The sequence below is a fragment of the Pistacia vera genome, unplaced genomic scaffold (genome assembly GCF_008641045.1).
Source record: "Pistacia vera cultivar Batoury unplaced genomic scaffold, PisVer_v2 Contig211, whole genome shotgun sequence".
NCBI lineage: Eukaryota > Viridiplantae > Streptophyta > Magnoliopsida > Sapindales > Anacardiaceae > Pistacia > Pistacia vera.
Genome location: NW_022196015.1, coordinates 1,358,129 through 1,430,217, shown reverse-complemented (window position 1 = coordinate 1,430,217; position 72,089 = coordinate 1,358,129). Strand labels below are relative to the sequence as shown.

Sequence of the window (72,089 nt, the reverse complement as noted above, 5' to 3'; positions counted from 1 at the left end):
TAAACCCCCTTAAATATCTCTTGACAACTCATTCTTCCCATTTTCCCTTGCTCTTTCTTGGAAATTTCATCCATATCCTTTGATTCCTTACAAACCACCCCCATACCAACATATTCTCCATGAAATTTTCTTACATTTTACTCCCCACTTTTCCTGCTAATTAGGGGTAAAATGGTCAAATAGCCCAGGGAAAAATATCTAAAACTTAATAAACTTTTCAACCGGCACGTCGCCGCGCAAAGAAGCTTCCTTCGCCGCGGCGAAACTGTCTAGCAGCTTCCCCCCGTGGCTTCAGCACCTCTTCGCCGCGGCGAAGAGTATCCTTCGCCCCGGCGCCCTGTAACATCAAAAACCTTCTAACTTTGACTAAATCCAAGGCAAAAACTCAACATATCAATACAACCTAAGACCAACCAACCACTATCACAAAAACCGACTCAATTAAGAGCAAAGTAAGAGACATTAGCTACGTACCTCAGTGGGGCGTTACAATTCTTCCCCCCTTAAAAGAATTTTTTCCCCAAATTCATACGAACAACTCGGGAAGCGATTCTCCTGTCTTGTTCTACTTCCCATGTGGCCTCCTCTATCTTGTGATTCCTCCATAGACATTCACTAGCGGAATACTCTTGTTCCGAAGCTCTTCTTTGATCTAGAATCTGTACTGGTCGTTCTTCATACACAAGGTTCTCTACTAGCTCAACATCCTCTACACTCAGGATATGGGAGGTCACTTACATATTTCCGCAACACGAGCATGAAAACCTCATGCACCTTGTCCATATTAGGTGGTAGTGCTATCTGTAGGCAACCTTCCCCACTCGTTGTAGAATCTCAAATGGACCAATGAATCTCGGTGCCAACTTCCTTTGTTCCACAGCGCATCACTCGCTTATAGGGGGAAACTCTCAAAACCACTTTATCACCCACTTGAAATTCAACCTCCACCTTTTCTGTTTAGGGTCGCCATAGGCTCTTTTGTCGATCTTGGGCTTGCTTCATCCTGTTTCTGATCAATCTCACATCTTCTATCAGTTTCTGAGTCACCTCTGGCCCAAGAGCTGTACTCAACTCATCCTTTTCACCTACCTCATCCCAATGTAGTGGAGACCTACATCGTCTACCATACAAAGCCTCGTAAGGCGCCATCTTAATTGTAGACTAATAATTATTATTGTAGGCAAACTCCACCAGGGGTAACATTTCATGCCAAGATGCTCTATAATCCATACAGCAGGCTCTCAACATATCCTCAAGCACCTGATTCGTCCTCTCGGTTTGGCCATCCGTCTGAGGATGATAGGCAGTACTGAACGCCAATCTAGTACCCAAGTTCCTCTGTAAACTCATCCAGAAGGCTGAGACAAATCTAGAATCTCTATCTGACACTATTGTCTTGGGCACACCATGTAACCTGACTATCTCCTTAATGTAGATCTGAGCCAACTGATTTGCAGTGGTGCTTTCCTTTACTGGAAGAAAATGGGCTGACTTGGTTAACCTATCCACAATCACCCATATAGCATTATACCCTCTCTGTACTCTAGGGAGACCGATGATGAAATCCATCGAAATACTCTCCCATTTCCATTCTGGAATACTAAGTGGTTGAAGCAACCCTGACGGCCGTAGGTGCTCTGCTTTCACCTGCTGACAAGTCAGACATTTAGCTACGAACTCTGCAATGTCTTTCTTCATACCTGTCCACCAATAGCTTTTCTTTACATCCTGATACATCTTAGTTGCTCCAGGATGAGCAGTGTACGGTGTGTCATGAGCCTCCCTAAGAATTCTCTGCTTCAACTCATTGTTCGGAGGAATACACAACTGATTCCTAAAATAGAGAACACCATCTCTCACACAGAACTCTGATGTCTTACCCTCAAGCACTTGCTGAACTATTTTCTGACACCACTCATCGGCCACTTGCTTTTCTTTCACTTCCCCCAGTAAAGTAGTCTGAATCTCTAACTTTGTAATCCTTTCTTTAATCACTTTGATTTGCTCTCTACACAACTCTTCTATCAACTCTTTTTGCTTAGTGAGTCGGGATAAATAGGCTTTTCTACTCAGGGCATCGGCTACTACATTGGCTTTCCCTGGTTGATACTTGATCTCGCACTCATAATCTTTAACCAGCTCTAACCATCTTCTCTGCCTCATATTCAACTCCTTCTGAGTAAAGAAGTACTTTAAACTCTTATGATCAGTGTAGATGTTGCTCTTTGCACCATAGAGGTAATGCCTCCAAATCTTTAAGGCAAAGACCATGGCTGCCAACTCTAAATCATGCGTAGGGTATCTCGTTTCTTACTCTTTCAATTGCCGAGAGGCATATGCTATCACCCTACCTAATTGCATTAACATCGCACCAAGTCCTTGCAAAGAGGCATCTGTATAAATATCAAAATCTATACCCTCCTGAGGTAACACTAACACAGGAGCTGTCGTTAATCTCTTCTTCAACTCTTGGAAACATTTCTCACAAGCTTCTGACCATACAAAAGGAGTTCTCTGTTTAGTAAGAGCGATTAAAGGTTTAGCCAACTGGGCCAACCCTTCAACGAATCGCCTGTAGTAACCTGCCAAGCCTAAGAAACTTCTGACCTCCTTTACTGTCCTTGGCCTCTGCCACTCAAGGATTGCCTGCACTTTACTCGGATCTACGGAGATCCCTTCCTTAGACACCGTATGACCCAAAAATACTACTTGATCGAGCCAAAACTCACACTTGGAAAACTTAGCATACAACTGCTTTTCTCTCAACCGTTGCAGCACAATTCTCAAGTGTTCCTCATGTTCTTTTCTTGACTTCGAATAAACCAGGATATCATCTATAAAAACCACTATGAATTGATCCAGATAATCATGGAATACCCGGTTCATCAAGTCCATAAAGATCGCTGGGGCATTAGTCAAGCCAACATAGGGCTGATGAAATACACCCCTTAAACTTAGACTAGAAATGATACCCCTTAAACTTGAGAACTTTACCTCACTAACTACTGAAACTACCGCTTGACATTTCAAGTTAAACTTGCCTTTATTAGGGCATATTACATTTCAGTTAAATTGCTTTCGAATAAATGTATATAAAAAGGCTTAAACTGCGAACCTTAAATATAAGCTAAACTAGTAAACTACTCTATTAAACACATTTCATGCAAATATTAACAACATAATTTATTATCATACTTAAGCAATAAAATTTATAAAAATTAAATTTAGAGTAATGTTATTGGCCCCTCACATGTTATTGTTCGTTTTAAGTTATCCTATAAATGTTTTAGTATATCAAATACTTTCTTAAAAATACTTTTTATTTATTTATTTGTATGCTTACACATTTTTATACTTTTATTTTGAATGTATGTTAGATGAAATCCCTTCACGTGTGTTTTACTTCAAAGATTGTAATAATAATTAACAATTTGAATGCATCAAACTAATTTATAAATTTTGGATAAGTGCAAGAGAAGAAAAATGTAAGAAAAATTAACAAAGCAACTTACATAAAGGAGGACTCTCCTATTGAAGACCGCTCTACTGGAGTAATCTGATTAATTCAACTTTGTATTTAAATCTTTTGATTTGTAATTTGTTTTTGTATCTATCTTCTAGTTTTTCCTTGTATCAGGCGTGGGTTTAGGTCTGTTAATTTTAGCTTTCAATAGTTTGCTGGTGATTTATATTAGAATCATCTCAATAGAAAATATACCAGACTTTTATCTTAAATCTTCTTCTTTATGGTATCAGAGCATTGATTTTTTTTCTTCTTTCTTTTTTGAACTCATCACATTGCAACCACCATGGCCCAACACTTCCTCTGCCACAACACCAAACACTTCCATCAACAACACCAACAATCACACTACTTTAATCAATATTAACATTGCTGCTCAAGCTCCTCTCAAACTCATTGGTAATACTGATCCTCTGGAAACTTCAATTTCAGACTCTCTTCATTGGATACGTCTACTTGGGTATATTGACGGATAAAAACCATGCCCGGCTGCAACTATTATTCAGAATGAACAACAATATCGAATCCAGGTCACACACTTTGGATTCGATAGGATCAACTTCCTCAATGCCATTGTTGGTTATCTCCCTCCTACCATTATTTTATTCATTGCTAGAGCAACACTTCAAGGAAGCATGGACTATACAGCCAATACTTAGGCAAGCCTTCTTGGGGACGAATCAAACAGGTAAAAAGCCAACTTAAAAATCTCACCAAGGACTCACAAACTATTTTGATTTCCTATCGATAGTTAAAGCTCGCGCCTGATACTTGCGATCCTTGGAGCACCACTTGATGATGAAGATCTAATTGAAAAATACTTGTAGCCTTGGTGATGACTACAAAGACCTTGTGCGTGCAATCAAGCCGACAATCCAATTGAATTTGATGAACTTCATGAAAAGTTATTAAGTTTCGAATCACCTCTTCAATGCACCAACTGTTCCCTCTTATTCCTAGCTTCCACTAATCTTGCCAGTCGCACCAATACAGTTAGTGGCTTACCCTCTCTAATCCCACCAATATTGGTTGTGTTCCTCATTCAAACTTGCGGTCAACAAAACCGGCTGGCGCTTGTCGCCCAACTCTGGTCCTTTCCCCGCGTCTACCAACTTTGACCTAACTCACCTCGTCCACCACCACGACCCTATCTCGGCTACATATAAATCTCCAAATTCGGGACATTAGCTAGACGATGTTCCTCCTTTCGTCTAGTCCTAGTTGCACAATCCACCACCACCACAGAATCACCATCCCATTCTCGTACCACAGCCATTATACGGCCAATCCTCCAATACTCCAACATGGCTTTTGGATAGTGTGCTTCTCATCACATCATCTCGACTTAAGCATCTCTCCATTCATGCACCACACGTAGGTTCTAATGACATTATGATTGGAGATGGTACGGGTCTCCTAATAACTAACATTGGTTCCACTTCTCTCAGAACTTCCAATGCTTGATTTACCTTAAATAGTTTTCTTTGTGTATCTATCATGAAAAAACCTATTTCAATTTCCAAATTTTGCATTTCCAACAATGTTTCCATTGAATTTTTACCATATTCTTTTCTTGTGAAGGAACTTCACACGGGGGCAATGTTGTTGACGGGTCAAACTAAAGATGGTATATATGAGTGGTCGGTATTCTCCCCACTATTTGCACTCAAGTGTCAAGACCATTTCGTTCGAGTGGCAGTACCGATTGGGCCATCCTACCTTTCCTATTTTAAAACACAATGTTTCTAGTTACAATTTGTTGGAGATCGATCTACCTAATGCAGCAAAAAAACAAAAATCAAAAGGATGATTGATTCCTTTTATGCCAAGATCTGGGTATAGACTAATAGTTTACATGTTAAATCAAATTCTGCACAAAAATAATTCAATCCATTAAAAGGATCAGAATCTTAGGCATGTTTGGAGGCTCCTTCGATTGTGTTTGAATTTATTTCGTAATCGATTCAGTGTAGAACCGCACGAACGGTGATCCACACAAAGCACATATGAAGAACCAAAAAGGGATTTGCTAGATCCACTTAATGGCTTCAGAATCAAGTTTGTTTAAAGAATCAAGAAGACAAGATTTTCTCTTCAATGTTTGGACAGGACGTGAGGGAGAAAGCGTAAAGGTGGCTGCCTTTTCTATTCAATAATGGTAATAATAATGAATGGTTTTTAACTCAACTTGCACTTATATATAGTGCTAGAGTTAAAACCCATTCCTATATGGAATAGCATGGCTCCATGTAACGACTCCATTCTCATAAAAACATGCATAGTAAGTACATGTAAAATAACATAAAAAGTGTGGCCCAAAATTTTCTTTTATTAAACCTATGTATTCTTTATACAAAATATATCAAGATTTGTAGCATATGCCAAACTATCAAATAGGGTGGACAGTGTACCAATTCTCTTCGTGTGCCGATGTCCATCCGACCGTGTCCTCATCTAGAACCTGCAAAAACATAGGGAACAACGGATGAGCACAAAACAATGCTCAGTAAGTAAACCCTCTACTCAAAAGTCCCCGTAACTCTCTCTCTAATTCTTTCCCTATAATTCTTATTAACTCTTTCTCTTATACAACTCTCTGTTTTCCTCTTTCCTAACTCTTTTATCTAACTCTCTTTCTAGTAAGTCACGGCCCCATCTGACTGGAGGCACTGTTGGACTCGCTCCCACTCCCTGTGACTTCTACTCTTCTAGCCGATCGGACTTGGTTATCATGGATTCGGAACCTTTGGCCATTTGAGTGCATAGAATCTCTCGGGTAAACTCGGGTATAGCCCTCATCCGCATGTACTCTACGCTACACCCTTCTCTCTAATACTCTGCCGCTCTCTCTATGCGGCGTACATGCGGAATCCTCTACCCGTACTCACAGGCCCCATCGCACAACCTACTCTATTCTCTTGTTTAGCACTACTCTAGCTTTTACTCTATATGCTTTCTCTCTTTCTCTTTACTCTTAGAGTAGCTTAAACTCAAATCTCTACTCTTTCTCTACTCTCTTCTCTAGTGCATACTTATGCATAGTTAATGCCCATAAATGACTCATGCTCATTAATACATTATGATGCAATTATGCCATGTAGCAAAAATTAAGGCTTTCTACTACCTATGCTTCTCTTGAGCATTTCATCATACAACTCATGTGGCATATAAAACTCTACTCTAACTCACTTTTCTCTTTTATTTAATCAACCAAATGGGAGGAAACTCCCTCATAAACTTTAAATTTCCTGTCAAAAGAAAAACACTTCCATAAGCTTGCTCAAAACTTCCTCCAACTTCAGTCAACCTCAACCCAACACCAAGCAAATAAAACACTTCTCATAGCTCAATTTATGTGTATTACTCATTCTAACTACTAATCTCATTCATCTCATTCAACAAATCTAATGAATACACATAGGTATTATATCTCTACTCAAAGAGTTCTAATTCTCAACTAGATTGAATTTACTTACTATTAGGGAAAAAGCTTCTTTAACACTTCTTCTTTCCTTTGGGAGCTTGCCTTTTCTCTACAACTTAACCACAACCACCCTAAGACTCTAATCAAAACATAATAAAACTCTCATCTAAAGCAAGATCCTTACCTTAGGATGCTTTAGATTAAAACCCTACTAAAAGTTACTCAAAAAGGCTTTTGGAAATCCTTGGAAGATTAAGGAATTTGAGAGAATTTGGAGAATGAAGGGCGTGGAATGGGAAAATGAAGTTCTCAAAGACTAACCCCTTAATATCTCTTGACAACTCATTCTTCCCATTTTACCTGCTCTTTCTTGGAAATTTCATCCATATCCTTTGATTCCTTACAACACACCCCCATACCAACATATTCTCCATGAAATTTTCTTACATTTTACTCCCCACTTTTCCTGCTAATAGGGGTAAAATGGTCCATAGTACCCAAGGGAAAAATATCTAAAACTTAATAACTTTTCAACCGGCACGTCGCCGCGGCAAGAGCTTCCTTCGCCGCGGCGAAACTGTCTAGCAGCTTCCCCCCGTGGCTTCAGCACCTCTTCGCCGCGGCGAAGAGTATCCTTCGCCCCGGCGAGCCCTTGTAACATCAAAACCTTCTAACTTTGACTAAATCCAAGGCAAAACCTCACATATCAATACAACCTAAGACCAACCAACACACTATCACAAAAACCGACTCAATTAAGAGCAAAGTAAGAGACATTACTACGTACCTCAAGTGGGCGTTCAATTCTTCCCCCTTAAAAGAATTTTTTCCCCGAAATTCATACGAACAACTCGGGAGCATTCTGCTCTTGTTTCTACTTCCCATGTGGCCTCCTCTATCTTGTGATTCCTCCATAGAACCTTCACTAGCGAATACTCTTGTTCCGAAGCTCTTTAATTCTTGATCTAGAATCTGTACTGGTCGTTCTTCATACACAAGGTTCTCTACTAGCTCAACATCCTCTACACTCAGGATATGGGAGGGATCACTTACATATTTCCGCAACATCGAGCATGAAAAACCTCATGCACCTGTCCTATTGGTGGTAGTGCTAATCTGTAGCAACCTTCCCCCGCGTTGTAGAATCTCAAATGGACCAATGAATCTCGGTGCCAACTTCCCTTTGTTCCCAAAGCGCATCACTCGCTTATAGGGGAAACTCTCAAAAACACTTTATCACCCACTTGACATTCACCTCCTTTAGTTAAGTCACCTCGCTGGCTACCTATAGGGCTATAACAATAAAAGTTAAATGGGTTGAGTACAAATTAGTTAATAACTTTAAGATACCATAAACAAGAATCCTATGGAATCATTCTCTTTATTTAGAAAATATTAAAGCTGATATCATATTATTTATGTATTTATTTTATTTTTCTGCAGTGACATTTGCTGAAAAAAAATGCATTCTCTTTATTTAGAAAATATTAAAGCTGATTTCATTCCTCTTGTAGGTGATTCCCTTGTAGGTGATTCCGTGATTGCACTTGTCCATTTGAAGAATGCTTGAGCCTTAAAGTTGAGGGGAGATGCCTGTTTACAACTTTCACTTGTTATTTCTCAATCACTTTTGTACTTGACCATTAAAATTTAAAGGAATAGTTTGTATTTTATGATAATGTATTGGTGATTATTAGTTATTATGCTTAGATGAGAAGAATTCAGTAGCATTAATTGGTGATTAATTGGTTAAATTGTTGTGGATCTTTTGGTTTTTTGGTTTCTTGAAATTGTCATCCAAAAATAGGAATTTTTTTATCATAACATATAAAAAAAAAGACAAAAAAAAAAATTATTAATAAAACCGGTTAATCGGATTGCAAACCAAAAATTCGGTTCGGTTTGCAAACCGGTTAATGCAAAAAACCGGATCGGTTTCGGTTTGTCATATGGCTTGAACCGAAAAACCAGTTTGGTTACAAAATGCATGAATCCGGTTCGGTTAACCGGATTTTTGCAGCCCTACTGTTGGTGAGTGCAATAGTGGCAATAACGTTGATTTCTGGTGAGTGAATCGACTGGAAATCGCAAAACAGTGTTGCCAAAGAAATCCCTCTATCGTCAGCAATTGGGGAGGTGAACCGGGGAGGGGTGAGATGAGTTTTAGTCAGGAGGTTGAAGGGACTTTTTTTGGTGCCATTTGTCGAAAACAGGTGCTATTTGTCAACGTCGACGGTAGTGTTTAGAGTGTTTTTGAAAGATTTCAAACTTGTAGGGACTTATAGGTAATTTTCACTAATTCTCCATCTAACCCCAATTTTAACTTTTTACTGAAAATATTATTTAAATTAAAAGAACCCTAATGCATCCTCAAATTTTTTTCATTCAATTTTCAATTGGATTAGACCATTCAGCTAATATATATATATTAATGAATAATACTATATATACAAAATTCATACACAATAACTTTCATACAAATGTGACAATAAGAAATAATAGATTAATTAGCATTAAAAATTAAAATACATAATAATAAAGGTTGTATGATATGTTAATATAAGAATAATAACACTTAACAAAAAAATATAAGAATAATGACAAATCACTTTATATGCAAGACTTTATAAGCGTATTGCACATCAAATATGTATTTTAAAGCTCTTAGAAAGGATCACTTCAAGTAATAGTGACACATCCACCAAATTAATTACATCTACTCTATTTTCCATATGGTATCATACTTATTTTATATGTTATGTAATTTCATAATTTTAATTTTGGAATTTTGAATTTTGAATTTGTGATTTTTCAACAGTTTATTGTAATTTTTAGTTTCCATAAAGTTGAATTAGAGGTGAAAGCTTTATTTGTAATTTTTGTTAATAGGTGGGGGGTATTTTTTTTAACTAATGGGGGTAAAACGTAATTTTACTAGGAATCCGGAATCAAAACTGGAACCTATGTTTCAGGTTTCAGTTCAAGGAACCGAAACCGACTAGTTTCGCTTTCGGTTCCAAATCTTAGGAACCAGTCGCTGCGAAAGTGGCCGGAATGGCACATGACCAATCGAATTTGGCTGGCCATGGGCCGATATTGTTGTTTTTGGCCAGGTCGATCGTAGATCTGGTCGTTTCCTACTAGAATGGCCAGATCCATGGTCGTTAATAGTCACAGATGTGGCCGTTCCATTGATCTGGCTGGAAACGGCTAGATATATTTCGACCAGATCTACGACCATCTGGCCATTTCTGACAAAAAATGACTAGATCAGTGCACGGTTGGCCAAATTTGGCCTGTCATGCGTTGTTTCGACGACGTTAGCCAGTGGTGGTAGCCAACAGCTGGCAGGTGGCGGTGGTCTTATGTGGCATGCAATTTGTTTTAAATACAAAGACATTATTGTCCAAAACTTAATTAATAAAGGGTAAAATTGTAATGGTAGGTTCTTGTAAATTAATTTCAAAATAAGGGCATTATTGTCCTAAAATTTTATTTATAAGGGGTAAAATTATAATAAAAATAAGATTACCTAGTAATCTCAAAATACCTAAGAAAATGATGGTATTTAGATTATCATCTATATAACCAACAATAATTATTATTGATTTTAAAAGATTACCATAATCTTATATTATTTGATAACCAAGTGTGGTAATATAAGTAATATAAGATGACATTACCTCACAAACGGGGATATCTCCCAACCAAACGCCTCTTAAGAAGAAAATATTAGTGATGCTTTAAAATATTAGGATTTAAAATAGGGCTGATGAAAATACACCCCTTAAACTTAGGACTAAGAAATGATACCCCTTAAACTTGAGAAACTTTACCATCACTAACTACTGAAACTACCGCTTGACATTTCAAGTTAAACTTGCCTTTATTAGGGCATATTGACATTTCAAGTTAAATTTGCTTTCGAATAAATTGATATATAAAAAGGCTTAAACTGCGAACCTTTAAATATAAAGCTAAACTAGTAAACTACTCTATTAAACACATTTCATGCAAATATTTAACAACATAATATTATAATACTTAAGCAATAAAATTTATAAAAAAAATTAAATTTAGAGTAATGTTATTGGCCCCTCACATGTTATTGTTCGTTTTAAGTTTATCCTATTAAAATGTTTTAGTATATGCAAATATCTTTCTTTAAAAATACTTTTTATTTATTTATTTGTATGCTTAACATTTTTTATACTTTTTATTTTGAATGTAATGTTAGAGATGAAATCCCTTCACGTGTGTTTTTACTTCAAAGATTGTAAGAATAATAATTAACAAATTTGAATGCATCAAACTAATTTATAAATTTTGGATAAGTGCAAGAGAAGAAAAATGTAAAGAAAAATTAACAAAGCAACTTACATAAAGGAGGACTCTCCTATTGAAGACCGCTTCTACTGGAGTAATCTGATTAGATTCAACTTTGTATTTAAATCTTTTTGAATTTGTAATTTGTTTTTGTATCTTATCTTCTAGTTGTTCCTTGTATACAGGCGTGGGTTTAGGTCTGTTAATTTTAGCTTTCAATAGTTTGCTGTGTATTTATATTAGAATCATCTCAATAGAAAAATATACCAGACTTTTATCTTAAATCTTCTTCTATTATGGTATCAGAGCATTGATTTTTTTTCTTCTTTCTTTTTTGAACTCATCATCATTGCAACCACCATGGCAACCAACACTTCCTCTGCTCACAACACCAAACACTTCCATCAACAACACCAACAAATCACACAATACTTTAATCAATATTAACATTGCTGCTCAAGCTCCTCTCAAACTCATTGGTAATAACTGTATCCTCTGGAAACTTCAATTTCAGACTCTCTTCATTGGATACGATCTACTTGGGTATATTGACGGATCAAAACCATGCCCGGCTGCAACTATTATTCAGAATGAAACAACAATATCGAATCCAGGTCACACACTTTGGATTCGATAGGATCAACTAATCCTCAATGCCATTGTTGGTTATCTCTCTCCTACCATTATTTTATTCATTGCTAGAGCTAACACTTCAAGGGAAGCATGGACTATACTAGCCAATACTTATGGCAAGCCTTCTTGGGGACGAATCAAACAGGTAAAAAGCCAACTTAAAAATCTCACCAAGGACTCACAAACTATTTTTGAATTCCTATCGATAGTTAAAGCTCGCGCCGATGAACTTGCGATCCTTGGAGCACCACTTGATGATGAAGATCTAATTGAGAAAATACTTGATAGCCTTGGTGATGACTACAAAGAGCTTGTGCGTGCAATTCAAGCCAGAGACAATCCAATTGAATTTGATGAACTTCATGAAAAGTTATTAAGTTTCGAATCACCTCTTCAATGCACCAAATCTGTTCCCTCTTATTTCCTAGCTTCCACTAATCTTGCCAGTCGCACCAATACAAGTTAGTGGCTTACCCTCATCTAATCCCACCAATATTGGTTGGTGTTCCTCATTCAAACTCGGAGTTAACAAAACGGGCTGGCGCTGGTCGCCCAGCTCTGGTCCCTTCCCTACATCTACCAACTTTGAGCCTAAGTCACCTCGTCCACCACCACGACCCTATCTTGGCTACTATTAAATCTTCAAAATTCAGGGACATATAGCTAGACGATGTTCCTCCTTTCGTCTAGTCCTAGTTGCACAATCCACCACCACCACAGAATCACCATCCTCATTCTCGTAGCCACGAGCTCATTATACGGCCAATCCATCCAATACTCCAACATGGCTTTTGGATAGTGGTGCTTCTCATCACATCATCTCCGACTTAAGCAATCTCTCCATTCATGCACCACACGTAGGTTCTAATGACATTATGATTGGAGATGGTACGGGTCTCCTAATAACTAACATTGGTTCCACTTCTCTCAGAACTTCCAATGCTTGATTTACCTTAAATAGTTTTCTTTGTGTATCTATCATGAAAAAGAACCTTATTTCAATTTCCAAATTTTGCATTTCCAACAATGTTTCCATTGAATTTTTACCATATTCTTTTCTTGTGAAGGAACTTCACACGGGGGCAATGTTGTTGACGGGTCAAACTAAAGATGGTATATATGAGTGGTCGGTATTCTCCCCACTATTTGCATTCTCAAGTGTCAAGACCATTTCGTTCGAGTGGCAGTACCGATTGGGCCATCCTACCTTTCCTATTTTAAAACACAATGTTTCTAGTTACAATTTGTTGGGAATCGATCTACCTAATGCAGCAAAAAAACAAAAATCAAAAGGATGAATTGATTCCTTTTATGCCAAGATCTGGGTATAGACTATATAGTTTACATGTTAAATCAAATTCTGCACAAAAATAATATCAATCCATTAAAAGGATCAGAAATCTTATGCATGTTTGGAGGCTCCTTCGATTGTGTTTGAATTTATTTCGTAATCGATTCAGTGTAGAACCGCACGAACGGTGATCCACACAAAGACAATATGAAGAACCAAAAAGGGATTTGCTAGATCCACTTAATGGCTTCAAGAATCAAGTTGTTTAAAGAATCAAGAAGACAAGATTTTCTCTTCAATGTTTGGACAGGACGTGAGGGAGAAAGCGTAAAGGGTGGCTGCCTTTTCTATTCAATAATGGTAGAATAATAATGAATGGATATTTTAACTCAACTTGCACTTATAATATAGTGCTAGAGTTAAAACCCTATTCCTATATGGAATAGGCATGGGCTCCATGTAACGACTCCATTCTCATAAAAACATGCATAGTAAAAGTACATGTAAAAATAACATAAAAAGTTGGGCCCAAAATTTTCTTTTATTAAACCTATGTATTCTTTATACAAATATATACAAGATTTGTAGCATATGCCAAAACTATCAAAATAGGGTGGACAGTGTAGCCAATTCTCTTCGTGTGCCGATGTCCATCCGACCGTGTCCTCATCTAGAACCTGCAAAAACATAGGGAACAACGGGATGAGCACAAAACAATGCTCAGTAAGTAAACCCTCTACTCAAAAGTCCCCGTAACTCTCTCTCTAATTCTTTCCCTATAATTCTTATTAACTCTTTCTCTTATACAACTCTCTGTTTTCTCTTTCCTATAACTCTTTTATACTAACTCTCTTTCTAGTAAGTCACGGCCCCATCTGACTGGAGGCACGGTTGGGACTCGCTCCCACTCCCTGTGACTTCTACTCATTCTAGCCGATCGGACTTGGTTATGCATGGATTCGGAACCTTTGGCCATGTGAGTGCATAGAATCTCTCGGGTAAACTCGGGTATAGCCCTCATCCGCATGTACTCTACGAGCTACACCACTTCTCTCTCTGATACTCTTGCCGCTCTCTCTATGCGGCGTACATGCGGGAATACTCTACCCGTACTCACAGGTTCCCCATCGCACAACCTACTCTATTCTCTTGTTTAGCACTACTCTAGCTTTTACTCTATAGTGCTTATTCTCTCTTTCTCTTTACTCTTAGAGTAGCTTAAACTCAAAATCTCTACTCTTTCTCTACTCTCTTCTCTAGTGCATACTTAATGCATAGTTAATGCACATAAATGACTCATGCTCATTAATACATTTATGAGATGCAATTATGCCATGTAGCAAAAATTAAGGCTTTCTACTCTACCTATGCTTCTCTTGAGCATTTCATCATACAACTCATGTGCATATAAAACTCTACTCTAACTCTAACTTTTCTCTTTTATTTAATCAACCAAATGGGAGGAAACTCCCTCATAAACTTTAAATTTCCTGTCAAAAGAAAAACACTTCCATAAGCTTGCTCAAAACTTCCTCCAACTTCAGTCAAACTCAACCCAACACCAAGCAAATAAAACACTTCTCATAACTCAATTTATGTGTATTACTCATTCATAACTACTAATCTCATTCATCTCATTCAACAAATCTAATGAATACACACACATATATATATATCTCTACTCAAAGAGTTCTTAAATCTCAACTTAGATTGAATTTACTTACCTTATAGGGAAAAAGCTTCTTTAACACTCTTCTTTCCTTTGGGAGCTTGCCTTTTCTCTACAACTTAACCAACAACCACAACATAAGACTCTAATCAAAACATAATAAAACTCTCATCTAAAGCAAGAATCCTTACCTTAGGATGCTTTAGATTAAAACCCTACTAAAAGTTACTCAAAAAGGCTCTTGGAAATCCTTGGAAGATTGAAGGAATTTGAGAGAATTTGGAGAATGAAGGAGGCGGTGGAATGGGAAAATGAAAGGTTCTCAAAGACTAAACCCCCTTAAATATCTCTTAACAACTCATTCTTCCCATTTTACCCTTGCTCTTTCTTGGAAATTCCATCCATATCCTTTGATTCCTTACAAACACACCCCCATACCAACATATTCTCCATGAAATTTTCTTACATTTTACTCCCCACTTTTCCTGCTAATTAGGGGTAAAATGGTCAAATAGTACCTAAGGGAAAAATATCTAAAACTTAATAAACTTTTCAACCGGCACGTCGCCGCGGCGAAGAAGCTTCCTTCGCCGCGGCGAAACTGTCCAGTAGCTTCCCCCCGTGGCTTCAGCACCTCTTCGCCGCGGCGAAGAGTATCCTTCGCCCCGACGAGCCCTGTAACATCAAAAACCTTCTAACTTTGACTAAATCCAAGGCAAAAACTCAACATATCAATACAACCTAAGACCAACCAACCACTATTCACAAAAACCAACTCAATTAAGAGCGAAGTAAGAGACATTAGCTACGTACCTCAAGTGGGGCGTTACACTCCAGCCCTAATCAGCCTTTATATCCAAACACCCTTGTTTTGGTGCTTTAAATATTAATTAATTATTATTATAATTAAAATCAATTAATATATTTATTAAATATATTAACATTTAATTAATAATAATAATTTATTTAAATTTATGCATACATATATTTAAATATAATCTCACTAATTAAATGCAGACAACAACCTCAGCAAATTTAATTGCACTATGAGATTACCAAAATATCATTTCATCCTAAAAGACAAAAATACCCCTTGAACAAAACCAGTATTAAATTATCTTCTAAGTGTATGACTCGTAGGCTCCTTATCATATCGGCAATGAGTAGTATTACGATTAACACCAATTGATCGTCTCACTACACACAGACCAAGATTGGCTCATAGCAAGGCATCATGGCCACCAGATAGATTCGGATTCAGCGAAATAGCTACCTATCATTGATATAATTATCGTGCAATCAAATCCTCTGATAATTTGTTATCTCATCAAGTTTGAGGTACGAAAATAGTGTCAACCTTAGTTACTCTCAATATCTTTGTATTCAGTTATTGGACCAATGACTGGATAAATAAATTGGATTGAGCAACAACTCAATCCCACTGTGGCCGCAGATTTAGTGTCATTGCCATTTACTGAATTACGCAATAAGATAACTTCTCCCGTACCCGAGAGTGATGAATCCATCTGTCGATCTACCATAGTCTTGATACACTCCTCGATGCAGCCAATCACTATCGTATTGATTGCTCTGAATATAATTGCATTGGGTTAGTGTCAAACTACACCAATCGGTGCATAAGGCACTCCGGTGATCTCAAGTCTAAGGATCACATACACTATCATTCGTTAGAGGATTTATTCCATAGACACTAGGGTTACAATCTATATGGAATCCTCTGGTGGGTCAGTCCAATGAACTTGCCTACAACAAGCACCCATGTATTGCACCAGATTGTCGGCAAACAACCTTGACAAGTGGGATTAGTCATTGCCTTTCAACAGGGTCGTTTAACGCTATGATAGCCTTACCATATTATCTGTGTCCTTGGTCAGAATAATACTGGGGCTACAGACATTTCTAGAATGGCCACCATATGTGATAATAGGGTTCTCACTATCAAGATTTGGAACACTTGATACCTTCGTCACGGTTTTACCATCCTAAAAACATATATTAATACATATAGATATCATTTACATGATACAGTAGAAAATGCCTTTTTATAGATTAATAAACATTATTACAAAGAGTCAATTCTACAATAATTGATTGGCTCTAAGGCACCAACTCCAACACAATTTAGATTTAACATCTTCCATGACTTCTGATTTTTCATGTACTGCATGTAATTGCAATAAGAGTCACAAACTCTCGTTTTCCAACTCTACTCTTGTTTCAAATTGACTGCTTCAAATGTATATATATATATATTTTTATGTCTGGAACACCAGTTATTTCTTATGATGACTTTAAATATTATTTTATCTTTGTTGATCATTTTACCGAGTATAAGTTGAAAAACACTTCAATGAAAGCATCAATAAGTTGTATTATGATAATAGTGGTGAATATGTTGCACTTGCTAAATTTCTTGCTCTTAATGGTATATCTCATCTCACTACTCCACCTCGCACACCAGAACACAATGGTTTTTCTGAGCGACATCATCTCCACATTGTCGAAACATGTCTTACTTTACTCTCTCATGCCTCTATTCCATTAACTTATTGGTCTAATGCTTTTGCTACTATAATGTATTTGATCAATCGTATGCCAACTCCAACGTTAAACCTATTTTCTTCTTATGAAAAGATTTTTGGTGCTTCTCCTAACTACTCGAAACTTAAACTTTTTTGGCTGCTTATGCTATCCCTAGCTTTGTCCATACACTTCTTACAAACTTGACTCACGTTCCAAACCTTGTGTTTTTCTCGGGTACTCTCTGACTCAAAGTGCCTATTATTGTTATGATCCATCAACATCAAAAATCTATGTTTCTAGGCATGTTAGGTTCATTGAATCAATTTTTCCTTTTGCAACTTTATTTACACAAGGTGCACGTCCAGAGTCTACCACTATTTCTACTTGGATTCCAGCAATAATTAAAATTAACAACACTCCACTGTCACTCATGCCACCATCCGAAGTTGACACACAACAACAAATCCAATGTGAAGCTCTAACAAAATCAACTATCCTCATAAACCAAATAAACAATTCCAAACACCACATATTCCTCATCTATCACCACTCAACCTAATTGACCCACACCCACCACACCTAGACCAATTCATCAAATGCAAACACAAGCCAAAAATAACATTCATAAATCTATTCAAAAGTTAAACCTTCATACCCAACTATCCAAATCTCTTGACCTTGAACCCACAACACCAACCTAGGCTCTCAAAGATCCAAAATGGCGTAAGGCATGTCTGCAGAATATGATGCTCTTGTTTAGAATGGTACTTGGGAACTAGCACCCTCTAATCCTAGTCACAATGTTGTTGGATGAAAATGGATTTTTCATATTAAGTGTTAGTTTGATGGTTCCATTGACAGGTTTAAGGCTCGCTTGGGTGCTAAGGGTTTTCATCAACGATTGGGAGTTGATTATCATGACACCTTCAGTCCGATGGTTAAGCCTATCACCATTCGACTTATTCTGAGTCTTCTCATCAGTTACGATTGGTCCATTCATCAACTTGATGTTAATAATGCATTCTTGCAAGGTCACCTCAGTGAGCTGTGTATATGAGTCAACCATCGGGGTTCATTGATCGTGATTTTTCATCACATGTATGTAAACTATGGAAAGCTATCTATGGGCTAAAGCAAGCTCCTCGTACCTAGTATCAAGAACTCCATACTTTTCTTCTTCAATCTAGCTTTAAAAATTCTCATGCTGATACATCTCTCTTTGTCTTCAACTCTGGTGGGCATATCCTGTATTTGCTTGTTTATGTTGACAATCTAATTTTTACTAGAGATAATGTGACAATAGTGGACTGATTTGTTTATTTATTAGCTAGGCGATTCTCTCTTAAGGACCTTGGGCTGCTCTCTTATTTTCTAGGTGTCGAGGTTTTTCCAAATCAACATGGTTATTTGATTTCCTAACATTGTTATCTACTGGACCTTCTTGCTCGTACTCATATCTCTGATGTAAACCCGTGCAAACTCCTCTATCCACCAGTTCTTCACTTTCGCTGCACTTTGGCACTAGCTTATCTAATCCTACCAACTTTTGTGCTGATGTGGATAGTCTACAATATCTTTTGCTCACCCGCCTTGACATTGTTTTTGCTATTAATAAATTGCCTCAGTATATGCACAAGCCAACTACTGAACACTAGGCTCTTGTCAAACGTTTACTACGATATCTTTATGGCACTCTTAATCATGGACTTCATCTCTATCATGACTCTCCCATCTCTTTGCACGCCTTCTCTGACGCCGATTGGGAATGGAACAAAGATGACTTTTCCTCCATTAGTGCTTATATTGTCTATCTTAGCTACAATCCTATCTCCTAGAGTTCCAAGAAGCTAAGAACAGCAGCTTGTTCTTCTACTGAGGCAGAGTACCAGTTTGTTGCTAGTACAACTGCTGAAATAAATTGGGTTTGCTCCTTATTAACTGATATTGGACTTCAGCTTCCTACATGCCCAGTGCTTTACTGTGATACTATTGGAACCACTAAATTGTGCTTTAATCCTATTTTTCATTCTAGGATGAAACACGTTGCTATCGATTTTCATTTCATTCGTGACCAGGTGTAAAATGGGAATTTATGAATTGCTCATGTATCCTCCACAGATCAACTCACTGATATTCTTACAAAGCCGCTTCCCAAACTCGTTTTCTATTTCTTAGAGACAAGATTGGTCTCTCTTGTTGAGCTCCATCTTAAGGGGGCATAAAGGAGGACTCTCCTATTGAAGACTGCTTCTATTGGAATAATTTGATTAGATTCAACTTTGTATTTAAATCATTATGAATTTGTAATTTGTTTTTGTATCTTATCTTTAAGTTGTTACTTGTATATAGGAGTGGGTTCAGGTCTGTTAGTTTTAGCTTTCAATACTCTGTTGTGTATTTATATCAGAATCATCTCAATAGACAAATATACCAGATTTTATCTCAAATCTTCTTCTATTATTACAACTACAAGTCCAAGCTTAAATACTTTGGGGTCTAAAGGGGACAATCCTTATTAATTCTACTATCTAATATTTAAAGAGATTATTTTTAATATTTCCTCAACATCTAAGCATTCTAAGGGCACTTCATCTCTTCGCCATTGAGTTGGGCTAGCTTTTAAGTCATTAGTCGAATTGCCTTTTTAACAAGTTAAGGCCTTCCTGATTCGAACCTAATGTACCTTAAGAGAAATCCTAGGTGTTCAAGATCATTTTGCATAGCACCAAATTTCCTTTAGATAATTTTCTTTGCTTGACTTTGGTGTCACAGTAAAGGGTAATCCTATATTGGTACATTGCTACTCTAAGCGTGACTTGTGCTTGTTTTTATTCTAGTAGTTCTAACTCTTGGGAAAGTAAATGGACATTTTTCATCTTCATTAAAGTGTTGAGGTTTCCGAATGGGCATACCTATTTTGACATTAGGGTTGCAATCGAGCTGAGTTGAGTCGAGTATTGGCCGACTCAAGCTTGGCTCGATTGAAAAAGTTAGAGCTTAAGCTGATCGAGTTGAGAAAGGTGGGTCTCCAACTTGAACTTGAAGCCCAGAAGGCATGCTTGAGCTCGACTCGAATAATAGTCGAGCTCTAGCTGAGCTCGAATCAAAATTGAGCTCGGGCTCGATTACACTACAGGCAAGCCCAAAAGCTCAATCATGAGGCACACTTTTTCACTGTTTTCACTAATACTCATCATGCTCTCTGGCTATTTCCCTTTCTGTTTGTTTAATTTTTCCAACCCTATTATATTCTACTATCCTATCCTAAAAAGTGAAAAAATGTGTTTATTTTAATATTGACTATTTAATATAAAATCCAATCATATTCTATTCAACTCAAAACATTGAACAATTACCTTTCTTAATGAAAGTTTATAAATTAACAAAAACACTCCCACCCACCTAAGCAATAGTTGCCTGCTAGCAACCATTGTTGGTTGCCATTGCCAAAGTTGGAACGACGCATGATCAGTTGGATCTGGCCAATCATGTGCCGATCTGGTCCTTTCCGACCAAATCCACCATGGATATGGTTGGAAACAGCTAGATCTACGACCAAGATATGGTTGCTGTCAACGGCTAGATCGGTGCACAATCGGCCAAATCCAATTGGTTGTTTTCCATTTCGGTGATTGTCGGCCACTATTCGGTGGTGGTGGCTGGCTGTCAACAATCAGTTGGGTGGGTGAGGGTGTTTTTGTTAATTTATAAATTTTTTTTGTGTGGGTGTTTAGTTAAATTAACAAATGTACAAGGTTAAAAAATAATCTAAATATTTTCAAAAATGTTTTCCAAAAATGTACCAAATACATTTTTAGAATCCTATCATATCCTATTCAGAATAGGATTTCAGAAATCCTATTAAAAAAAGTGTACCAAATGTACCCTTCACTGTTTCCAATAATACCCATCAAGTCTCTCACTTTTCTCTTGAATGTCGTGATGGCTATTTCATTCTTTGCAATAATACCCATCAAGTTTCCCTCTTTCCTCTCGAATGTCATCAAACTCGAACCGCATCTCATTCTTCTGCATGAAAGCTTAGATCTTTGCTTCTGTTTCCCTCTACAAACACTGCAACTAATATTTAATTTGTATTTCTTCATAGTTTTTAAAGAAAGTTCAAAGTGAAAAAATAAATTTTTTTTTTTTTTTTTTTTTTTTTTTTGGTCTTTTTTTTTTTTTTTTTTTTTTTTTTGTATTTTTTAATTTTTTTTTAAAATTAAAAAAGAAAAAAAATTTCATTGTTTTTTGATTCTATTTATTCACTTCTTATTTTCGCTTGCTTACTTATTCCCTTAGATTCTACATTCAATGTTGATTCTACTTCTTATTTTGGAGAATATCACGGATTATTTATTTACAGTTCAAGTAATATCCAATAGAGAAATTGTATATTTGCTCTTGGGAAATTCGAGCACTATAAGATTCAATCTAATTTATTTCCATTTCACAACATAACACAGGTACAATCCTACTTATAAATTAACATTATAACATATAATGAACCTTGTAGATTTGGGAGTTTGTCCATTAAATTGGGTTAATAGAGGGGTTCTGAGGTTAGTATTATCCTAAATAAAATGATTTGATATATTATATTATTGATAAAAGGTATTATGAAATCATTATATTTTAGGAAAATTCCTTTTTATCTATGAAAGATAATATATCCTAAAAGGAATTAAATAATTCTTTAAAAAATTTCACTGGATGCTTACTATATATAGATTCATTATCTTATTGGGAAATTTAACTCTCTAGACCTCNCTGTATGATTGCACTGCTGAGTTCAGGTTTTTTTGGTTGAACTCCAAGCTGGCTGAGACTGGGGCCTGTGATTCTCCTTCTCGTTACCATAAATTCAGATTTAGTTCCGTACCTGTATTCAATTGTGACCAGAGTGGTCTCTATGCAGCATATACAGGAGTGGTGTCTTATGTCAAGGATGGGCTATTGTTTTATAACAAGTACGTTATTTTCCTCAAGGGTGTAAGCTTTAATTTTTTCCAGCTTGCAGTTAGTTGAGTGATAGGTCTTCTGTAGCAAATAAAATTTTCAAATACAGAAGGGCTAGTATTCCTCCCACTTTATTAACAGGAAAAAATCTGTTACCTACGAAGAGTAAATTTAGAACTCCTAGTATTATGCTGGACTGCTTGGACTGGCACTTAGGGATGGTTTGTTCTATAATGTTGTTGTTCTGTCACCTTGAACATCATGCTTATTATTGTCATTTATTTAAATTTTTTAGCTTTCATATTGTTGGAACTGATTAGTATCTCACAGTTGTCTATCAAATTTGACTTATTCACTTTCTTTGATCCGTTAAATTCTTTTTCTCTGATGGTATTTTGCATTGTTTCCCTCTCAGGTATGCACATTATCAAACTGGAAACACACCTCTAGCATTAGTCTGGAAGGACGAACACTGTAGTCAATATGTAATTGACACCGATAGTAAAGGAGACATTCCGAGCCAACAACAGGTTAAAGTTGCAAGCCTCACTTACCTGTGCTCCTTTATGTTTTCCTCTCCTTCAGTTGAATTGTTTCATAAATGGGTATCTTCTTATTTTCCAGAAATTATGAAGTTTGACATGTATTGTTCCGTGTTGACTTTTGAGTGATGGATTTCTTTTAATTGTCAAGTGTGAACGTTCAAAAGGTTTTGTTTCTGCAACAGGAGCCAACTGTTTAATAGCTTATGATTCTTAGTACTCCTGGGATTGCTGTGCACATATACTTTGTTGGATGTATTCTGTTCATGATCAAAATAATATAAAATTCATTTCTGTTATTAATAGTAGAACTGTATAGAGTTTAGTGACAATGGTTTTACGACCATAAATTGTGATCCTTTTGGACTGAATAGGACAAGTTACCATAGAGGGAAACTTTAGTTATAATGTTAAACATCAAAGGTTCATACAACTTGTCATTGTCTGATGAACACATATGAATTCACGTGTATGGAACTTAAAATTTAAAATTTATTTTCATGTTGTGAGTCTTGTGACCAACTGCTTATATATATATTTTTTTTCTTTTTCTTAATATCAGGTAGTTTTGGAGCTGCAAGATGATGGAAAACTATCTACATCAGATGATCCTGCTGTCAACTTTGGCTGCTTAGATAGGGAATTCATACAGAAGGTGTGTTTCATTGTAATCATAATAAATGCTTGGATCAAGTCCTGTCACTTTTGTTGTCAACTAATTGCACTGATATTATATGCCTAATTAGTTCATACAATGCATTGCTTAGGATGTTTCTAGTGCTCTCTTTTCATCATATGTTCATGCCAATCTCATTGATATTTGTTATTTTTTATCTTTTGAATTTTCAGTCAGAGCTACATTCTGGTAGTCTTCTAAAGTTTGCCATTGGTGATGGAGGATTGAGTTTTGTGGATGGGAAGCTTGAGAAGGCTGATTTACATTATCTTGGCAAGACCAATCGAGCACGCATGTTTGCAGATAGTTACTCTAAGGTCAGAACCATTCCGCAAGTGTGAAAACAATCCCCTGAAATTGTAAACGAGAATAAATTATTATTTGATTTTGAACAGTGTCTTAGATTTGTGTGTTTGTGTCCTTGGTTAGCTGGTTTACTGTGTTTCTATCCTTGCCTCCCCACATCTGAGTTTCTTTTAGTGTCTGTCTTAACACTGTTGTTCATGCCTTTTGAAATTTGCACTGCAGGTTATATTTCAGTATATGGTTCGACATGCACCGCTAAAATTTGATGATCTGTTAGCTTCTATTAGCTCATCAAATGATCAAGAAAACAAACTTGATGATGTGGAGATGGTCGGTTGACGGAGTAATGGTGACTGCTGGTTTCTTTCATAGTTTTGCCCACTGCCCTCCATAAAGCAAGCAAATGTCACTCACTGGAGGATGGTGATTGCGCATGGTTCTCATCAATGGTTTATGACTTTTGTGTATCTAGCAAACTGACAGCTAGGAAGTTTTGTATGATTCCAGTAAGCAGCAGGTGAATGTAATTCTTGCCACCTTTTATGGAGATATTTTTTAACCCTTTTTTATGTATATATCTTTTTGAGTTTTCTTGTAGGCACCTTTGCTATGCAGAGATTGTACCACAGCTCAGAAATATGACATATGCTTATTTAAAACAATACAATTTTGAATTGTACCAAATAACCTTAATTATAATAGTGTGGCTTTTTGGTGATGATGATACAATACGTTTCATCTCTTTTCATTCGTCAGATCTACATCAATAGGAAATTGTTTACTTTTTGTTCTTTCTTAGCCGTTGTCTAAGCAGCTGCTATTCTCGTAGGTTCTCAAAGGTAAGTCTAAATGAGGAGTCTTGAAAAATTTGTTGATACTTAAAATAAGCTGTAAGAGTTTCTTGCATATTCTCCATTTAGTTTTGGCAGGGGTGACGGCTACTTCCAGTTTCCTTTGAAGAGAAACTGAGTACTGAAGTCAGTGAAGTCTTTGCTTTATACTTCTTGCAAGAGCTCTGTCAGCATTGAATCCTCTTTGACTAGACTTTTCAAGAATGATAGAGAAAATATTTTATTCGTTTATTGTGTTAAGAAAATTTTACAACTTGCTACAAATTGACATAAATAGAAGCATCAAAGGAAGCAGATTTCTGCAATTAAATTTGGATGATTTAAGATGCCAAAGTGGTTGATTCACAGCTATCGTGCACACAAGCTAAGACATCTCTGTAGTCCCTGGAAATGGTGAAGGAATCATAAACCTTGCCGTCACTGCTCTTTTTATACTCAAATAGCAAAGAAGAATGGTTAAATGCCGTCATTTTGACAAATCCAAAATCATAATCCCGGTAAAGACTCCAATTGGGGATCAAGCTGCTGAACTTTGATAGGTGACTCCCTCCCCCACCAACGACGACATGGATTGTCCCGTTAACTGTGCCCGAATAATGAGATTTTTCTGAATTCACACATTGATTCTGCAGCACCACAATGGAAATCAAATGATAAGGAAATGTCATTAAGTGTCTGAAGCTAGGTATTCAACACCTGGGAAACCATAGGCCTAAAAAAATAAAACAAGCAGCATCACTTAATCAAGGAACTTCGAAGTTTTAAAATGTAACTTATATTATCACAACCCGAGCACAAAGCTTTGTATTTGGCCAGACCATAATTTTAAAATTATACAATTTGTACCTTTCTAACTCTAAAGAATACATAACTACACAATAAGAGCTCTTGCATGCACAACAAACTACAGAAATTATTAGGGGTTACACTAAATGCAGCCATCAACTTTTTTGCAAGTTTTACAGAGTAATTCATGGAAAAATATTTCATAACATGGTCCCTGATGATATTGCATGGTTTCCAAAGCATATAATCTAAATTCGACCGTTAAAAAATGATTTTTATTTTGCTAGAGTCCATACCTGATAGATAGGGCACGACCTTTCATAATTATGGACATGGCCATAAAATGCAATGTCCACCTTGTACTTCTGCCAGAGCTTCTGCAAACTTTCCCTTCCCATGGGCTCTTCAAATGAACCTTCCTGACCATACCACTCATTAGAGGAATACCCAAGTACACGATGAGCAGCAAAGATTAGCCAAGGCTGATTCCGTCTGTCTGCTGATGCAAGGCAATTCTCGATGAATCTATATTGTTCAGATCCCTCCCTCCAGTCATGCTCAGTATCAGCTATACAGAAGTGAAACATGCCATAATCAGTTGAATACCTGCCCATCAAAGTTGTGGAACATTATAAAGGAGTGCCTAAAATAAAACTAAGTTTTCTTCAGAACGCAAAATAACTCCCACCTCACAAGAAATTGAACTGCTAAATGGGTAGAAAGCTTAGCTTTTGGCTAAGGGCAATGCCATAGGTTGCTTGGGGCAGTAGAAGGAGGCTAATATACAGGAAGCAACATTCTTGACATATATTAGGTTTGTATTCTATTCTCATATTGGGTTTCTTCCTCACTAAATGCTGAATTACTTTATTATATTTCAATAATACTATTCATGCTTAAGTCTCTAATGACCAATAGTTAGTTTTTACATTATATGAGAAAAATGTATGTTAGTTACCAAAACTTCGCTCTGTTCTCAGCAGGAACATAAAACGTGGTCTCTGCTGGCACACCACATTCACCACCTGAATCTGAAGTGTCATAGAAAGATCCTGAATTTGGCCAATCACGTTCATGATTACCACTGCAGAAGAAATCAAACACATTATAGTTTGTCAGTGCTGTCACTCAAAGCTTTGATCTATTTTCAAATGACATGAAGCTGATTCACATGAAAGAAAACAAACCTTCCAACCATGTATGGCACTGTTGATGCAATAGGTTCTACCTGGGCTGTGAACTGATCCCACTGAGAAACATAGCCGTTTGAATATGTAATATCTCCAATATGGAAAACTATGTTGATGTTGTTCAAGTCCCTGATGAGTTGGTCTGTAGTGTTTAGTGAACCTGGCTGATAATTACTATACTCATTTGAACCATCACGCTCAGCCTGAAAAAAGTTGGAAGAAGCACAAATCTTTAAGTAACTCAGTTAACCTGTGTCCTTCTTATAAGAATAAATGACAGCAGTAATAATGTAAGGGAGCGAGAAAAGGGCTTTCTTGAGTTGCTTCTTAGCAGTAAATCCTTAACAGGTCTTCTCAAGCATCCTAAGTAAGACAAATGCTACTTTATTCATTAATTAACAGACGATAGCTGAAAATCATGTTGTCATCCCCAATGTTCAAAATTAAAAAATTACAGAAATTTACTGTTACTGGTCAGTACCTATATATTCTGCCATCAGGTTGATGTAAAAAAGTAGAGTGTTGATAGATTGAGTACACTATTCATGAAAGAATGAAAACCTAAAAGGGGAGTGCTGAGGTTTGACCATTATATAATGATGAACTAGAAATAAAGCTCTATTTAGCCACTAAGTACTACCTCAGGCTCCAACAACCAAGGTATTCTATAGTTGGAACGTGATTTTAAGGCCAAAATCTCACAAAGATAGATACTTGAAATGCAGGAAATTTGAAAAAAGACAAATTCCCTTTAAAAAGTGACCTCACAAAGAAAGAAAAAGATACTGCATTAACAATTTTTCTTTGTTGGGCATGTATACACAAAAAAGTGCCAGTTAACTCACCACTAAACAGAAACCACTTGATAAATTTGTTAATAATAGTATTGTCTTTATTTTGATATATCAACCACAAAACAAGAAATAAAGCAAGTCACTCTGTAGAGGCTTGTCAATACTACCTTCCCCATGTCACCAAACATTATGACACACTGTAAAGAGTCTTGTCCAGGATATGGGTTAGATGTGAATGAATAGTACTTGCTCCAGATATAAGAACCATTTAGTAAGCGATGACCCATCCTGTATGTATACCTGAAAAACCATCATGGCAACAATAAATAAATGCCACTTCAACCTACAATATTTATACATAAAAAGATTATGCATCTTCAAGATGCATACACAGAATTAGGCCACAATTTTTTCAAGAAACTTGTGTGTATGAAACCAGGATCACGCCAGCCAACCGTTCGTGCAGGTGAACCTGCAGAGTAACAAGGTAACCAGATTATGCAACAGGCCAGCGTAATTTAAAAATGCAACACACGTGTGAAAAATTACTATTCATCAATGTGTACAGAGCTAGTCCTAGGAGATTACTGCGAGTCAGTTGCATGAAAGCCTTGACTGTAGGACTATTAAAATTTTTGCCTATGATATTACTTACCACACATGTCATTCTGAAAATATGTCAATGTCCCAGCTGGTGACTGAGTTTGTACATCATTCTTCAAACCCCATTCAACCAATGGAACAGCTTCATTGATGCCATAGCCACTTGTCCAGGTTACAGTCATCTACACAAGATACAAAACAGCATCCATATAAATAGCTATTACATGTCCACTGAGCTGAACCACATATAGGATATACAATTGCCCATAAAGCAAATTTAACAACAGTACAATTTTTGTTCAAACATAGAGTTTTTTATTAGTGACAGATCTAATTTAGCAAAGTCTTACTACGTGATTCAGGAAAATAATTATCTTTAAAAGCACCATTTGGCGTCTTCCAAAAGTAAAAGAAGAGATTATGTGTAAAACAAACTTCTCCCAGAGGACATAGTCAATAAGCAAATTTGGATCTTCATAAACTAAGAATTCTAAACTTAGAGAGATATTATAGGAACCTTGACGTGAGCATGGGACATACTACCAATTTACTTCAGCACTAATAATTAATGAAAGTAAACTTCACAAAACAATGATAGCTCATATCAATAGAAACCTACTTACTTCATCCCACAACTTCCCATTAGCAATGCGTGGATAAAGGGGTGCTTTAGGGTTGGCAAACGATATGAAATTTGAAACTGCCACTAATTTAGGCTGCAAAACCCAAGAACAGAATTAACCCTCTTGAAACTGACAACAAAATTTCCTGAAGATAAAAATGAGGAATGAAATAAAGGATATGAGATGAATCATGGCAATGTATTAACACATGTAAGAAAATCTATGATGAGGAAGAACGGACATAGAGACATGTGAACTCACATTTGACAACCCGCCTGAAAATAATGCAAAGGAAAAATCAGCCCGCTGATTTATAAGCAGAAACTGCAAAGAAGCTTTGCCTGTTTTCGAATAGCTTGCATTTGAATCATTTGCGTACTTGTACTGGAACAAAAGAATCCAAAATCAAATTGACTCTTTCATAATTAACTTTTTATGTGAAACCACAAACTGCAATGTACACACCTTTATTGGAGCTGCGCATATATACGGTGTCTGTTCTTTTGGGTCATTTACTGGTGGGCATGTTGATGAGCTGCATACCAAAGCAAACGTTTTCTAACAACTGAAACATAAATAATTGGAAATTTATATTGTTATCAAAATTTGGTGACAGATATTAATAATAAGAAAATTAGTTGATTGAAATATCTTTCTTGTAAAAAGCCAAGTAAATAAGATGAAGTAAAATGTATGAATCAATCCGTCTCAATTGCAATTAGATAGATTTACAAATATTCAAGAGACACAAATACCAAACATTTAAAAATGAGAGTCAAACTGGGTATGGAACTTGATTGTTTGAAAATGAAATTCGTAATATTTTACCTTGATCATTAACTCTTATCTACTCTCACTCTCAATTCATTCCAGTCGGCTGACGAATCATAAATTAAGAAGGATCATAATTTCCGGGATGCTAGACTATATGCAAGTATTACAAATCCAACAAGTAAAAGATCCATATTAACATATTACTAGTCTTAAGAGACTTAATCCCATTGAGTTTTATTATTTATCTTTTGATGAGTCACACTTTTAGCAGTTCTTAATATAAGGACCTTACTTGAATTTTGCCGGAGAAAAGACTCCAACCCAATCATCTGCTGATGGATTTGGGGACACAAGTTTCACAGTTACCCATTGAGTATCCCCCCCCTGTAATCATACAAATGAGAACACAAAGTCAACTTGAAGGCTGCAATTTTTTAATAAATTTAAAGACTTCAATCAACCACAACTACATCATCCTTATTAGAGTCATCAAGGAAACACATTCGAGGAGTATTTGCCTTCAACATTTATCCAAAAGAGAGAACAAAACAAAAATAAATAAAGAAATGAGCATAATATATAAAATGGTTACCTTTAGACCAAGAACACTCGGGTATGCCTTAACAATAGCAGAGTCATGGAGCGCAAGAACAGCTTTATGAATAGCAATTTTGGAGAGGGGCTGCTCTCCAAATCCATCAACATGAGCCCAGCTGAAGCTTATATTACAACTAACTAAACACAAAAACACCAAAAGAAACATAGAGACCAATCTGAACCTCTCTTCCATCATAGCAAAGCCTCTAATACTCAAACCCCAATATATAACAAGACTGAATGATGATCATTCAGATTCGCAGTATCATTCTTGTTTGACTTTAATAAATTGCCTTACCTTTCAATTTGGTAATACAAAATTAAGGAGCTTTGGGTAACGTGAACAAAACTAAAAGAAAGAAAACAAGTGGAGTTGTATCTTCATTATGATGAAAATAACAACTACCCTTCTGAGTTTGCGTTTGTGTCGAAGCACGTTTCTGGTTGTTGGAACCGAGATTCTGTTTAACTGTTTATCGATTGTTTTGGAATTTCAAAGCATTTATGTGGTTATTTTTATAATATAGTATAAACTTTTATATCAATGTGATGAATCATGAAAACGATAATGTTATTAATATCTCAACAAAGTTTACATCACACATCTTCAAGTTATTAAATGCAATTTACACGTGCCCTAGTAAACTACCCTTTAGATTAATGCCAACTGGCCCATCTAATGGTTTTAGTTCACTTGTTTGAGGCGGTTTGTAGCTTATAAAAACCCTGCATCAAAAGCTTATGTCCTATACTATCAACTAAAACCTATATCTCTCAATTCTCTCGCTTGAATCCATCTTACCTTTATTTTGTTAACTCAACTCCTTCCCATGTATTATTATGCTATTTTATATCATGTTATCAACACGAGCAGCTTTGGTAAACATATTTGAAATGATAAATGAATCTGAAGGTTAAAAATCAATCTTAAACCATTAACCTCAAGTTCTGGATTTAAAATTTGATTTTTATGCTAGAACCTGAAGTTCTATATATTAGATGAAAAATCTATATGATATCAGAACTTGATTTTCTGAGTTTTAATTTTAATATATCGGTTTAGAATTTGAAGTTCTAAATACTAGTGACAAACTTGAAGTTTAATTAATAAAAATTGATTAGAACCTAAAGTTTTGAACTAATATAACTACTGTTGATGCATGATTTTGACATCAACGACCTCGCGTATGCAAAGTGCTAAGAGAGTCTTAGAAATTACACGTGATTAGATGAGTGAGTTGATTAAAGGTCACAACAGTATGCAAAGACTTAAAGATAAAGGAGACAATGTGAATTTTTATAGTGGTTCGGATGCTTAAAGCGATTCCAACATCCACTGTTATCTTTTATATGAGTATTCTTGGTGATTAGCTAAGTTTACAAGAGGTAGTGAACAGTGAACAAAATTACAAGAACTTGGTATTCAGAGAGAATATTAAGCCAGTCTCTTTCCTGTGGGTTGTCTTTGCTATTTGCTTTGTTGAATTCAAAGAGCTCTAATCTCGATTTTGTGAGGGGGAGGCCTCTATTTATAGCCGCTTAGTTCAAGGTAATGATTACAAGTCTGCAAGTGGGTAGGTGCCGTGTGAATCCTTCCTTGCGTTCCATTGATTGATAACTTAGGGAATATCCTTAAATTAAATGGGGCTTGGACAGGTGTGCGAACCAAATTCATTCTAAGACAAAACTTGAGTCGACTGGGTTGGTGACAACTATATTTTCTCTATCTTGGGGCGACGTGACAGATTCTTGGGGGCATAAAGCATTCTTGAACTCTGATTGGTGCTCGCTGATGTAAGCTTACGTTGATGTAAGCTTACGTCATCCTTGATTTTTTAGGCATAACAGAAACTCCCCAATTCTTGAGATTCAAGGAATTGGATCTTGAGAAATTCATGATTATGCCGCGAACTGTCTTGACTTTAGAAATGCTAGCTGGAGTTGAGAGCTGAGAGACAATCACATTGTTGCAGACGATCTAAAGTCGGTTGCTTGATCTGATTTTCGAAATTCTGTCATGACTTACGAATTGAATGCAGGTCGTGAGCTATGACTTGAGAGTAACACAGACGACCTGATGTGATCATTTGCTGAGATCAACTGACCTGAGCTTGATCTTGTCTTGAGTCATCGGGAGATGTTTTGAACTCTAATTGTCATTCACAACTTGAAAACACTTAAAATATTTCATGGTTGAAAATTCTGAACCATCTTGTTTGGTGTTCGTGTTTGATATGTTGCATAAATGTCTCTTTTGAACGACCTCTTCAAATGTTATTTGTTGCACTTGACAACTGGCTTGGTTAATAAAGTAAATCTTTATCTAATAGATGTGTCTCTGTGCGCAATAAGTGTCAGCCATAAGCATTAACACAATAAAGTGTTTGAAAGGAGGAATATGACTTTACTTGACATGGTTAGGTCCATGATGAGTTGTAGTGATTTACCTGCATCATTCCGGGGTTATGCCCTAGAGACTACAACTCACATTTTGAACCGTGTGCCGTCAAAGTCTGTAGACAAGACTCCATTTGAACTATGGAATGGGCGAAAGCCCAATTTGTCTTATTTAAGGATATGGGGTTGCGAAGCTTATGTCAAGAAATTGACTTCGAATAAGCTAGACCCAAAATCCTACAAATGTATATTTGTGGGGTATCCTAAAGAAACCAAATGATACTATTTCTACCATCCAAAAGAGTGCAAAATTTTTATTGCTCGTATTGGTGTCTTCCTAGAAAAAGAATTTTTTCTAAGAAGTACTAGTAGGAGAAAAGTAGAACTCGATGAAGTTTTAGAGCCACAAGATATACTAGACGAAGGACGGGAAGATGTGCCACAAGCAATGGTTAAACATCAGAAGGAGGTTACTCCACAACTTGTGGATCAAAGTGAACCACCTCAAGTAGCATAGGAGTTACATAGATCTGGGAGAGTACGCCATGAGCCTGAGAGATACGGTTATCTCGTGACTCAACATGGTGTCGTACTTGTCTATCAGGACGATGAACCCAGAACCTACGAAGACGCTATATCGGATCCAAATTCCATTAAATGGCTTGAAGCCATGAAATCTGAGATGGACTCCATGTACCAGAACCAAGAATGGTCTCTAGTGGAACCACCTGAATGGGTAAAACCCATAGGGTGTAAATAGGTCTTCAAGAAGAAGATTGACATGGATGGCAAGGTGCACATTTATAAAGCACGACTGGTTGCCAAAGGTTTCAAACAAATTCATGGTATTGACTATGAGGAGACCTTTTCGTCGGTTGCCATGATTAAATCCATCCGGATTATGCTTGTGATTGCTACATATCATAGGGTCCGTTTGGTTTGTTATTTTGGATAGGATTTTGGAAATAATATTGGGTAGTTGAATAGGGTGATTATTACGAGGTAAAATTTAAAAATTAACAAAAAAAGGCCCTAGGTTTGCTAATTTAACTAAACACCCCAATCTATAAAAATTTTGTAAAATAACAAAAACACCCCCAGCCACCCACAGTGCCAAATTCCGGCCACCACCGCTGGAATCTGGTGTTGCGAAGTAGACCAATCGGTCGTGTGTAGATCTGACCTTTTTTGGCTAGATCTGGCCATCGTCGACGACCGCAAAAGGCTGACGGCGAAAGATATGGCCATTGTTGTCTGTCAACGACAACCATTTCTTTAGCTGTCGCTGACGGCCATATCTGGCCTTTTCTGGCCAGATCCATTGTGGATCTGGCCGAAAAAGGCCATATCGATGAATTACCGGCCAGTTCCAGTTGTTTGTACGCCGTTGTGATAGATTTCAACTACCACCGATGGTGGTTGCCGAAATCTGGCAACTATGGGTGGGTGAGGGCGTTTTTGTTAATTTTTAAACTTTTTTCTGGGGATGTTTAATTAAATTAATAAACTTAAGGGAAAGTAATTAAATATAATATAATATTATTTCCTGAATAATTAAACAAACAGATATTTTGAGAATAGGATTGGGAATAGGGTATGAAATAATAAACCAAACAGACTAATGATTATGAGATTTGGCAAATGGATGTCAAAACGGCTTTCCTGAACGGAAACCTTGAAGAGGATGTGTATATGACACAACCCAATGGTTTCGTTCTTGATGGGCAAGCTGAGAAGGTATGTAAGTTGCAGAGATCCATTTATGGACTCAAGCAAGCTTTAAGGAGCTAGAACATTCATTTTGATGAAGCTGTAAAAGAATTCGGTTTTATCAAGAATGAAGATGAGCCTTGTGTTTACAAGAAAGTGAGTGGGAGCGCAGTGGCATTCCTAGTGTTGCATGTCGATGACATACTTCTGATCGGGAATGATATACCAAACTTGCAGTCGGTAAAGACTTGGTTATCCAGTGCTTCTCCATGAAAGACTTAGGAGAAACAGTCTACATCCTCGGAATGAAGACCTACTAAGATAGATCACGTTGGTTGCTTGGCCTAAGTCAGAGTACATACATTGACAAGGTATTGAAGAGATTCAGTATGGAAGAATCCAAGAAGAGATTTCTTCCGATGTCATATGGTGTCTATCTCTCTAAGGATATGTGTTTTAAAATGCACAATGAGAGAGATAGAATGAAGAGGATCCCATATGCATCAACAATTGGATCCATCATGTATGCCATGTTATGTATTCGGATTGATGTCTCATGTACGTTAAGCACTTGTAGTAGATATCAATCGGATCCAAGTGAACGTCACTGGATATCTGTCAAGAACATCCTTAAGTACCTGAAGAGGACTAAGGACATGTTCTTGGTTTATGGAGGGGAAGATGAGCTCACTGTAAGAGGATACAATGATGCTAGTTTCCAAACAGATAAAGATGATTATCGATTGCAATCAGGGTTTGTATTTTGTCTCAATGGGGGTGTAGTCAGCTGGAAGAGCTCTAAGCAAAGCACTGTAGGGAACTCTACAATGGAGGTTAATTATATTGCATTATCTGATGCGGCCAAGGAGGCAGTCTGGATTAAGAAGTTCGTCACCGAACTTGGTATGGTTTCCACGATTATTGATCTGATAGATGTCTATTGTGACAACAATGGAGCAATTGCTCAAGCAAAGGAACCACGATCTCACTAGAAGTCCAGACACATACTCAGAAGTTTTCATCTCATCAGTGACTTAGAAGTTTTCATCTCATTAGAGAAATGGTTGAGAGGAAAGATGAACAGATCAGTAAAGTGCATACTGATGACAATCTCGTCGATCCACTGATGAAGCCTCTGTCACAGCAGAAACATGAAAAACACTTAAGGTCATTTGGTATTAAATACATGAATGATTGGCTATAATGCAAGTGGGAGATTGTTAGAGTAGGTGTCCTAGAGCCAATCAATTATTGTAACATGGACTCTGTGATAAATGTTTATTTATAAATAAAAGACATATTCTTCTATATCGTGTATGTAATGATATATATCCTTAGGATGGTAGAACCGTGATGAGGGTATCAAGTGTTTCAAATCTTGATAGTGAGAACCCTATGATCACATATGGTGGCCATTCTAGAAACGTCTGTAGCCCCAGTATTATTTTGACCAAGGACACAGATAATACGGTAAGGCTATCATAGTGTTGAACGACCCTATCGAAAGGTAGTGACTGATTTCACTTGTCAAGGTTGTTTACCGACAACCTGGTGCAATGCATGGGTGCTTGCTAGAGGCAAGTTCACTGGACAGACCCACGAGAGGATTCCATATGGATGGTAACCCCAATGTTTATGGAATAAATCCTTTAACGGATGGTGGTGCACGTGATCCTTAGACTAGAGATCACCGGAGTGCCTTGTGCATCGATTGGTGTAGTTTGACACTAGCCCAACGTAGTTTTATTCAGAGCTATCAATACGATAGTGATTGGCTACATTGAGAAGTGTATTGAGACTATGGTGGATTGAAAAATGATTCATCACTCTTGGGTACGGGAGAAGTTATCTCACTGGGTAATTCAGTAAATGGCAATAACACTAAATCTGTGGCCACAGTGGGATTGAGTTGGTGCTCAATCCAATTTAATATTCCTGTCATTGGTCCAATAACCGAATACAAACATGTGAGGATATCTGAGGTTGACACTATTTCTGTACCTCACTCTCGATGAGATAATAGTTGATAAAATGATTTGATTGCACGATAACCAAACTATTGACAGGCTGCGGTTTCGCTAAATCCGAATCTATCGGGTGGCCATGATGCCTTGCTAGGGGCCAATCTTGGTTTGTGTGTAGTGAAACGATTAATTGATGTTAATCGCGATACTACTCACTGCCGATATGATAAGGAGCCTACATGTCACACACTTAGAAGATAATTTAAGAATCAATTTGTGAGAAGGGTATTTTTGTCTTTTAGGATGAAATGGTATTTTGGTAATTTCACAGTGCAATTAAATTTGCTAAGGTTGTTACCTGCATTTAATTTTAATATTAAAATTAAATTAATGAGATTACATTTAAATATAACTCTGTATAAATTTTAATGAATTATTATTATTAATTAAATATTAATATATTATAATATATTAATTTATTTTAATTATAATAATAATTAATTAATTAAAATACCATAAAGGGTGTGTTTGGTTGCAAGGGTAAACTAGGGTTAGAGCCCATGGTTATTCCTCAGTGGAATAGGGTTTTAATTGTTGCACTATATAAGTGCATCTTAAAATTAAAACATATGAGAATTATTCATTGAATTAAAACCATAGTCACCCTATTTCTCTCTCTCTCTCAAGAAGAAAACTTTTCTTGTTCTTCTTTCTTGATTCTTGAAGCCCTTGATTGTTCTAGCAAAATAATCAAGGTTTCTGCGGATTATCTTCATGTGGACTTTCATGAGTGCGATCCTACTTTGGATCGATTGGCGAAAAATCACGTGAACAGTAATGGTGAACAGTATCGTGAACAGTGTTCTTATCTGAAATCAGAGATATTCGAAGGAGCCTCCAAACGTACGTAGGTATTCTAATCCTTGAATGGATTTACTTTATATAAATTTTTGTTTATAAACATGTAAATGGTATAATCTATACTCGGATTTTGGCAAAGAAAGGTAATTGATTTACCGATTGAATTTTTGTTTTCCACTATGTATGGTAGATCAATTACTTACACGTAAATCATCTAGTACCTGGAAAACAGTAAAATAACAGAGTGAGCACTAATTGCTCAGTAAGTAACCCAAACTACACTATTGTTTTTCCTCTGTTACTCATATTCTGACTTTCTTTTTCTCACTTTGATTTTTTTTGATATGCTGCATTCTATTCTGATATTCTGCATTCTTTTATGCTATTTTGCATTCTTTTCTGATATTCTGATTTGCTACTTATCAACGTGCAAAAACAATGAATAAAACTGTACATTGTTGAGCACATAAGTAATGTTAAATCATGCAAGTAGCATATCACATATGTAGAATAATAAACTTTCCTGAGAAAAGAACTTTCTTTTCTTTTCTGTTTTCCGTCTCTTATGTTGTATCTCTTTCTTTTCTTTTCTGTTTTTTGTCTCTTATGCCATATCTCTTTCTTTTCTTTTCTGTTTCTCTTTCTTATTCTGTTCTGATTTGCCGATTGGACTAGGTTGAGGCATGGATTTGGAACACTGGCTGTGTGAGTGTATACTAGGTACAGTCCTCATCTACATGCACTGCCGACGGACTGTACTAACTCTGTTTTGCTGATCTAAGGCTGCTCACTGATGGCAGCGTGCATATAGGTATTTTCTGTTGGGTACAGTCCTTATCCACATACACTACTAACGGACTGCACAAATGTTGTATCTCTCTACTGAGGCTGCTCACTAATGGCGGCGTGCATGTGGGCGTCTCTGTCACTCACAGATTCCCCATCGCAATAACCTTATAACATTACATGTTGTAGAAAGAGAATAGAAAGAGATACTATACACATTACCAAACAAATTTCCAAGCTATGGAAATTCTACACTTGCATTCTTTAGTAAATGAGAAAATATACGTACTTGCATGTTAGCTTAAAAGAAAACTACAAGCCATTTTCTTTTCTTTCTTTTTCTCATTCTTTGCTAACATATTCTTTGCTATTCTATTTACCAAGTCAAGGTTATATAAATCATATGCATAATATATGCATGATCAAGCCCATTCTTTGTTGTTCTTTCCAAGTTCACATACACAACCTTGAAAATTAATTATGGCATAATGGTATGTCATAACATATTCTACCATTTTCTACTATCACAAATGCCATATCAAAGTAACAGTTTAACATGCAATTCTTCTCTAACACTTGTTAGAGTTAGAGCCAATCAATTATTGTAGAATTGACTCTTTGTAATAATGTTCATTGATCAATAAAAGACATTTTATTCTATATCGCGTAAATCATCATTATATGTATTGATATATGTCCTTAGAATGGTAGAACCGTGATGAGCATATCAAGTGTTTCAAATCTTGATAATGAGAACCCTATAAGCACATATGGTGGCCATTCTAGAAACGTCCGTAGCCCTATTATTATTCTGAAGTAAGGGCACAGATAATACGATAAGGCTATTATAGTGTTGAACGACCTTGTTGAAAGGTAGTGACTAATCTCACTTGTCAAGGTTGTTTGGTGACAACCTGGTGCAACGCATGGGTGCTTGCTGTAGGCAAGTTCACTGGACTGACCCACTAGAGGATTCCATATGGATGGTAACCCTAGTGTCTATGGAACAAATCCTCTAACAAATGGTGGTGCATGTGATCCTTAGACTTGAGATCACCGGAGCGCCTTGTGCATCGATTGGTGTAGTTTGACACTAGCCCAACGCAGATCTATTCAGAGCTGTTAATACCGTAGTGATTGGCTGCATCAAGAAGTGTATCAAGACTATGGTGGATAGACAGAGGATTTATCACTCTCGGGTATGGGGGAGTTATCTCACGGCGCAATTCAGTAAATGGCAATGACACTAAAACTGTGGCCATAGTGGGATTGAGTTGTTGCTTTATCCAGTTTATAATTCAGGTCATTGGTCTAGTAACTGAATACATAATATCAAGAGTAACCGAGGTTGACACTATTTCTATGCCTCGGTCTCGTCGAGATGACGAATGATGAAAGGATTGGATTGTACAATAACCATATCGTTGACAGGTAGCTACTTCGCTGAATTCGAATCTATCGGGTAACCATGATGCCTTGCTAGGGGCCAATCTTGGTCTGTGTGTAGTGATACGATTAATTGGTGTTAATCGTGATACTACACACTACTAGTATGATGAGGAGCCTACGGGTCACACACATAGAAGATAATTTAAGAACCTGTTTATAAGAAGGGCGTTTTCATCATTTTAGGCGAAATGGTATTTTGGTAATTTCACAGTGCAATTAAATTTGCTGAGGTCGTAGCCTTTATTCAATTTGTTAATAAAATTATATAAGTGAAATTATGTTTAAATATGTGTTCGCATATATTTAAATGAATTATTGTTATTGTTAAATGTTAATATATGAAATATATATATTAATTGAAATAATAATAATAATAAAAATATCTAAATGGGGCTGTTTGGACATAGGGGTTGTTTGGGTTGGTACCTAAGCTTATTCCATGATGGAATAGGGCAAAGTGTGCACTATATAAGTGCAATACTTTGTGAAATTATATAATTTTTCATTTCAATCAATTTTGAGAGAAACCCCAACCCTTTCCCTCTCTTCCACGCCACTTTACATTTGTTTGAATCAAAGTTTCATCTTGATTTTGTTCTTAATTCTTAAGGCTAAAGAGGATCTAGCAAATCTCTCTTTAGTTCATTGGGATTATCTTCGTATGGCCTACCAATGGTTCGATCCTACCTTTGGATCGATAGCGAAACCCATTCGGTGATAAAGTTGAAGGAGCCTCCAAACGTGGGTATGGTTTCTTAACTTTAAATTGATTTTTCTGCAGATTCTAATATATGTTGTATAAACTATAAATTTATGCCCTGATCTTGGTTCTAAGGAACAATCCATGATGTTTATGTTTTTGTTTTCGCTGCCATAACTTGATCGTTTCCTAATAGTGGTATCAGAGCCATGGGTACCAAATTGTACAGTTCATTGTATGATTTATAACATGTATTTGGTTGATAACATGTTATTTTGTTAAATCTGCAAAATCTGCTTTTGAATGAGTGATTCTATTGATAAATTGGTTTAATAATGTGTTGATGGATGTTATATTGGTTGGTTGGTATCCTGATCGAATGCTTGTGCGTTCAATTTGATTTGGATACGTGTTATTACATGAAAAACTGCAAAAACGCGAACTGTACATTTTTGGGATTTCCAGACTTCGTCGCGGTGAAATAACAACTTCGCCGCGGCGACAAAGTTGCTGTCCCAATTCTGTATTTTTCTCGAAGGGACCAAACTACAGTTTTTAATAATCTATAAAGCCAATAATCATTCTCCACATATAAGAAGGTAATTAAGAATAAACCCACTCAATTCAAAAATTGATTGTTTTTTGAAATGTATGCCATATACTTGTTTGTATATTGCATGGTGCCCAGTACATGAGCCCTATGACATATGGTGAATGTTTTAAATTATTTTTATGTTTTAAATTATTTTTGGGTATGTATGGTTGTAAGTTTTAAAATAGGGTCTGCGTGTCTTGCCTTTCTTCCCCTTCTCGACAGATTCCCATCGAATAACCTTAACATTACATGTTGTAGAAAGAGAATGAAAGAGATACTATACACATTACCAAACAAATTTCCAAGCTATGAAATTCTACACTTGCATTCTTTAGTAAAGAGAAAATATACGTACTTGCATGTTAGCTTAAAAGAAAACACAAGCCATTTTCTTTTCTTTCTTTTCTCATTCTTTGCTAACATTTCTTTGCTATTCTATTTACCATCAAGGTTATATAATCATATGCATAATATATGCATGATCAAGCCCATTCTTTGTTGTTCTTTCCAAGTTCACATACACAACCGGATAAATGTTTATTTATAAATAAAAGACATATTCTTCTATATCGTGTATGTAATGATATATATCCTTAGGATGGTAGAACCGTGATGAGGGTATCAAGTGTTTCAAATCTTGATAGTGAGAACCCTATGATCACATATGGTGGCCATTCTAGAAACGTCTGTAGCCCCAGTATTATTTTGACCAAGGACACAGATAATACGGTAAGGCTATCATAGTGTTGAACGACCCTATCGAAAGGTAGTGACTGATTTCACTTGTCAAGGTTGTTTACCGACAACCTGGTGCAATGCATGGGTGCTTGCTAGAGGCAAGTTCACTGGACAGACCCACGAGAGGATTCCATATGGATGGTAACCCCAATGTTTATGGAATAAATCCTTTAACGGATGGTGGTGCACGTGATCCTTAGACTAGAGATCACCGGAGTGCCTTGTGCATCGATTGGTGTAGTTTGACACTAGCCCAACGTAGTTTTATTCAGAGCTATCAATACGATAGTGATTGGCTACATTGAGAAGTGTATTGAGACTATGGTGGATTGAAAAATGATTCATCACTCTTGGGTACGGGAGAAGTTATCTCACTGGGTAATTCAGTAAATGGCAATAACACTAAATCTGTGGCCACAGTGGGATTGAGTTGGTGCTCAATCCAATTTAATATTCCTGTCATTGGTCCAATAACCGAATACAAACATGTGAGGATATCTGAGGTTGACACTATTTCTGTACCTCACTCTCGATGAGATAATAGTTGATAAAATGATTTGATTGCACGATAACCAAACTATTGACAGGCTGCGGTTTCGCTAAATCCGAATCTATCGGGTGGCCATGATGCCTTGCTAGGGGCCAATCTTGGTTTGTGTGTAGTGAAACGATTAATTGATGTTAATCGCGATACTACTCACTGCCGATATGATAAGGAGCCTACATGTCACACACTTAGAAGATAATTTAAGAATCAATTTGTGAGAAGGGTATTTTTGTCTTTTAGGATGAAATGGTATTTTGGTAATTTCACAGTGCAATTAAATTTGCTAAGGTTGTTACCTGCATTTAATTTTAATATTAAAATTAAATTAATGAGATTACATTTAAATATAACTCTGTATAAATTTTAATGAATTATTATTATTAATTAAATATTAATATATTATAATATATTAATTTATTTTAATTATAATAATAATTAATTAATTAAAATACCATAAAGGGTGTGTTTGGTTGCAAGGGTAAACTAGGGTTAGAGCCCATGGTTATTCCTCAGTGGAATAGGGTTTTAATTGTTGCACTATATAAGTGCATCTTAAAATTAAAACATATGAGAATTATTCATTGAATTAAAACCATAGTCACCCTATTTCTCTCTCTCTCTCAAGAAGAAAACTTTTCTTGTTCTTCTTTCTTGATTCTTGAAGCCCTTGATTGTTCTAGCAAAATAATCAAGGATTCTGCGGATTATCTTCATGTGGACTTTCATGAGTGCGATCCTACTTTGGATCGATTGGCGAAAAATCACGTGAACAGTAATGGTGAACAGTATCGTGAACAGTGTTCTTATCTGAAATCAGAGATATTCGAAGGAGCCTCCAAACGTACGTAGGTATTCTAATCCTTGAATGGATTTACTTTATATAAATTTTTGTTTATAAACATGTAAATGGTATAATCTATACTCGGATTTTGGCAAAGAAAGGTAATTGATTTACCGATTGAATTTTTGTTTTCCACTATGTATGGTAGATCAATTACTTACACGTAAATCATCTAGTACCTGGAAAACAGTAAAATAACAGAGTGAGCACTAATTGCTCAGTAAGTAACCCAAACTACACTATTGTTTTTCCTCTGTTACTCATATTCTGACTTTCTTTTTCTCACTTTGATTTTTTTTGATATGCTGCATTCTATTCTGATATTCTGCATTCTTTTATGCTATTTTGCATTCTTTTCTGATATTCTGATTTGCTACTTATCAACGTGCAAAAACAATGAATAAAACTGTACATTGTTGAGCACATAAGTAATGTTAAATCATGCAAGTAGCATATCACATATGTAGAATAATAAACTTTCCTGAGAAAAGAACTTTCTTTTCTTTTCTGTTTTCCGTCTCTTATGTTGTATCTCTTTCTTTTCTTTTCTGTTTTTTGTCTCTTATGCCATATCTCTTTCTTTTCTTTTCTGTTTCTCTTTCTTATTCTGTTCTGATTTGCCGATTGGACTAGGTTGAGGCATGGATTTGGAACACTGGCTGTGTGAGTGTATACTAGGTACAGTCCTCATCTACATGCACTGCCGACGGACTGTACTAACTCTGTTTTGCTGATCTAAGGCTGCTCACTGATGGCAGCGTGCATATAGGTATTTTCTGTTGGGTACAGTCCTTATCCACATACACTACTAACGGACTGCACAAATGTTGTATCTCTCTACTGAGGCTGCTCACTAATGGCGGCGTGCATGTGGGCGTCTCTGTCACTCACAGATTCCCCATCGCAATAACCTTATAACATTACATGTTGTAGAAAGAGAATAGAAAGAGATACTATACACATTACCAAACAAATTTCCAAGCTATGGAAATTCTACACTTGCATTCTTTAGTAAATGAGAAAATATACGTACTTGCATGTTAGCTTAAAAGAAAACTACAAGCCATTTTCTTTTCTTTCTTTTTCTCATTCTTTGCTAACATATTCTTTGCTATTCTATTTACCAAGTCAAGGTTATATAAATCATATGCATAATATATGCATGATCAAGCCCATTCTTTGTTGTTCTTTCCAAGTTCACATACACAACCTTGAAAATTAATTATGGCATAATGGTATGTCATAACATATTCTACCATTTTCTACTATCACAAATGCCATATCAAAGTAACAGTTTAACATGCAATTCTTCTCTAACACTTGTTAGAGTTAGAGCCAATCAATTATTGTAGAATTGACTCTTTGTAATAATGTTCATTGATCAATAAAAGACATTTTATTCTATATCGCGTAAATCATCATTATATGTATTGATATATGTCCTTAGAATGGTAGAACCGTGATGAGCATATCAAGTGTTTCAAATCTTGATAATGAGAACCCTATAAGCACATATGGTGGCCATTCTAGAAACGTCCGTAGCCCTATTATTATTCTGAAGTAAGGGCACAGATAATACGATAAGGCTATTATAGTGTTGAACGACCTTGTTGAAAGGTAGTGACTAATCTCACTTGTCAAGGTTGTTTGGTGACAACCTGGTGCAACGCATGGGTGCTTGCTGTAGGCAAGTTCACTGGACTGACCCACTAGAGGATTCCATATGGATGGTAACCCTAGTGTCTATGGAACAAATCCTCTAACAAATGGTGGTGCATGTGATCCTTAGACTTGAGATCACCGGAGCGCCTTGTGCATCGATTGGTGTAGTTTGACACTAGCCCAACGCAGATCTATTCAGAGCTGTTAATACCGTAGTGATTGGCTGCATCAAGAAGTGTATCAAGACTATGGTGGATAGACAGAGGATTTATCACTCTCGGGTATGGGGGAGTTATCTCACGGCGCAATTCAGTAAATGGCAATGACACTAAAACTGTGGCCATAGTGGGATTGAGTTGTTGCTTTATCCAGTTTATAATTCAGGTCATTGGTCTAGTAACTGAATACATAATATCAAGAGTAACCGAGGTTGACACTATTTCTATGCCTCGGTCTCGTCGAGATGACGAATGATGAAAGGATTGGATTGTACAATAACCATATCGTTGACAGGTAGCTACTTCGCTGAATTCGAATCTATCGGGTAACCATGATGCCTTGCTAGGGGCCAATCTTGGTCTGTGTGTAGTGATACGATTAATTGGTGTTAATCGTGATACTACACACTACTAGTATGATGAGGAGCCTACGGGTCACACACATAGAAGATAATTTAAGAACCTGTTTATAAGAAGGGCGTTTTCATCATTTTAGGCGAAATGGTATTTTGGTAATTTCACAGTGCAATTAAATTTGCTGAGGTCGTAGCCTTTATTCAATTTGTTAATAAAATTATATAAGTGAAATTATGTTTAAATATGTGTTCGCATATATTTAAATGAATTATTGTTATTGTTAAATGTTAATATATGAAATATATATATTAATTGAAATAATAATAATAATAAAAATATCTAAATGGGGCTGTTTGGACATAGGGGTTGTTTGGGTTGGTACCTAAGCTTATTCCATGATGGAATAGGGCAAAGTGTGCACTATATAAGTGCAATACTTTGTGAAATTATATAATTTTTCATTTCAATCAATTTTGAGAGAAACCCCAACCCTTTCCCTCTCTTCCACGCCACTTTACATTTGTTTGAATCAAAGTTTCATCTTGATTTTGTTCTTAATTCTTAAGGCTAAAGAGGATCTAGCAAATCTCTCTTTAGTTCATTGGGATTATCTTCGTATGGCCTACCAATGGTTCGATCCTACCTTTGGATCGATAGCGAAACCCATTCGGTGATAAAGTTGAAGGAGCCTCCAAACGTGGGTATGGTTTCTTAACTTTAAATTGATTTTTCTGCAGATTCTAATATATGTTGTATAAACTATAAATTTATGCCCTGATCTTGGTTCTAAGGAACAATCCATGATGTTTATGTTTTTGTTTTCGCTGCCATAACTTGATCGTTTCCTAATAGTGGTATCAGAGCCATGGGTACCAAATTGTACAGTTCATTGTATGATTTATAACATGTATTTGGTTGATAACATGTTATTTTGTTAAATCTGCAAAATCTGCTTTTGAATGAGTGATTCTATTGATAAATTGGTTTAATAATGTGTTGATGGATGTTATATTGGTTGGTTGGTATCCTGATCGAATGCTTGTGCGTTCAATTTGATTTGGATACGTGTTATTACATGAAAAACTGCAAAAACGCGAACTGTACATTTTTGGGATTTCCAGACTTCGTCGCGGTGAAATAACAACTTCGCCGCGGCGACAAAGTTGCTGTCCCAATTCTGTATTTTTCTCGAAGGGACCAAACTACAGTTTTTAATAATCTATAAAGCCAATAATCATTCTCCACATATAAGAAGGTAATTAAGAATAAACCCACTCAATTCAAAAATTGATTGTTTTTTGAAATGTATGCCATATACTTGTTTGTATATTGCATGGTGCCCAGTACATGAGCCCTATGACATATGGTGAATGTTTTAAATTATTTTTATGTTTTAAATTATTTTTGGGTATGTATGGTTGTAAGTTTTAAAATAGGGTCTGCGTGTCTTGCCTTTCTTCCCCTTCTCGATCTACATTCTCTTCTCATCTCATTCCCCTCGAATGTAAATCGAGGTTTCTAAATTTATTGATGTAAAATTACTTTAAGATTAATTTTATTGTAAATTTAGTATCATGTTTTTGTAATGTACTTGAGGCGGAGCAAAGGAAGAGGCAATCGTACTTGATGACTCAAGATATTCATTACAGGACCCCTCGGTGACCTACCGATTCCTCTAGGCTAGAGGAAATTTGTTTTAGTTGAGCCATGTACTTGTACGTTTTAATATTTTGTTTGAATGCATGCTAAGGTTGAATGTTCAATAACATGCCAAACAATGTCATTCTAACAACGATAATAATCTGGTGAGACATTAAATAATAAACCCTCAATTAAAGAATATTAAGTCACGTATGCCTTCCATCACTATGGTTTTAATCAAACCACTGTTCGTCGGAACCTTGTTGTGGGAGGTTAAAATTCATTGGAGTTTTCCTTAATGGTAATGGGTTGACTTAAAATGATGGTTTTGCTTGTTTGCCAAAGCAAAGGTTGATAAACGCGTCATAGGCATAATAGAGAATTACACATATTGTGTGTATGCGGTGGCATGTAGTGTCCACTCTACTGATACTGAGAATCACACTTGAGGACAGTGGTTGGGGCCATTAGATTGTGTGATTGGCTTGTTGGCTTCTTCACATTTGAGGTTGACAGTAGGAGCTATCAATTAGTGTGGATTAAGTTTGTTGGCTTACCTAATTAACTCATTTTGGCTTGTTCGCCAAAGAGAAGGTTTGAAATGGGCCAGATGGGATCTTAGTCCACTAGGAAAGCCAACGGGCTTTCCCAAGTTAATAGTGAGGCTATTGACTTGAGGAAAATAGTGGGAGCGTTGTTTAATAAAAAGACCATATTAAATAATAATGAACTTTATAATGACTTTATCTTTTCTGTAATTGTAGATTCATCAAAATGAGCATTATAAACCTGCTACCGATAATCGAGAAAGAAAACAGGTTGGATGGATCCAATTTCTTAGACTGGTATCATAATCTTCGAATTATACTCAAGTCAGAAAAGAAATTGTATATCCTTGAAAATCCATACATGGCTGAGCTTGATCCTGATGCCACTCAGGAAGTAAATGATACTTATCAAAAGTTCCTTGATGATGCTGATGGCGTTCAATGCTTGATGTTAGCATCGATGATACCAGTGCTGCAAAAGCAGCATGGGAATATGGGCGCTACTGCCATTATTCTACACCTCAAGGAGCATTTCGAAGGGAATGCTCGACATGAGAGGTACAAGGTGTCAAAAGCACTGTTTGGAAGTCGTCTGACTGAGGGAGCCTAAGTTGGTCCTCATGTGCTCAAGATGATCGAGCACATAGAGAGGCTTGAGACTTTGTGATTTGAGTTGGATGCAGAATTACAAATGGATTTAATTCTGCAATCCTTGCCTGACTCTTATGCACCGTTCATAATGAACTTCAATATGAACACAATGGTGAAAACCCTGTCAGAGCTTTTGAACATGCTGAGGACTGCAAATCAGGACTTGAAGAAGTTGAAGCCTATTTTACTGGTTGTTGTCAGTAAAGGAAAGGGTAATGGCAAGGCTAAGGCTAAGGCCAAACCCAAGTCCAAGCCTAAAGGACAGGTTGCTCTTGGGCCTAAGAGTGGCATAGGGAAGAGCAAAGTAGTATGCTTCTATTGTGGCAAGCCTGGCCACTAGAGAAAACACTGCAAGGCTTTCCTCGCAAGCAAGAAGAAGTCAGATGCTACTACTTCAGGTATATTTATGATTGAGATTAACTTCTTTCCCTCAACATCTTAGGTCATTGACACTGGATGTGGTACTCACATTTGTACTGATGTGCAGGGACTAAGGCAGAGTAAAGTGCTCACCAAGGGAGAGGTAGACCTACAAGTTTGAAATGGAATGCATATGGTTGCATTGGCTGTAGGGACTTACTGTTTATCTTTGCCTACAGGCTTGTTGTTGGAACTACATAACTGTTATCACGTACCTTCTATTTCTAGAAATATTATTTCAGTATCCGCTTTGGATAATATAGGGTATCATTTTGAAATATCTAATGGATTGTTATCCTTTAGTTTGAATGGTATTCTATTTGGAATTGCAAGGTTATGTAATGGGTTATATGTTCTTGATTTAAACAATAAAGATATTCTCAATGTTGAAACCAAGAAAGCTAAACATAGCGATCAAAACCAAACATATCTCTGGCACTGTAGATTGGGTCATGTTAATAAGACCCGCATTGCAAAACTTCAAAGGGATGGAGTTTTGGACCCTTTTGACTTTCAGTCATTTGAGGTATGCAAGTCATGCCTGCTAGGCAAGATGACCAAGTCTCCTTTCTTAAGACAAGGTGAAAGGGCTACTGAACTATTAAGCATCATCCATAGTGATGTAAGTGGTCCACTAACAGTTGAAGCCAGAAGTGGATATTCATACTTCATCACATTTACTGATGATTTCAGTAAATACGATTATGTTTACCTTATGAGACATAAATCTGAAGCCTTTGATAAATTCAAAGAATTTAGGAATGAAGTATAGAATATGTTGGGCAAAAGTATTAAAGCTCTTCGGTCGGATCGAGGAGGTGAATACTTAAGCTTAGGGTTTTCTGAATACTTGAAGGAATGTGGGATAGTATCATAACTCACCCCTCTGTATACACCCCAACACAATGGAGTATCTGAAAGGAGGAATAGGACCTTACTTGACATGGTTAGGTCCATGATGAGTGTTAGTGATCTACCTGTATCGTTCTGGGGTTATGCCCTAGAGACTGCGACTCACGTTTTGAATCGTGTGCCGTCAAAGTCTGTAGATAAGACTCCATATGAACTATGAAGTGGGCGAAAGCCCAACTTGTCTTATCTAAGGATTTGGGGTTGCGAAGCTTATGTTAAGAAATTAACTTCGAACAAGCTGGACCCAAAATCCTATAAATGTATATTTGTGGGGTATCCAAAGGAGACCAAAGGATACTATTTCTACCACCCAGAAGAGTACAAAATTTTTGTTACTCGTTCTGGTATCTTCCTAGAAAAGGAATTTTTCTAAGAAGTAGTAGTGGGAGAAAAATAGAACTTGATGAAGTTCTAGAACCACAAATTATACTAGACAAAAGACGGGATGATGTGCCACAAGAAGTGGTTGAACATCATGATGAGCTTACTCCACAAACTGTGGATCAAAATGAACCACCTTAGGTAGCACAGGAGCTACGTTAAAATAGGAGAGTACGCCATGAGCCCGAGAGATACGGTTATCTCGTGACTCAACATGGTGACGTACTAGTCTACCAAGATGATGAACCCAGAACCTACGAAGACGCTATATTGGATCCAGATTCTGTTAAATGGCTTGAAGCCATGAAATCTGAGATGGACTCCATGTACCAGAGCCAAGTATGGTCTCTAGTGGAACCATCTAAAAGGGTAAAACCCATAGGGTGTAAGTGGGTCTTGAAGAAGAAGACTGACATGGATGGCAAGGTGCATACTTATAAGGCATGATTGGTTGTCAAAGGTTTCAAACAAATTCATGGTATTGACTATGAAGAAACCTTTTCGCCGGTTGCCATGATTAAATCCATCCGGATTTTGCTTGCGATTGTTGCATATCATGACTATGAGATTTGGCAAATGGATGTCAAAACAGCTTTCCTGAACGAAAACCTTGAAGAGGATGTGTATATGACACATCCTGATGGTTTCGTTCTTGATGGGCAACCTGATAGGGTATGCAAGTTGTAGAGATCCATTTATGGACTCAAGCAAGCTTCAAGGAGTTGGAACATTTGTTTCGATGAAGCCGTAAAAGAATTCGGTTTTATCAAGAACAAAGATGAGCCCTGTGTTTACAAGAAAGTGAGTGGGAGCACAGTAGCATTCCTAGTGTTGTATGTCGATGACATACTTCTGATCAAGAATGATATACCAAACTTGCAGTCGATAAAGACTTGGTTATCCAAGTGCTTCTCCATCAAGGACTTAGGGGAAGCAGCCTACATCCTTGGAATAAAGATCTATCGTGATGGATCGCGTATGTTGCTTGGCCTAAGTCAGAGTGCATATATTGACAAAGTACTGAAAAGATTCAGTATGGAAGAATCCAAGAAGGGATTTCTTCTGATGTCACATGATGTTTATCGCTCTAAGGAATTGTGTCCTAGAACACAAGATGAGAGAGATAGGATGAAGAGGATTTCATATGCATCAATAATTGGATCCATCATGTATGCCATGCTATGTACTCGGATTGATGTCTCATATGCTTTGAGCACTTGTAGTAGATATCAATCGGATCTAGGTGAGCATAACTGGATGGCTGTCAAGAACATTCTTAAGTACCTGAAGAAGACTAAGGATATGTTCTTGGTTTATGGAGGGGAAAATGAGCTCACTGTAAGAGGATACAATGATGCTAGTTTCCAAATAGACAAAGATGATTATCGATCGCAATCAGGGTTTGTATTTTGTCTCAATGAGGGTGCAGTGAGCTGGAAGAGCTCTAAGCAAAGCACTGTAGCGGACTCTACAATGGAAGCTGAGTATATTGCATTAGTAGATATGGCCAAGGAGACAGTCTGGATTAGGAAGTTCATCACTGAACTTGGTGTGGTTCCCATGATTGTTGATCCAATAGACATCTATTGTGACAACAATGGAGCAATCGCTCAAGCCAGGGAACCATGGTCTTATCAAAAGTCCAGACACATACTTAGACGATTCCATTTCATCAGAGAAATAGTTGAGAGGAAAGATGTGCAGATCAGTAAAGTGCATACTGACAACAATCTTGCCCTCCCTGCAAAGCCCATTTATCATTGTATTGAATGTCACCACATTAGGCTGCAAACTTCTTTGAATCATCAATGCCATCAACCCATTAGCTTCCTTTACCTTCCCTGTCTAACATAACCCGTTAATCAAAGTCACATACATAATCACGTTAGGCATAATCCCAAACACAACCATTTTCTTGTACATCCTCGTAGCCTTCGAACTCCTATTCTCCAAACACAATCCTTTAATCAAAGAAGTCAAAGTCAAAACATTTAGGCTAAAACCCCACCTCAAAATCCTCCCAAAAGCATCACATACTCTACCCACTTTACAAAAACAATTAATTAAAATATTCAAAGTAATCAAATTCGGCAACAACCCAATTGAACCCACTCTCTTGTACAGCAAAATAACGTCTTCATAAAACTTTTTCTTAGCAAGAGCTCCAAACAACTGGTTGAATGAAAAAATCGGTGGTTTGGGTTGCATATGAGTCATTAAACAAAAGGAATAGCGTGCTTCATCAAGAGTGATAATACCTTCTTTACAACCTTTTTGGAGGAATTTATCAAGCCTTGCTACCCCTTCAACGTTGTGTACTGAATCTTTTGGTATAGTTGTAGTCACTTCACATGAATTTGTCAATAAAGATGAGATATTGGTTTTAGTAACTGTTTCAGAAGAAGAATAACAACGACGAAGAAAGGTTTTGGAGGCCATTTGAGTAGTAGCGTTTGTGGATTATCTAGGGTTCAAACTGGCTTAGTCTTTAGTTGATTTACATTTAAATAAAACAATCTCACCGGAAATTAAAGTTTTCAAGTATTTATCTGAAACCTATCACTCCCTCTCATTGTATCTTTAATGTAATGACAGGTGTTCATCTTTACTCTTCATCTTATTTTTAAACTATATTTGCTATATTATATTACAACATTGCCATTTTCTCTCTTTTCTTTATGCTATTTGCTCATGTTTTCAACATACAGTATTTGTTTTTAGTTTTCAATTTTTATTATTTATTAATTGTATATTTGGTTTCTTCGATTGTATAAATTGTCAATCAAGAAAAAAGTTAAATAAAATTTATTGATGATTGTATGTACAATAATTATGAATAAATTTTGTTTTCTTTCGATTGGTTGATAGTATGTACAATTGAAATTACAAAGTTTTTCTTCTTCTCCTAGTTTTCCCCTATATATCTATGACATGGTTTGATTCATAAAGTTGTAAACTAGCACCCGAGCTTTGACGTGACATCTTTTGATTAGTCGATTGTTTATACAACCATTATAAGGTAGAGCAATGCTACGCCAATAACCTTTTTCTCACAAACTTCTCTTACAACCCAATTAGGTGGCAGCTGAGTTAGCGTTGTTACATCAAAATAACTTTAACTAGACTAAAGAAACGACCGTTCCTTCATAAGTAACAACCATTCTTTATGAAGGAATGATCATTCCTCACGGAAGGAATGACCATTCCTTATGGAGGAACAACTAAATGAATGGTCATTAATAAATAAGGAACAGTCATTTGTAACTAAATTTACATTTTACACACTTATTTTGCTTTAAGTTTGTAGACATAATATTTAAAATTCTGCATATTTTTCCATTATCAACATGCTTACATAGGTACGGTGCAAACAACCCTCATTTCTAAATTCTAACACCAAATTTTTAAGGTAAAACAAAAGAGGGGGTTATTTGTAACTAAATTTACATTTTACACACTTATTTTATTTTAAGTTTATCCACATAATATTTAAAATTATGCATATTTGTCCATTATCAACATGCTTGCGTAGGTACGACGCAAACAACCCTGAATGCTGAAACAGTGTTTTTTAATCAATTTTCAACAAAGTTTATGATTTTTATTACGTATCCCATCAACTTATCGCCAACAAGTCAAGCCAAAATCCAAAATTTGCTCAAAAATGGACAAACCATGTAATACCCGACAACCTAAAATTAGGCCATGTGATATGAATTGTGATCCATGACAAAAACTGTAAAGAGAGAACTGGCACAAAATTTATTTATTGTTTTTTTTGGTGATTGGAGTGTCCGGGCCAGTTTGCGCACACCTCAACTAATCACTTGGGCCCCTGAAGTTGACAATCAGATAAATCCCCTCAGTGGTCACCTCTATTAGCAACACATAAATTACTACCTTATTTGGCCGATAGTTTTGTCTCTCGAGTTCGAGTCCCTAAGGTTGTTAATATTGGTGGCTACTAGAACTCTTATTCGGCCGATAATTTTCAAAATACCTAAACAATAGTTGAGATGTGCACAAATTGTCGAAACGCTCCAATCATTAGAAAAAAAAATCAATATTGATATGGATATAAATTCCGAACCCGCAAATGCCATGTTCATCCCGCGTGAATGGGATTAATTTATAATTTACTAATGACCATTTATTTTCTCAACGATCAAATCAAATAATAATTCCCATTAAGTAAAATTTAATTATCAATTTCTACAATCTATATATCTATATAATCCTGAAGCTCACCCTCTCTATTGATCGCTATTTGGAATCCACTTAGGATGCCACATAGGATCTTAGGAGCACTATTAATATATGATTGCTATATAGGAAAATTCATGTTAGTCCCTTCACATTCACCTAAATATTAATAAAAATTAAATAGTGGCATCCCAAAAGTCTCAAGAAAACTTTGTTTATATGTAAATTGCTATTTATTATTATTAATAGCACATATTTGACATCCAAATGTCCAATTAAAGGATATATAGATTCATGTTAGTCCATTCACATTCACCTAAATATTAATAACAATTAAATAGTGGCATTCCAAAGGTCTCAATTTTATTTTTTTTTATATGAAATTGTTTTTTATTAGTAATAATAGCACACATTAACATTCACCTTGTGCCGGAATCATGCCAAGAAGTTGTTTACTTTTTATGGTTGTGTTTACTTTTTTTTGTATAATGATTTGTATGGTCCTGATGGGTTTATCTTTAGTTTCTACTATTGATTTCACATTTGGTCTTTGATGGGTTGTCTTTAATTTTTGTAAAGGCATAGATTTATCAATTTTGAGAGCACTGGCAGGGACTTGGTACCTTTATAGGGTCAGTTATAATATAAAAATAGTAGCTTTATTCAACCAGGCATTGTCTTTATGATTTGTTAATTTATGTGTGATTGCTTTATTTGCGGTACTGGAGCCTAGGAAGAGTTTAGTGAAGAAGTACTTCCGAAGGTTTTTGGTCGTCACGAGCAGCTTCGTGTCGTGACTCATACTTAGATGGTTCAGCTCGTAAGTTTTTCTTAAACTGAAAAACCTAAGTCTTTTGCATATTTAGACTCTTTTTGTTGATCGTGTTTGTATGCCATGTAGCAGCCATGTAGTCGAAGAAATCGAAGCGATCTGTAGGAATTACATTCTCGAGATTGAATCTAGAATCACAAGTTGGACCAACTCTAATCGATGCCCCTGTAACGGGGACCTGAACTAGTGCCGAAAGGCAACCAATTGTGGAGCGACGTGAAGAAGCTCCCTATCCTGCTATAGCACATCTCATGAAGAAGAAGACCATGGGCACAAAGAGAAGGAATACGCTAACAGCCGAAGTGTTTGAATTTGAATCAAATGATTTTAGGATATTGCCAAGCGGGCTGTAGCCTACTTAACTTCCTATTTCGAAGGCCCCTTCAAAAGATGTGCTAGAGGCATCCAAATGAAGGAAGTTAAAGACACTGAAGGAAAAGAAGGAAGAGTCGATCAAGAACAAACCGAGGAAGTTCCCACTATGGGAGGTTGGAATAAATCTGTCCTAGAGCTCCTTGGGCAACTTCTAAATCACCTAAGGCCGGTGATCTTCACCCTTCTTGAGTGTAAACTGGAGTCGACCTTCAAAAGGCACATAGCTACCAGACCTTCCAACCTTCTGGTCACTACACTTTAGATGCAAAGCCAGGTAAAACAAAATTTTCTCTTTGTAAACTCTTTAATGCTGATCGAGTTCCCTAGTTTTTGTAAAACTCTTATCCATTTTCTTTTGTAGCCTATGCTCACCATGAGCATCGCGTTTAACAAAATGAAGATGACCTCCAAAGGAAAGCTTCATGAAATGAAGGAGGAGATCACCAAATTGAAGCAAGCTCTTACGGATTCTAAAGAAGTTGCAAGTGATGCACTGCTTCAAGTGAGCACACTACGGGCAAAAAAGGATTATGCTCTGTGAGCAGTAAAGTTCAGAAGTAAGAGCTTCAAAGAAAGGAAGACTAGACCAAAGAGCTTCAGATGATAGTGGCGAGGCTCACAAGAGATCTAAGCTTGCAAGAACATGTGCTTTGAGAAAGAAAAAGAGAGTTTGGACGCGAAAAGGAGATAGAAAAGACTCAAACTGCTATGTGGGAGAACACAGAGAAGAAAATGAGAGCAAAAGACATAGAGCTTGAGATGTCTCGTAGGCGGATCACTTCACTGACTAAGCGTATGCAGCAACTAAGCAATGAGGTGGAAAAGAAAGCCATCCATTGGTCGATGCAAATTATTCATAACTTGCGACCGAACAATCCAAACTTGGACATTTCCAACCTCCCTAAAGAGTATCAGGTAGTTCTTGCATTGATCCAGTCAGCTAATGAACAGGAAAACCAATAGATTGCCTAGGAGGAAGATCAACAAGAAATAGATAACTCTGAAGACCAAGCAGCCGATCCTAAGATCGTAGGAACTAAAGTTAGGGATTCTGAAGTTCAAGAGAAATTATCAACCTTCCTTCTGTTGGCTCTCGAAGAGCCTCTTTTGTTTCTTTTTTCTTGATGTAGCTCACTAGTCGTCTATGTACATATTTTTCAATATATAAATAGACTTTTTATTATCATTTGTTATAGCAATTTTACAATTTAAGTACTTTACAAAATGAATACAGCTTTTCTGATCGTAAAAACTTGTAAAATATTGTGAAAAAATAAGATTATAAAAACTTGAGATTACGACACAAGTAATTCTTGAAGAAAAATGAGGATAATCTTATTGACAAAATTTACAAGTAAAACATATCGTATAAGCTATACAAGAGTTTGGAATTACTGATAATAAGGACACAAATGCTTAACATTCCAATCTCGCAGTACTTTAGAACCATTAAGCCTTTTAAGATGATACGTCCTAGGTCGTATCACTTTGTTACTCGATATGGACCCTCCCAGTTAGGCCCCAATATCCTTGCGCTTGGTTCTTTTGTATCGAGAATGACTTCTTTTAGGACTAGGTCACCGACTTGGAAGTCTATTTTCCTGAATTTGGAATCGAAGAATCTTTTAGCCTTCTACTAGTAGAAAGCTATCCTTAACCGAGCTTTGTTATTGTGTTCTTCAACTAAGTCCAGACTTGTACGCATGAGTACTTCATTGTTTGTCTCATTGTAAAATTCTCTCCGGAGTGAACTAGTTCTTACTTCAACTGGGACCATTGCCTTGCAACAATATGCTAGAGAGAATGGTGTTTCTGAAGTAGAAGTTCTCAAAGTTGTTCTATATGCCCATAGAACTTCTGGGAGATCGTCGGCCCAATTGCCTTTTGTTGCACCAAGCTTGGTCTTCAGAGTATGCTTAATGGTGTTGTTGACAACTTTAACTTGACCATTAGCTTGCGGTCTTGCTACCGAGAAAAATTTTTAGTGAATCCCCAGCTCTTTGCAAAACTGCTTGAACTCCTAATTATCGAATTGTTTCCCATTATCTAAGATAAGTGTGTGAGGAATTCCATAGCGGCACATTATGTTCTTAAAGACAAAGTCTTTGAGCTTCTTTGTGGTGATCGCGACCAAAGGTTCTTCCCGACCCACTTAGTGAAATAATCCACTACGACTATAGCATACTTGACACTATCTTTACTGGTTGGCATGGGACCGATGAGATCAATTCCCCACATAGCGAATGGCTAGAGACTGGTCATTGTTGTTAGTTGGTGGGAAGGAGCTCACAGGATGTACGCGAATCTCTAACCCTTATCACACTTCTTCACAAAGTTGTAAGTGTCTTCATGAAGCAAAGACCAATAATATCCTTGCCGGATAATTTTATTGGTGAGAGATCGTGCAACAGTGTGATTACCACAGATCCCTTCATGTATCTCTCGCATGATGCAGTCTGCATCTTCATCTATTACACATCGGAGGAGAGGAGTGCTAAATACTCGATTAAGGTGTAACGAGAAGCTCTAGTCTGCAAGAGTCTTGGCTCAGACTTATTGTTAGGAAGGACCTTTTCTTTGAGATGCTGAATTATTAGAGTCATCCAAGACAAAGATTCAGTTGTAGCCACTGTCTAGTTGGGGGAGTTGATGCTGGGAGCTTTGATGTATTTGACTAAGATGTTATTCGGCACATCAGAGTCTAGCGATGAAACTATCTTTGCTAAAGCATTAGCGATAGAATTGCTATCTCTCAAGATCTGTTTGATCGTATAGTGCTTGAAGGGCTCAAATGCGGCCTTGGCTTTCTTCAAGTAACATCATATTATCTTCCTTGGCTTAATACTCTCATAATATCTGATTGACTACTGGCTGGGAGTCGCTATTGATGTCAATCATTTCTAACTCCATCTCTCTTGCTAGTCCCAAACCAGCAAATAATGCTTCATACTCAACCCTATTATTCGTGGTTTTGAATTCGAACCTAAGGGCTCCATAAATGCGAGTTCCCTTTGGACTAACAAGCAGAAGACCGGTTCTGGCTCTTCTTTTGTTAAAAGACCCATCAACGTTGAGACTCCATGTTGACTAAACAGTTTCTTGGATGACTTTGATGACTGGCTGTTCGGGTTCCTGATCTGGTTGATAAGAGAACTCCGATATAAAGTCAGCTATAGGTTACCCTTTAATTACTGCTTTCGGTTTGTAAAGTAGATTGAACTGACTCAATTCCATGGCCCATTTAAGTAATTTACCTGAGGCCTCTGGCTATTAAAGGGCCTATCTGAGCGGATAATTGGTTAATACATGAATGGTGTGGGCATGAAAGTAAAGTCACAGCTTCCTAGAAGCAATCAGCAAGGCAAAAGCTAATCGTTCCATCTCTGGATACCTTGACTTGACATCTAATAATAGTTTGCCAATATAATACATTGGCCACTGAACTCTACCTTCTTCCCGAATGAGAGTTGCGCTGACCGCATACTAAAAAACTGACAAGTAAAGAAACAAAATTTCCTTATGGAGTGGCTTGGACAGGAGAGGTGGATTTTTGAGATACTCTTAAAGGCTTGCTCACACTCTGGAGTCCGTTCAAATTTCTTTTTAGCCCTGATGTCAAAGAACGACAAACAACGATTTGTTGCTCTTGATATGAAGCGACTGAAAGCCACTATTATCTTATTCAAGCTCTGAACTTGTTTCGATTTGTGGGACTCTTCATATCTAGGAGAGCTTGGATCTTCTCAGGGTTGACTTCAATTCCCCGATGGTTAACCATATACCCTAGGAACTTTTCTAAGGATACTCCGAATGAACATTTAAGAGGATTAAGCTTCATTCTATACTTGTGGAGTATATTGAACATTTCTGCGAGGTGGACTATGTGATCTGAAGCGACATATGACATGACCAACATGTCATCGACATAGAGCTCTAATGTTTTCTCGATCTGCTCAAAAAATATACGGTTAACCAGACACTGGTAGGTCACCCTAGCGTTTTTCAGACCGAAGGGCATGACTTTGTAGTAGTAAAGTCCTTGATCTGTGATGAACGAGGTATGCTCCTCGTCGGGCATGAACATCGAAATCTAATTATACTAAAATAGGCATCCATGAAGCTCAGCAGCTCATGCTTGGAAGTGGAATCAATGAGCTGATCAATTCTTGGTAGAGGGAAACTATCCTTTGAGTATGCTTAGTTAAGATTAGTAAAATCAACACAGGTTCGCCACTTACCTTTGGGTTTTTTTTTCACCAAAACAAGATTGACGACCCAACTAGGGTAATGAGCTTCCCGAATGAACCTAATTGAGAGGAGTTTGTCCACCTTAACTTTAACAGCCGCATAGCGCTCTGGGTCCATAGCTCTTCTTTTTTGGCGATTGGCTTGAATTCTCTATCAATGTTGAGTGCATGACATATAACCTCGAGGTTGATCCCAACCATGTCGACATGAATCCATGCAAAAACATCTATATTCTGTCTAAGGAAGCTCGTTAAATTGGCTATGAGCCAAGGGCTAAGGTTACTTCTGATTCTCAACACACGAGTTGGCTCATTCTCATCTACGGGTACCTTAGGCAAAAGTCTCAACCGGCCTACTGTGGGTATACTCCTCTTAAACACGAGGATCAATGTTGTATTCCACTAGACTAGGCTATGGCTCGATCCTGCTGATCGCCATTGCTTGTTCGGGAATGCCCTTTGGCTGCTTCCCTTCCCTTTACATGCCATTTGGACTGTTCTATTATAGTAGTCACGAGATTCATGCTGTGATCCCCTAACTTTCCCACACCCTATCGAAGTGGGAAACTTCATCTTTTGATGGTAAATTGACGTAACAGCCTTGAAATTTCATAGTAGATGTCATCCAAAGATGCCATTAAATGCTGATAGACAACCCACAACAAGAAATTCTGTCATTTTAATCACTTCATGGGGATCTCCCAAAGTGATTGGAAGAGAAATCATTTCTCAAGGAGTTAGATGATCCCTAGTAAAACCATAGAGAGGAGTGGTGATAGGCTTCAGGTTTGTCTTTTCCAGCCTTATCTCCTCGAAGGCTCGCTAAAACAGGATATTCACGGCACTCCCATTGTCCACCAACATTCGGTGAACTTCGCACTTTCTTATCTCAGCCACAACAAGTGCATTTCGCATCTTGCTTAGAGAAGGTAATCTTTTTTTCTTTGTACAGCTTGCTAGGTCGCGGTTCCAAATTAAGCACATTGTAGGGCTCATGCCCAACTTCTCAGGCATACCTTTCTTGTGCATTCTGAGAGTTCCCTACTATATGAGGTCCCCCAAAGATGGTCCCCGCAAAGTAAAAACCTTCGCGACCTCTACGCTTTTCCTTGTTATTTTCTTGATCCTTCTCCCTCGTGGGAGTTGAACCATTAATATACTCCTTGAAGTGACATTTCTGGATTAGGTCTTCAATTGCCTGCTTAAGAGCTCGACACTCATTGGTGTAATACCCATTATCCCGATGGTAACGGCAATATTTCTTGGCATTCCTTTTAGAGGCGGGTTTTTTCATAAGCTCCGGCTCTTCGAGCAGATTAGCCTCTACTGATTTGTCTAGAATAACTGGAATCGATGCATTGAGTGGAGTGAAGAGATCACAATCGCGATTGCGACAAGGAATTAGAGCATAAGATTTATTGGGCTCAAACCGTTGTTTCTTTTCCTTTATCTGATTGTCATTAGCCTATTTACGATAAGATCTTCTACTAGTCTCTCCCTGGTATTCCTCTCTCCTATTGGGAGCGCTGGTCGAAGGCCTAAGGTCGTGGCAATTTAATGCTGCCACTGAGTTTTCTATATGTAGATATTTCTCTGTTAGATTATAGAAGCGAGTGAAGGAAATATCATTCGCAGATTGTAGTTTCTTCCACAGGTCGGTTTACTGGTGAACTTTAACAATTATCAGAGTTCGAACTGAATCTTCGGGTGTATTAGTCACTTTGTTCAGTTCCCTGTTGAATCTATCAATATAGAACTGAAGAGACTCATTCTTCTCTTGTCTTATGTTGCTGAGGTAGCTTAACAGCATTGAGAACTTCCTATTGGCCTAGAAGTGTCTCAAGAATAACGAGCTTATCTGCTGCCACGAGTTGATAAACCCTGGTGGAAGCGATCTGAACCAATGTTTAGCGTGGGCAGTTAGAGTCACTGCTAAGCAGCGACACTTCGCCAAGTTCAAAACTTTGTGAAGCTCCATGAGGTCATTAAACTCATAGAGGTGATCCTAAGGATCAGAATTCCCATAGAATGCCCTTATGTTGGGCATTTTGAATCTTGATAGGAGAGGAGCAGCCACAACTGTTAGAGAAAAGGGAGATGTCTCAAAGACCTGCCCCTGCTCATTTTGCTGAGCTCTAAGTTGATCCAGTGCTCACTGTAACTCCTTTATTTGAGAAAGCGGAGCCCTCTGGGGATCACTTTCTATAATATAGGTACGCTTCCTACGACTACAATTGAGGAAAGACTGTAGGTTGGTACTTTCTCTACCTTGGCCAGAGCCTTCGGCATGCCTTGACACTTACTAGCCAAAGCCTTGTGAATGCACTGAATGGCTTGGGGAGTTTTTTCTACCTCTACGATGGTCAGAACTTACTCGCTGATGATGGGTACTTCCCTCATGATGATGGTCAGGACCATCATGCTGACGATAGTAGGAATCTCCTTACCGAGCACTCTTGTGGGGGTGCCCTTGCAATGTGGCGTGGGTCTACTCTTGATGCGATATACTGCCAAGTCACTAATGCATAGGTTTTTTTCCCTAACTCGCGACCAGTATTTGCTTGTCCCTTTAAGCCTTTCTGCCCATGTTTGACCGCTTGCTTTCCCTCGTCTTTACGTGCTGTAGTACGCATAGTATGAGCTTTTGCTTGTTTCCATGCTTTAGCGTGACCTACAAGCATTTTTAGAGATGGTACCACCTTGTCAAAATTTAGTGGCATGACCTGGTCCAAACAATTCAACCTCTGGTTCATCGTTTGGAGGGTGTTGTTGAACTTCTCCAAGTAACTGATCAAAGCAGGATCTGCCTGGGAGGTCGAAGGGATATCCCCCGTGGTACTTTAGGGAGGTGGAGCTACTTCGGGAGTAGTAGTCTCCTGACCGTGGGGAATCTCCTCATGGTTATTGCTAGTATGCTCGATTTCAAGACCACAAGCCATGAGTTTTGTGGTTGACCTTTGTAGGTGAAACTGACTGATCAGCTTAAGAAAACTAGATAAATAGTTGATGTGAAATCAGGCGCTCTTTCTAGCACAAAACTATTGATGCGTGATTTTGACGCCAATGATCTCGTACATGCAAAGTGCTAAGAAAGTCTTAGAAATTACACGTGATTAGATATGTGAGTTGATTAAAGGTCACAGTAGCATGCAAAGACTTAAATATAAAGGAGACAATGGGAATTTTTATAGTGGTTTGAATGCTTAAAGCGATTCCTACATTCACTGTTATCTTTTATATGAGTGTTCTTGGTGATTAGCCAAGTTTACAAGAGGTCACGAACAATGAACAGAATTACAAGAGCTTGGTATTCAGAGAGAATATTAAGCCAGTCTCTTTCCATGGGTTGTCTTTGCTATTTGCTTTGTTGAATTCAGAGAGCTTTGATCTCGATTTTGTGAGGGGGAGGCCTCTATTTATAACCACTAAGTTCAAGGTAATGATTACAAGTCTACAAGTGGGTAGGTGTCGTGCAAATCCTTCCTTGCGTTCCATTGGTTGATAACTTAGAAAATATCTTTAAATTAAATGAGGCTTGGACAGGTGTGTGAACCACATTAATTCACAAACAAAACTTGAGTCGGCTGGGTTAGTGATAGTTATATTCTCTCTGTCTTGGGGTGATATGGCAGATTCTGGGTGACATAAAGACTTCATGAACTCTAATTGGTGTTTGCTGATGTAAGCTTATTCTAGTCCTTATTTTTCAGGCATAAGAACTACAAACTTGAAGATTACAAATGATATAATAGGCTAAAAGCCTTTTAAACAAAAAAAAAAAAAAAAAAAAAAAAAAAAAAAAAAAAACCTAGAACTGGAAGTTCTAAACATTATACTTATTTAGAGCCTTGAGTTCGACTTACAATATAATTTATCGTCTTTTATATAACCACAATTTATTCCATTTATCTTTATTTATTGCAATTTATATTTAATGAATAGTTATTTATTAGAATATCTAGATGTCAGAACACATCCTTATAAATGCAGCTAGAAGATGAAAATTTTGGAAAGAATATCAGTTATCCCTGAAGAATCAAATAAAATCTTAACTTTTTTTCCACCACTAAAATTAAATTACGGGAACTAAAATTCTCAAGACATGGGACCCGTTCGATCCTATAGAAGACTGAAATAACTATTGTTACCTCATGTTGACGCTTGATTTTGGACGCCAACGACTTGCACGAGCAAAGTGCTAAGAGAGTCTTAGAAATTACACGCAATGGATCCATGAGATTTGAATATGGAGCTGAGATTATATATGTTGCAGAAAACATAAATAATAGGCTGACAAGAGAGGTTTTTATAGTGGTTCGGATGCTTAAAGCAAATCCTACATCCACTGTTATTTTATTGATCTCTGACTATTTCTATGATATCGCCCATAAGGCATACAAAGATGAAGAAATACAGTGTTTACAGAGAGAAAGGATTGAGCTCAAATTTATGCCTAGCTCTCATATGCCCAACCTCCTTTTTTGGGAAGAGAAGTGTCAATTTATACACCTCTGAGGTCAATGTAATGAGTGTTTTGCAAGTTACCTTGACACATGGAAGGCTCTCGTCCATTCATCTCTTGAAATGAGATAGGGTTGGTATGAATATCTTTGAAGAGATATGGGCTTGACAGCTAGTACAAAAAGACATTTATTGAGCTGACATCAGCCTGACTTTTTAGGCATAACACCTCATAACTGAAATTTTGTGGTTTATAATGATAATTAAGACCATAAACTTTGAATTTTTTCTTGAAGTAGCTATACATGCAACACCAATTTACAAATATTTGGAGTCGGTGCTATGTTTCTTGATTGCTGAATAATTAATGAGCTTTCAAAATTATAAGTCATTGCCAATTAATTATTTCGCCATTTCCAGAAGTGAATGTTGACAAATTAATGGTTATACAATTTTAGCGTCAGCCATAAGTGGAATGTTTACATGATTTTAAAGTCCCTGAAAGAACACATGAAATCAATTAATGCTGGAAGCATGTTATATAGATTGGTAGATGTATATAACAATCATTGTTCTCTATCTCAATAGAGAAATCTGGAATTTATGTTTGCTTTAACTCACCAACCATTATCATATTTGTTAAGCTCCTACCGAGTGATATCTTTACCTTACATCTGGCGGATTTTGATGAGAAAATATTCCTACATTTAGATAAAAAAGACTAAGCCTCCTAAAAGTAAGGCGTGAGCTTATGTGGAAAGTAATTACTATGCCTCACTTTGATCCTCACACACCTTAATGTGAAATATGGAGTTCAAAGTATACACCCACGTGCTAAAGTAGCTACGAATAATTTATCTGTTACATGCTAATTGCATGGCAAACCCATTGGATCCAAAGATAATATTCCCTGGAAGAGGAAAATAAAGAACAAAACTAAAACCGGTGTTGTTAGGGCCAAAAATCATCCTTGGCCCAAATAGGAAAACGGGCCTGACAATGAAGAAGCCAAGCCCAATCCTGATCCGGATTAGGTCCATTTGGGACAAGATACAGCCGGCCCAAACCACCTGGGTACGAGTCTCCCAATCTTGACCCATTTCTTAGGTCCATGGGCAAATCCAGGACCCACAGCCCTCAGAATATTTTCCTATTCCCGAGCAATCTCCTATTCGAGGTCACCTTCCTGTTCAGAATACTTTCCTACTTGAAGTTACTCTCCTAATAAGAATCACCTTCCTATCCGGACACTGGTAAGACAGCTTACCACGGCCCTAATCCTTTTAGGGTTTGCATCAGAGTCACATTAGGACTCCTACTCCCACTGGGATTGGGAGACCAGACAGTCACTATATAAACAGAGGCCAACCCTCTCACAAAGGACAGATTACACTACACCTTCACACCCGAAGCTCCTACTTGAGAGCTTCACATCACGGCCGTAGTCACAGTCTCCGACTAGACTTCCGGTAACTTCTCTACTCCCTAGCCCTCACTATACTAGCCTCTCTCAGCCTTGCTGACTTGAGCGTCGGAGTGCCTACGGCAAACACCACCCCGATGTTTCCCATTCACTTCACGCGTTTGTTTCTCTACGTGTGCAGGTGCAGCAGATCACTATTGGCCTCAACCTCACGGGATCAGACCCCCCTTCCGTAAAGGTAGATTTTCATGTCTACAGTTTGGCACCCACCGTGTGGCCTCTAGCAATCATTCGGCTCGACGAACCTTGCTATGCAGAGGAACATTCCATGGCTGACAACTCCGACAATGGTAACCCCGGCCTCGAGGCCAAACTGGAAGCTCTAACCGCTCTCATGCAACAGAACTCGGACAAGGTAACCGCGCTGGAAGTCTAGAACAATGCAATCCGGACCGAAAATGCATCCATCATGTCAGAAAACCAATCTCTCAAGGAGAAGGTGAGTCAATTCTATGATCTAGAGTTCCTGCCTGGCCAAGCACCCCCCAATCGGTTCCGCACCCCTGTTCCGTCCATGCAACCTCTCCTTACGCCGGAGCATCGACCCTCGGTCTCTCGCAAAAGGTCGCGTCCCTTAAACCCGTCTGTGATCGACAATTCTGTCTTGATTCATGGAGATAAAGATATGCCAGTAGAACATCATTCAACCGATTCATCCCAGCATCAAGATCAAGACGATCTAGTGGCAGAAAGCCCTCATCCACAAGACCAGCTCAATCTAACCATCCCAACACATACTCCACTCGACTCGGCTCATCCTCGCGGGATGAACGGCCAAACTAAACAAACAGCACCCGAGCCCATCCATCCTGACCAACCGAATGACTATCAAAGGACTCCCTTGACCATCCATGTAGGGCGAAACACCAGAACAGTTACCATGGGAGTCATCGAACCGGAAGGAATGACCGAAGATCTATGCTACCAGGGAACGCACGAAGGAACAACTTGTCAGACTACCCCAAGAGGGATGACCCAACGGAATGTACCAAAGTCAAATGTAAAGGATGACCTAGTCATGCGGGATGACCTAGTGGCGTCCCCTTCTTCTATGGAACAGGTACTTGCCAAGAGATTGGCCAATGTGGAAGTAGTGATGCGACACATTCCAGGAATGCCGGTCCCAACCAAGAAGAGCAGGCTCCATTGTTACACGAATTCACCCTTCGTGGATGAGATCGCCCTAGCCGACATGCCTTAGAAGTTCACTATCCCCAACATGAAAATGTACGATGGCACAACCGATCCGGACGATCACATAGCCTCATACAAGCAGCGGATGTTCACCGTCCGCTTAGGGAAGCCTGCATGTGCAAAAGTTTGGGTTCGAGCTTATCCGGCCCAGCACTCTAATGGTACACAAACCTCCCGAATGGATCCATCTATTCATTCGCTCAACTCACCGACACATTTGTGGAACAGTTCGCCAGTAGCAAGAAACTCGAGAAGCTATCAGCCGACTTATACAGAGTAGACCAGAGAAGGGGCGAGCCACTGAGAGAGTATGTTAGCAGGTTTAACAAAGAGAAGATCTTCATCCCTGCATGCAACCCTGAGACAGCTATAGATGCCTTCAGGAAGGGTCTCCTCCCGAACGGAGAGCTATACAAAAAACTCACAAAGCTGGGATGCACAACAATGAAAGACGCCCTGGCCCGGGCAGTGATCCAAATAAGATGGGAGGAGGATGAGATAAACCAAACGATTCACTCCAAATATGATTCAAGGCGGAATGACAGGAAACCAGAGCACAGGCCAACAGAGCATTGCTACCAACCTCCAGCATGTAATTCGAGCAGAGTCAGGAAATCGTATGATCGCCAGCCAACAAGAACTGAGAGTAGACAGTTTGGATCGAACCGGTACAAAATATCAGAGTATAGCCTTAATGTCGAGCCAACCCAGGTCATCGCGATTATGAAAGGAATGGGATCCACTGTTAAGTGGCCAGGCAAGCTCAATCCCGAAGTAAGAAGAGACAAGACCAAATGGTGTGAGTTCCACGGCAATCATGGGCACAACATCGCAGATTGCATCGTCTTACGACTAGAGGTCGCTGCACTTCTAAAGAGGGGACACCTCCGGGATCTGCTAACTAATAAGGGGAAAAACACCATTAGCCATAAGAGTTCAAAAAAGCCATCACCACCTCCGCGAGAACCTACACTGAAAGGTTTCTATTCGCTCATCCCCGGAGGATCAGAGATCAGTGGGTAAGTTACTCATTAGCCAAGCGATATGCCAAAGCCAACCACCACTATGAATTCCAGTCCATCCATCCGGCCTCACGGTCACACACTCATCAGGTAATTCAATTTGAAGATGACGAGCTGGTAACCCTCGCCGCTCCTCATCACGATGCCCTAGTCATCTCCCTGCAGGTCGCTAACATCCTAGTGAAAAGAGTATTCGTAGAGGAAGGCTCTTCAGCAAACATCTTATTCCTCGAAACAGTGAAGGCCATGGGACTGGAAGAGGCAAACATCAACATGCGGCCGACGCTGCCAGTTGGCTTCAGCTCTGAGCAAAAGTACACCATCGAGGAGATCATCCTTCCTATCTACGCCGGAGGAGTGAACAAACAGACCATTTTTCTGGTAATCGATTGCCCCTCGCCATACAACATCATCTTGGGCTGACCTTGGATCCACAACATGTGGGCAGTCTCGTCTACCTTCCACCAGACGATCAGATTTTCTACCAAGTGGGGGGTACGAGAGATCAAGGGCGACCCCAAAACTTCCAGAGATTGCTACAAGAACGCCTTCAAAGGCAAGGGTAACTCTTCGTAGCAATTACAGTTTCATCCAACCCCACCGACCGATCCGGATCAACCATCTATGGAAGAGTTAGATGAGATACAGATACATCCAGACGACCCCGAGAGAAAGACACACATAGGGTCCTGCCTCAAGCCTGAGACAAGAGAGAAGCTGATAGAATTCCTCAAACAGAACCAAGACTGCTTCGCCTAGTCCCACACCGACATGATCGGAGTCAGTCCGAAAGCAATGGTCCACCAGCTTAAGGTAGACCTAGATCACCCACCAGTGAAACAGAAGAGAAAGAAATTCTCACCAAAGCATAACCGAATTGTCAACGAAGAGGTCGAGAAGCTCCTAAGCAATGGTATGATCAAAGAGGTCCACTATCCTGAATGGCTGGCGAATGTCATGGTCGTAAAGAAAAAGAATAGGAAATTGAGAGTATGCATCGACTTCACAGACTTAAACAAAGCCTGCCCAAAAGATTCCTTCCCGCTCCCACATATCGACATGATGGTCGATGCAACCGTAAGTCACGAGCTCCTTAGTTTCATGGACGCTTTCTCAGGGTACAACCAGATCTTGATGCACTCGGACGACCAAGAGAAGATAGCCTTCATCACGGAAAGGGGAACCTATTGCTATAAGGTGATGCCATTCGGCCTGAAGAACGCCGGAGCCACCTACCAGCGGCTGGTCAACAAAATGTTCGTCGAATACCTAGGAGACACCATGGAGGTATACATCAACGACATGCTCGACAAGTCACTGATGGCAGAACAGTACCTCGACCACCTCAGCCAGGCATTTGCCATCCTCAGGAAGTACAACATGAAGTTAAATCCAGCCAAGTGCTCATTCGGGGTCTCGTCAGGAAAGTTCTTAGGCTACATAGTGACTCAGCGAGGGATAGAAGCCAACCCCGACCAAATCAGAGCAATCCTTGGTATACCGTCTCCAACTTGCGTGAAAGACATCCTATACCTAGCAGGACGTGTAGCCGCCTTGAGCCGTTTCATCTCCAGGTCAGCAGACAAGTGCCATCTCTTCTTCCATGCCCTCAAGAAATCCAAAAAGTTCGAGTGGACCACCTCATACGAAGAAGCCTTGTAATAGCTGAAAAGGTACCTTACCTCCCCTCCGCTCCTATCCAAACCTATGGACGGGGAGAAGCTCTACTCTTACATAGCGGTCTCATAGACAGCTATCTCAGTAGTACTAGTTCGGGAAGAAGAAACGAAGCAATTACCGGTCTACTATGTAAGTAAGTCACTCCTTGACGCAAAAACGCGATACAGTCAGTTAGAAAAGTTAGCCCTCGCCCCCATCCATGCATCCAGGAAGCTCAGGCCGTACTTTTAGTGCTACTCAATAGTTGTACTCACCTCTTTCCCATATCAAGAAGATACTGCACAAACCGAAACTATCAGGCTGACTCCTACAGTGGACAGTAGAGCTCAGTGAGTTTGACATATCATACCAGCCTCGCACCGCCGTCAAATCCCAAGCCTTGGCCGACTTAATTTCTGATTTCACCCCGAATACTACCACCCAAGCAGAAAGTGAGTTATTATGCATGAACGACGGATCACCATCCAAGTGGACCCTCTTAGTGGACGGCTCGAATAACGTAAATGGAAGCAGACTTAGAGTAGTACTGGTCACTCTAAAAGGAGACATCATCCAGCGAACAATACGGTGTGGGCTCAAGTGCACGAATAACAAAGCCGAATATGAGGCCCTCATAGCTGGACTTTCCTTAGCCAAAGAAATTGGAGCAAAGAAACTAGAAGTGAAGTCCGACTCCCAGCTCATGGTCAATCAACTACAAGGCACGTATCAAGCACGCGACTCGAAGATGACATCCTACTTGAGCATGGTCAAGAAGCTGCAGGCACAATTCGATGAGTTTTCCATCATCCAAGTCCCTAGAGCGGAGAACTCCTACGCTGATGCTCTTGCCAATCTTGGCTCAGCCCTCAAATGCTCTTCCCCCTCATCCATCCCTCTACTATTCATGCAGTGGCCAGCCAATTGGGACGGACAACCAAATAAGCTGCCTGAGGAAGCCATGGAAGTTGAACTAGCCGATTGTTAGATGACTCCGATAGTGAAATTCTTGGAGCATGACGAACTCCCTGCTGACAAGAACGAGGCACGACAGCTAAAAGCAAGAGCTGCCAGATTCACCATACATGAGGGCCAACTCCTTAGAAAATCATTCTCGGGCCCCTACCTTAAGTGCACAAGCCTAGAAGAGGCCCAACGTGTCCTTGATGAGTTACATGAAGGCGAATATGGAAACCATACTGGGGGACGTAGCCTTGCACACCGATTGATCACTGCTGGATATTACTAGTCGACCATGCATGCCGATTCGGCCACTTATGTGAAGAAGTACGACAGTTGTCAGAGGTTTGCTCATGTCTCACACCTCCGACCAGAGCGACTACATTCCATCCTCACACCCTGGCCCTTTATGAAGTGGGGAATGGACATCGTGGGAATGCTACCTATTGCACCTGGACAGCGAGTCTTCATGCTAGCTGTGACAGACTACTTTACGAAGTGGATTGAAGCTGAAGCCTTTGTACAAGTCAAAGACTGAGAGGTAAAAGCCTTCATCTAGAAGAATGTCATCTGCAGGTTTGGGATACCTAAGGAGATCGTCACCGATAATGGATCCCAGTTCATCAGCTCAGGCTTCAAGGATTTCTGCGATATGTGGAAGATAAAGTTGAGCTTCTCAACCTCCCGCAACCCCCAGTCTAACAGCCAGGCCGAGTCGTCAAACAAGACCATCATTCAGACACTAAAGAACCGGTTACAGAAAGCCAAGGGTGCATGGGTAGATGAGCTATCCGGAGTCCTCTGGTCATACCAAACCATGGCTCGCTCGTCAACGGGTGAGACCCCATTCTCCCTCACTTACGGTTTTGAAGCAGTCATCCCAGTCGAAGTATCAGTCTCGTCCACCAAGCTCCAATGGGCGAACAAGGAATCAAACGAGCAGAACCTTTGCCAGAATCTGGACACCATTGATGAGCTACGCGAACGGGCGAGCATCCGTAATGCAGTCTATCAGCAAAAGGCCACCCGACATTACAACCGCAACGTGAGGATTCAAACTTTCAAGATAGGGGACTAGGTCCTCCGCAAAGTCTTTCAAAACACCAGGGAGATCAACTCAGGCAAACTCGGCCCTACCTGGGAAGGCCGCTACAAGATAACCAAAGAAGCAGGGAAGGGTGCTTACAAACTCTAGACCCCCGAGGGTAAAGATATCAGTAATAGTTGGAATGCCGTTCACCTCAAACGCTACTACTTCTAGGTGAACTTTTCTTTTTTTTCTGTTTTCCTTTTTTATTTTAAAAGGTATGAGTGGGCCTATCCACCTTCTCTTAGATAGTCGGCCTCATGGCCAAATATTAATGAAGTATTATTTAGAAATATTTCATCTCCAAATCAACTACAGTCGATCAATTATTGTTAAACACCTTCAGATCGGCCATGCCAGATCCACAAAAGTGCACCTTCGAATCGACTTCGATCGATCAATTATTTTTAACACCTTCAGATCGGCTATGCCCGATCCACGAAATTGTATCTCCAAATCGACTCCGGTCGATCGATTGTTGTTTACACCTTCAAATCGGCCCTATTCGATCCACGATTTCACACCTTCGAATTGACTAAGCTCGGGTCACGAAAACACCTTCGAATCGACCCCGTAGGGTTCACGAATACACCTTCGAATCGACCCAGCTCGGCTCAACACCTTCGAATCAACCCATTCGGTTCATGAAAACACCTTCGGATCGACCCTGCTCGATCCACAAAATCGTACCTTCAGATTGACCCTGCTCGATCCACGGAATTACACCTTCGAATTGACCCTGCTCAATCCACTGAATCACCCCCTCGGATCGACCCTGCTCGATCCACGTTATCACACCTTCAGATTGGCACTGCCTTATCCACGAAGAGACACCGTCAAATCAGTTCAACTCGACCTACACTTCGCACCTTTGAGCCGGACCCGACCGACCCAAGAACTCGCACCTCCGGGTTGACTTCACCCAATCTAAGAGACTTTGTACTCGGTCGATCAGACCGAATGAATGGTTCTTACACCGGCAATACGCAAAGCACCAAACTAGCCCAACATAAGGCTTACATGCCTTAGCCGCTGGGCCACACTAAAACAACAAACACAACTTGGTGCATCTACAAG

At 38.2% G+C, this 72,089-nt stretch overlaps 2 protein-coding genes and 1 non-coding gene across 3 annotated transcripts; 2 read left to right on the top strand and 1 right to left on the bottom strand.

Annotated features, from left to right (window-relative positions):
* Positions 1 to 12,153: 12,153 nt before the first annotated feature.
* LOC116129419 lies at positions 12,154 to 12,292 on the top strand. Its single transcript, XR_004127913.1, has one exon. It is a non-coding gene; the product is annotated as a small nucleolar RNA Z247 (small nucleolar RNA).
* Positions 12,293 to 18,128: 5,836 nt separating this feature from the next.
* On the top strand, positions 18,129 to 24,641 carry LOC116129398. Its single transcript, XM_031415144.1, has 9 exons — positions 18,129 to 18,133; positions 18,272 to 18,347; positions 19,246 to 19,332; positions 19,760 to 19,771; positions 22,175 to 22,380; positions 22,785 to 22,899; positions 23,474 to 23,566; positions 23,761 to 23,904; positions 24,116 to 24,641. The coding sequence occupies exons 1-9, from the start codon at positions 18,129 to 18,131 to the stop codon at positions 24,230 to 24,232; spliced, it is 855 nt and encodes a 284-aa protein (XP_031271004.1). The 3' UTR covers positions 24,233 to 24,641.
* A 96-nt stretch (positions 24,642 to 24,737) lies between these two features.
* On the bottom strand, positions 24,738 to 59,264 carry LOC116129397 (probable inactive purple acid phosphatase 27). The gene is made up of 13 exons (XM_031415143.1): positions 59,138 to 59,264; positions 30,107 to 30,249; positions 29,807 to 29,898; positions 29,206 to 29,275; positions 29,002 to 29,124; positions 28,741 to 28,833; positions 28,170 to 28,299; positions 27,905 to 27,986; positions 27,682 to 27,814; positions 26,718 to 26,923; positions 26,489 to 26,614; positions 25,827 to 26,136; positions 24,738 to 25,370 (listed from the first exon to the last, which is right to left on the bottom strand). The coding sequence occupies exons 1-13, from the start codon at positions 59,262 to 59,264 to the stop codon at positions 25,065 to 25,067; spliced, it is 1,941 nt and encodes a 646-aa protein (XP_031271003.1). The 3' UTR covers positions 24,738 to 25,064.
* Positions 59,265 to 72,089: the final 12,825 nt, after the last annotated feature.

What these genes read in the sequence shown, in the direction of transcription:
- LOC116129397 (XM_031415143.1), bottom strand. Translation starts at nt 59,264, where the DNA reads ATGGACCCAGAGCGCTATGCGGCTGTTAAAGTTAAGGTGGACAAACTC. An exon ending in TTTTCTCCGGCAAAATTCAA is followed by an intron (nt 29,276 to 29,806) that starts GTAAGGTCCTTA and finishes TTTGGTATGCAG; the next exon opens with CTCATCAACATGCCCACCAG. An exon ending in GAGAACAGAGCGAAGTTTTG is followed by an intron (nt 26,137 to 26,488) that starts GTAACTAACATA and finishes TTTGATGGGCAG; the next exon opens with GTATTCAACTGATTATGGCA.